Genomic DNA, 72,089 nt, shown 5'->3' with positions numbered 1-72,089 from the left:
AAACATTGATTTCGATGTCGACATTGCGTTCATCAACCGCGACATCGAAAACCGATGAAAACGTTATTAAAATCAAAGAATGGATGACCGTAACTCGCAAATTGACAATTATAGAGATGGCAAAGGAGTTAAGCATCGCTTTTGCATCCCCTCAAGACATTTGGGTGAAGCAATTCGCCAAAAAAGACCAGATTTGTGGACAACTCGTAGATCTTGCACCGCGATAACGCACCGTCGCACAATGCCATCGTTATCCGCGACCATTTGGCTAAAAACGGAACAAATACTATCCAACAACCACCAAATTCACCTAATTTGGCTCCCTGCGACTTTTTCCTATTCGGTCGACCCAAGAAACTGCTTCCGGAACACGTTACAGCATCCGAGATGAGGTCATGGAAAAATCTAAGATGGCGAAGATACCGAAAACCGATTATAATTTTTTTTTCAAGGATTGATCAAGCGCTGCAGTCGATGGGGAGTACTATGAAAGGGATAATTTCGATTTTGATGAATAATTTTATATTCTAGGAACACATTCTAGGAACTTTTCGATCAAGGTGGTATACTATTTGTCAAGTGCCATATTAATACTGAAATGACCTTTATTTATTTCCTTTTAGGTTCGGACTTAAAAGCTTTATGTTCAGAGGCTGTATTACGTGCTTTGGAAAGAACCTATCCTCAAGTTTATAAAACACCCTACGCCCTTCTTATTGACCCATTAAAGGTAACTTTTCAATATGAATTTTCTACCATAATAATTTACCATTTGCCTAAATAAACTATTTCATTACACAAATAATATTTAATTTTTCCAGGTGGAAGTTTTGCTGGAGGATATGGTGGGGGCGATGCGCACGCTGGTAGCTGCCGGCGCCCGCGTCAGTCCCCCCTCCGCGCGCGCCCTCCCTCCCCACCTCTCCCCACTGCTCGCCGATAGCGTGAAACAAGTGCTCGCTACGGCAATTCGCCTTTTCCCCCTGGCCGATAAATCTTATAAAAGGTGAGTTTAAAATGATCACATCAAATTAATAATTGTAAAAGAAAAACACTTGTTTTTTTACCACTTGAGTTTATTGTAAATATGCCTAGTTTCGGAAGCTATGCTTCCTTCTTCAGGTCATTACTAAATCGAAACTAGTTGTCATAATTAAAATAAACTAAAGTGGAAAAAAACATCACTCAAGTGTTTTTCTTTTACAATTTCATCATATCTTACCACTAAGTGAATGCCGAAACAATAAACAAATCAAATTAACAATATTTTATGAGGGATTAACCTCCTGCTATGTTGATTCCCAGCTGTCAATCCATCTTTTTGGTGGTCTGCCTGGGAGACGTCTACCACGGGGTTAGGCGTTCAGTGCAATGTGGGGGAGTCTGGATGGTTCCATTCTCCTCACATGCGCATACGATTGTCTTCTTCGTTGTCTTCCCCACCTTATGACGTCTTGGATCTCGCATATTTCTCTTATCCTGGTGTTCCTTATTCTATCTTGTAGATTCTTGCTAGATATGCTCCTAATAGTCTTCATTTCTAACACTCTACATACTAAGTATCAGTATCATGTTTAAAAAATATAATATATGTAAATATTTTTAGTGCAACGGACCTTTACAATCAGCACATATCATCAGTCCTGCTCGTGTCTGGAGAGTGTTCCACTTCACACATAGTTCCTGCCGTACTCTCACGCATGGAGCACTGTGCCCTAAAAGAGATCAGTCTCTCCACACTGCATCAGGGCATCTGCCTCACTCCTGAACAAGCCATCCTCACGGTATGTATATCATATATTCCCATCCCTTTCATTCAAGTTCCATTAGATCTGCTCCTCAGGAAAACTTAGAAGAGTGTTCTAACTTAAATTGTCTGGAAAACATTATCTCTGTTTAAAACTAAACTAGATTTTAAATACAACTTACTTCTTTTTCATTCCTATATACATATTCCATCCTTGGCCAGCTTAACATGGGAAAAATTGTTACCCACAATATATCTTCTATTGTATTCACCGGCGCAATTAAGTAAACAATCAACCATTAACCGTAGTTTAAAACTCTCTCCTTATCATTCATCGTTCAATGCGTATAAAATAATGTGAAAATTTGTGATTTTTTAAAACCCATAACTTTGTTGAAAATCCAATTCTCTTTCTATTTAAACATTTGTGTTTTTAATTTACGTAAAACCAGATACAAATCCTTAACTCTATTCGACACGACTCCTGTCAACGCGTGAGCCATAATTTATACACACGGGAGCCATATTTCACGCATCTGTTGCCTTGGTCTTTTCCCTTATCTCTCCATTATTGACTCGGCTTAGTGGAATGTCTTAAGCGCTATCCTCATGTAAATGTGTGCATTATGGCTCGCTATCACGAGTTTGTGGTCCTGCAGATATTTGCAGAGGTGCGTCGCTCGGGCAGCGGCGGGCGCGGGTGTGTGGTGTACGTGCCGGGCGTGGAGCTGCTGTGGAGGCAGCTGGGCGAGGGTGGCAGCGCCCTGTTCCTGCACCAGTGGCAGGAGATCTCCGCCAACGCCAACTGCCTGCTGCTCGCCACCTGCGACTGCCCCTACCAACACTTATCGGACCAGGTAAGGACCTCACTATTTCCAAACGTGTTTTAATTACAAAACTGGAACACGTGTACCAAATGGTAAATTGATCACTGGTGACATTGTTACATTTGTGACGATAATGTTTCTTGAAAATGGTTGCTATTGGGCTCTAGGCCTTATCAATCCAAACTTGTAACAATCTTCGCTATTAACACACTAAGGACGGGAAAGGTATTTCTACCCGTTCGGTCAAATGATGATTAAGAACGGGAAGAGTATTTTTACCTTCTGCCGGCCTCATTTTAAAGTCAGAAAAGCTGGAATTATTTTTTTAAAAATTATATTAATATTATGTATCAATCTCTTTGTGCTATAAATACACCAATCGGTATCAGTATCCCAACAAAAATTGCGATATGAATGCTGCCTGAACCGGTTCTTATTCCCATCTTAAACTCATTGTATCTACATATCGCTCACTCCTTTCAAGAATGTCATAAATCAAAAAACTTGATTTTTCAGGAGAACGTTTTTAAAGTTTAAAAATATAATACAATGTATTATAAATAAATTTCAAGGAACTTATTGAACTTTTTACTGTACAACAGATCTTTTTAGGTAAAACACATTTAGTACATTTAAAAAAATAATAACACAATACATTTTCTTCAAAATGCAAAAACAACACTTTCTGCTCTGTAGCGGGTAAATATTAAGTTAAAAATATGACGCTTTTGCTGGGATATATTACATTTTCTAGGCATTCCGAAAACATGCACAACTGAAAATTGACGATTTTTTATTTATGACGTTCTTGAAAGGAGTGAGCCATATATGGCTAATTGGGATCATTTCCCGTCTTTCTTGTAAATTAAGTCTACTGCAGTCACTGACATTTGTTTTTCTTCAGATCCAGTGCCTATTCCCCACATACAAAGACTGCATCTACAATGTTAAGGAGCCGAGTGCCACTGATGTTTTTAATTTTCTCTCCCCTCTCTTTACATCTAAACCCTTTGAGCCACCTGTAATCACCAAAGAAAAACATTTGGATGAACTTCCAAAAGGTAAATAGCACTTACAGCTTCATATATTTAACTTGTTTATTTTCTGTTTAGTGTTTGGTTCACTTTCCTGTTTCTGTATGATTTCAGCTCCACCGATCCCTCCCCCGCAGCCTTCCGAAGAAGAACTTCGCAAGTACGCCCGGAAGGAAGCACATTTGCTCCGGGAACTTCGTATATTCTTGCGGGACGTCTGTCGCAAGCTAGCTGCTAACAGACGCTTCTACAAATTCACTAAACCAGTTGATCTAGAAGAGGTGTGTAGTCATTCACAAAGATAAAATAATTATAGATTTTAACGACTCACATTATGCAAAGGACATGTCTTCTCACAATTTTTTTACTCTACTCTCTTTTTAAATACTTCTAAAATGGATAATTCAAATGTAACTTTGTTTTAAAATCACTATAAATATTTTATTATAACTAAATCACAATGTCTACGGGTTTCGAAGCTAACCGCTTCTTTATCAAGACTGATTAATATTTTTCAAAAACATTTGTTTCTGATAAAACTTTTGAAAAGCGGTGTCATAAATTGAACAGTTTATGTTCATGTATGTTAATTTGATTTGGCAAGGTTTTTTAGTAGATTTCTTGATAGTGAGAAGCCATTAGTTTTACTTTACATTTATTTTTACTTATCACAGGTTACCGATTACTTGGACATCATCAAACAGCCAATGGACCTAGAGACAATGATGACTAAAGTAGATTTACACCGATACAACTGCGCCCGGGACTTTCTGGAGGATATCGATCTCATATGTGCCAACGCTTTAGAATACAACCCTGATAGGTGAGAATACACAGTCTTAATACTTTCCTAACTTATCGTGTCTCATGATCATCTCATTATAAATATTATTTATAAGAACAGTAACACCACTGCTAATGAAAAATACTGACAACAAGTAATTCTAATGATTTAATTTTTCCCAAAATAATTATTTTTCCAATGAATGAGGATTTGTTAGACAAATCACATGATGTTGTACCATATAATACTTGGTTAACAATCCTATGAGTATGAACTTTAAAAAATATACTATTTATTTAATTGGTTTAAATTATTTTTTAAAAAAAATTATATATATATATATATATATATATATATATATATATATATATATATATATATATATATATATATATATATATATATATATATATATATATATATATATATTCTTCATAAATAAAAATTTTTAAAAATAATAATGGATTAACAAACTTTTACTTTACTATTCATCTTTATGTTATTATCTTTTCTGTAGATTACTCTATCTGAATAAATAAAGATTTCATATAAAAATTGTGATTCAACTATTGAAAAATTCATGCCACAAAACGCATGAACAAAATATTAGCTGAGGTGTTACTGTTAGTTTTTTTTTGTAAATTTTCCTTTTTTAATGGTTTTATGTTTACTTTTCTTTTCTTTGAATATTTTTGATTATCATTTCATAATAGATTTGAGAAATAGCAATGTATATGCTTAATATACATTTTGAAGTATTTATTTACAACTGTTGCAATATTTTTACGAGCATTCATAAATGAAAATGCTTTGCCTTTTTTAAAATACTACATAAAATTGAGAATCCATTAATGGAATAATCCTATTGGGGTCTAAATAAAATAAACCCTTAATATTACGTTAACAGTTCTTTTATTGAAATATATTATGCCCCATGGAATTTAGTAATATGTTTGCTTTTGTATACTGTTTTTCAAATTGTGTTTCTGTTTGAATTGAAATTCCAAATAATCATTACTCTGTATTTTTTGATTGTATATAAATGACTCCATAATTGATTTTTCTTTCATATTGCTATTTTTCATAATGTCTGTCATTTTTAAAACATCATTTTTGTCATCCATTCTTCACGCTGTCAATAGAATAAAAGGGAGCAATAGGTATGAATATAATTACATAGAATTTTAGTCATCTGCATGTATTAATCCTTTATTTCTTTTTATTATATTACGTATCATTAAATCATTCATAATTTTCTATGAAAATAAAAACAGCAAAAACTTACTAACTAGTTTTCAAAGCTTCACATAATCTGACTTTTTTCAGGTTTATATTATTTTTTAATGTATATATATTTTTTTTTTAATGTAGCAATTTAAATTTGATATCTTTGATATTCATAATGGAGAAATTGGTCATCAAAAAGGTTCTGAGACATATGTATTACCAATGGTTTCCTTTACTTCCTCGTGCAGTGTGCAGTTTGGAAGGTGTGAGGTGTTGCTATACTCATTGTTTTTTCTCCGGTACAGTAGTGCACTTTACTTTTGCACTGTACTTTTGTGGATGAACAAAAAACAATTCAAAATCCAAAATCTTTGCAGGAGACAATTTTCGAAGTACTAGATTTAATTGACCGATTTATATCCTTATTACCTTCAGTAACGTATATTATAAGGTATGTTTTGTGAATGGTGGGGTTTGAATAATTTTAATATTTCCTTAAAACACATTCACACTGTGTGTCTGTGTAGGTTAAGCATAAATGTATTAAAAATATTTTTTGCTCTCGATTAGCGGGTGTTTTTGTAGACTGTCAATTTTTAATGAATCAATGTCCCACAAAATCATGAATTGATTTACTTATAATTTACACACTAATTATTTATTTATCTCATGCATGATATTTTTATCTAATAGAGGTTCAGATTGATTTTACACTTAGTGTTTCTTTTGATTAGAAATTCTATAAATAGACAATTTATCGCCAATTTCCATCATCTTTACATGAATACATTTTGAACATTTCTATATTTCAAGACTACAATTGATTTTTTTTTAATTATAAATTTATGTGTGGTGAGAGGAATATTTACATTTTTCTTTTTTAAATACCAATTGGATTAAGAACACATTTTTACATAAAAATTAATAGAAAAAGGAAAAAAAAGATAATAAAAGTAATGTAAAACTCCTGAATGGATTAAAAATTATGATGCTCTCCCAAGAAACACCATTATTTTGAAAAATACCATATAAGATCATTTGATCTGTTGCCCTTGTCACCATACATACCTTCAATTGACATTTTGTTATGTTTGTCCCTGTGCTGATTGTCTTATTGTCACGAAGGACATCCTCGGACAAGCAGATCCGCCACGAGGCGTGCTCGCTGCGTGACCACGCCCACGCTCTGGTCGAAGTGGAGATGGACAGCGACTTTGAAGACGAGTGTCGCGCCATCGCGGCTCGCAGGGTCTCCCAGGGGTTGCCACATGACAAGGACCTTCCCAACTTCATCTACACGGCTAATCTCACTGGTAATGAGACTTATTTTAAGATAAATCTTTTGTCTTTATAGACATATATAAATACTTTTATGTAAGGCCGATTATTAAAATTTTTTTTTTTTAAATAAAGCCTGGTACAAAAAAAGTGGCCTACAGTTGAGTTGTCAACAAATAACAACCGTGTAGGTACTGTACCATCGGTTAAATTGTTATCTACCTTATTTTTATTACTCTAATTTTATTAACGACGATTTGTGGCAATTTTATATCTCTAGATTTCCCGTAGTCATGTTTCAAAAGTGAGTTGAATAAATTTGTTCCGATGAATATTTTATAATGATATGAATAATATATCTTTCCGTCCAAAAGAAAGTACATATGGTTGTTCAATCTTAGACAGAATGCCGAATGTTACCAGCCAATGATACTCCTTAAGCCCGGTAAATGCCCATACTTCTAAGTTTTTTGGATACGTTTTTGTATACAATTTATATTTGAAGCAATAACTTTCCATTTTTTCCATTTTATAATTAAAATATCTCTTTGTTTTAAAATCAATATAAATATTTTATAATAACTTAATTATAATGTCTACCAGTTTTGAAGCTAACCGCTTCTTTATCAAGACTGATTAATACGAGAAGCGGTTACCTTCGAAACCAGTAGACATTATAATAAAATATTTATAGAGATTTAAAAACAAAGTTATATGTATTTTATTTATACATTTTCATATATTTCTACGCATGTTATGCTCCCCTTTAAATGATCAGAAATTGTGGATCGTAATTATGTTGATATTGTATAGTAGTGGACCACGGCGCCATGTCTGCGACTTCGTGCAACACCGTGTCGCCGCCGGCTGGAGAGAGTGTGCTGGAGGCCACGGGAGAGGGGGCCGACGACACTCCGGGCACGGGGAGGAAGAGGAAGAAGCGCAAGAAGTGCTCCCTCTGGTCCAAGGGGATAGCCAAAAAACATAAACCGTCGTGTTCTGCCAAGGTAAATAAATTTGGCAATAAGTCTTCCAATGTACTTATTTCTTTTCTGTACATAAGTTTAAATTAAATAAATAAATTATAAAATAAAAATAAATAAAAATGCTGATATCAGGCACCTGTTATGAGTTACCAGGCACGAGTTTTTTTTTTGTATTATTTTATATTTATATTATTCTTTCTTAGTGAAATTCTAGTAAGTTCAAGCACAATGTTTCGAATTTGAACAATATTTATTTATTTATTGAACGGCTAATTTAACATGATTAATACATATATACAGTACAGTACAATATAAAAATACACTAATAAAGATACAAAAAGTCTTAAAAATAAAATAAAATAACAAATAGTAAGCACTGGTAAAAACACATCTCCTTCACATACTATCAGCGAGAGAGAGTGAAACACAACATATTTGAAATATATTTAGATGTTTCAAGAATTTGAGTAGTGTGGTTGTCAATCATGGGCAGAATTTGTGAATGTTACATCGCTCACTCCTTTCAAGAACGTCATAAATAAAAAATCGTCAATTTTCAGTTGTGCATGTTTTCGGAATGCCCAGAAAATGTACTATATATCAGCAAAAGCGGCATATTTTTAACTTAATATTTACCCGCTACAGGGCAGAAAGCGTCGTTTTTGCATATTGAAGAATAGGTATTGTTTAATGGTTTTTTTTTTAACATTCTAAATATTTTTCAAATAGAGAAAAAACCTTCAGGTTTTACCTAAAAATATCTGTTGCACAGCAAAAAGTTCAATAAGTGGCTTGATATTTATTTTTAATACATTGTAATATTTTTAAAACATTAAAAACGTTCTCCTGAAAAATCAAGTTTTTTGATTTATGACGTTCTTGAAAGGAGTGAGCGATATGTATGTATTGTGTATTATTATATATTGTTTTCTGCAGCACCCCTAAATCCAAATGGACCGACACATCACTTGTCTTTTAAAAATTACCCTTCTCTTTTAGGATTCAAACAACCCCATCGTCACTGATGAGGAATCAAAGGAGAACAAACCATTGTGCCTTTTGATGAGTGTGGAGGAGGGTAGTTCTGGAAGCGCCGATAAGGTGGCGGAGCCCGCCTCCGAGCTCGCTCCGGAGGAGCCCTCCAGTCCGGTGACCCGCCCGGAAGTCAATCAAGGTCCCGTCAAGAAACTGCACCTCGATGATGTAGAGATGCTATTTGACGGGAACACCGTTGATGTGTCCAATTCAAAAATTTCTGACAGGTAATCCTCGTCTGATTGTTACGAAATGTGATTATTCAGTTAGTCGGCTCATATTGTCATCGAGTCTTTAGTCAAATAGATAGGAATGTTCGAGGATATGAAATTTGGCATAAATATAAGTGCTTCGAATCTTGAAAACCATTCCTTCATTATACCTATGTTAAAATTCCGCCATCATAAGTGATGTCATAATAGTTAAGCCCACCTCTGCAGTGTAATGGTCAACACATTCGGCTACCATACTGGAGGACCCGGGTTCGATTCCCAGGGGGGGTCAAATAAATATAAGTGATTTTTTCACTCTGATATTTATTCAGTATTACCCTGGACTGGTACCTGAAGGGGAGGGCTGATCACCTTTCCTTCATGGGTTAACGATCAAGATAACACTGCATTTATGTGATGCAGTGCCCTATGCACCACCGGGTGCAGATGAGGGTTTGAGAAGTAGAAGAGTGTTAAAATTTAATCAGTTCTTTGAATAAAGAAGCTTTTGTAGCGCCTGGTCTTGGATAATATATTAGTACAGTAGCCACTAGTAAATAATACAAATTGGGCTTAGAAAGGACTCTTGCCATAACCATGTTTATAGAGCTAATGTCGTCTCCGTCACATGATGAACTAACACTCCAAAATCCAGACAGGCTTTTAAAGTGTTTATAGTTAAATTTAAAATTGCTTTTGTACAGTATTTATATATTTTTTATAAAGGTTTCACTTCTTTATTAGACATTTTATATGTCTTAGTACTATTTATATACTAACTATTTTAATTTGTGGGCTTAAGCTGTTCTATGTATATACTTTGAATTTGACACGACCACCCTGTAGAACGGTGATAGAATGCTACATTTGTATGTATAAGGACAGAGACGTGTTTTACAAATTTACAGTCTCTTCCTTAATGATTATTTAAGCCAGTTACTGTACATATAACTTGTTTATTCTAGTCATCGATCCCCTGCTCGAAATAAGGATCGGCGTAGCTCCATGTTGACTTCTACTCCTCACAGAAAGAAATCTTCTAGTCAAGAACATTCCACTCAAGGTAATAATAATTGTGATTATCTTGTACTTTTTGATCAATTTCTATTGCATGAAGTCAACATTTTCTGATGTCAAAATTTTTAAACCATTACATTTTTTACTTTTTTTAAAATACTAGATTTGTTAGACCAAAGCTTTAAATCTTTTCATTGTTAATTATTATTATTTAAAAATGAAAAATGAATTTTTTTCAACAACAAAAAACTTCAGAAAAGTCATTATTTATTTTGAAACTTTCAAATTGGTAAATGAATTTTCTTAGTGAGAAGTTCATTGAGTTTCATAAGATTGAAACCTTACACGAATTCTTCATTCAAATGTAGAATTTCTCATTATTTTAACAAAACTTAAATAGTATATTTAAAAACCTATTTTTGATTATTCTGTGTCGTGTAGATATGACTTTGATTGATTTTTTTCTCAATTACCTGCAAAACTATTTTTCAGATGCGAACAAGGTGATATTGAGTAAAACTGACCTAGAAACGGCATTCACAAAATGTTTAAAAGGAATAAAGGACATAGAACTGAAGCCCCTCCTCGAGCTGTATTGCCAACTGGAGAGGATCCTCAACAAGTACAACACGCAGTTGGACAGATCCCGTCTTCCGGCTGACCTACAGGCCTCCGTGGAAAAATTCGTTAATGTCTTATCACGAGATTAAATTACCGAGGGACTGAAGTTATCATTCAGAATGCCATTTACCTTTTTTTTATTTTCCCGAGTACTTTATTTCGTTTAATTTTACAGGGATATATATGTAAAGCGTTGTAAGTATTATAATGCAAATGTCAAATATTTGTACAATTAGATTTAACTACGGAAAACGAAACATGTATCGTATTTGTAGGATTACTTTTGTTTTAGAGGTAATAAATTTATAAGTGTGCGTTCGTAAATTTAGTAATAAATTTTCGAGATTACATTTAATACCCGCCACTGCCAATTAAAAATAATTTAGGAATACGTTTTTCTGGAAAATATTTTTTAGTTGTTTGAAGCTGCAATGTGATGCTTCTTTCAGGTGACATATTGAGATAGTTTACAATTATTAATATTTTTTACTTTTTTTAAGCAATTTTATGTTAAGTAACATGGAAAAACATTAAGCTAGTAAAAAATTACGAGATATAGTTTCTTGATGAGATTTTGCATATGTACCCTGACTATTTATAATGAATACATTTTTGGAAATCTTACACTCGGCGGTAACCTGTCTTTATTTATAAAATATGTACCCGTACTACGTCCTCATTCTTTTACATTTTTATTTGGGGCTTCATACAATCGAAGATTAATCTTAGTTATTGAAAATCCTCAAATATTGGAATGATTAAAATATCAAAACAAATTATTAATGTTTATAATTTAGCATTATTGCTTTATTACACAAAAAAAACTATAAATTTTTGAAAGGTTAACCAAATTGTGATTTTGTCAAATTTCTAATATCTAGCAAATGTAACTAATAACATTGGTGAACCCAGATTCATAGAACAAGTAGAAAAAACCGCTATATTACATATTATATTCGAATATCGCTTTTTTTAAATGTCACAAGGGTACACCTTATTCAAAATGTTTCGTTAATTATTCTTAGAAACGAGTCTACATTCGTATATAAGCAACATAAATAATTTCTCAGATATGTTTTGAGATATCTATTAATTACTTATTCTGGCTCTACGGAACTGAGCCATCGATACGACATGATTGGACACGTGATAAATATGGGTGATGTCCCTTCAGAGGGCATTGGCATTATATCTCAGGGTATCATGTTTGTACTGCGCCATCATATCACTTTGCTTGGAAAAACATTTTTTTATTGTGTGACCATGCATACTTCCGCAAAGTTTCATGAATAGGATAAATCTTTCGTTTGAATATATTTATTTTTTATCTTTAAATTTGTCCTAGTTCAATTTTAAACCATTCAGGGTATTTAATATTTCTTTAATTTATTTCTTTAGACAAATTCTTTTAGGTTATATTCAAATTATTCTTTGAAAAAAATTAAGTTAAGGTTAGTTAATTTTTTTCTTTTTTTTACTGTAGTTACCAATTTAACTTGGTGAAGATTTTTTCTTTGAAAACTATGTTCTTATTGTGTATTTTAATTTATACTTTGATAAGACTTAAATCATTTATTTTTTTGCTGGTAGTAACTTAATCACCAATATATGAAGGATATCTGAAAATTTTGCTTTTAAAAAAAATATAAAAAATCTACCGCGTATTTGTACATAATGTATAATACAGATTCCCAATCATTATGACTCTTATCAACGTTATACATTCTTTTAGTCTTATTTTGTGACAATAATGCGGTAAAAATTGTCAAAATCGTGCGATCATTATTACTATGTGTATTGCTCAACATGCTAGCGAAATAGAGGTATTGTTAGGTATATTATAAAGATGTCTTTTTTATAAAATAATTATCTTATAAATAATGTTCTGTAGTAGCCTTATTCGTTGTCAACGAATTGTTATCATCTTTTTTATTTATTCAGAATTCACAATAAATTATTAATGAATTCCAGGAACTAGACAAAACACAACTTGACCTTGTGACACAAATAATGTTATCAATCAATGTGACATTTGGTCTATACATACAAATACAAAAATATTTTTACTATTGAAATGATAGTCAAATAACGTTGTAGTTATTTAATTCATTACAAATTTCAAAATCAAATATTTAGTACACATTATCCATCAATCCAGCACTACATATCGCTCACTCCTTTAAGAACGTCATAAATCAAAGAACATGATTTTTCAGGAGAACGTTTTCAAAGTTTAAAAATATAATACAATATACCAAAAAAAAATATCAAGCCGCTTATTGAACTTTTTACTATGCAACAGATCTTTTTAGGTAAAACCTGAAGGTTCTTTCTCCATTTGAAAAATATTTAGTATATTTAAAAAAAATAATTAAACAATACCTTTTCTTCAAAATGCCAAAATAACACTTTCTACCCTGTAGCGGGTAAATATTAAGTTAAAAATATGCCGCTTTTGCTGGGTTATAGTACATTTTCTGGGCATTCCGAAAACATGCACAACTGAAAATTGTCGATTTTTGATTTATGACGTTCTTGAAAGGAGTGAGCGATATGTTAAACCTTATACTGCTGAATTGTTGGATCACCAAAATTTTATATTTCCACAAAGCAATCGGCAAAGTTATAGATAATGTCAGAATCAGTCTTGTAAGATCTTATAAAACAGGATTAGTTTATTTACTATCTGCAAAGACACTGACGCTTTAGCAATTGCTTGTCCTTTGGTAGTCCCTATCCAATGTAGTGCAAAATGCCTCCCATCAGCTAGTTCTGTGTTTACCTTGGTTCAGACAACAAGGAACCATGACATACACTGATAACTAGCTACGGTGTAATAATTTAAATATTTCCCTAATATTTTAGTTTTAAAATCTAAAAAATTTATGCAAAATAACAAAATACTGAAATATATTTATATGCTTATTACCGGTTTGAGAGGTCATTTGTTATAGATAATATTTATTTGTGTATGATATCAACCTTTTTAATCAAAATCATTGACCCCCGTGGAACATATAAAATATCTATATTTTTAGTAAATATAAATATTTACATATTATGATTATTTGCGCATATTAAATATATGCACAACACCCTTTTCAATTCTACTCTCCTTTGATTTGACTGCCAACATTCACCGTCCGGAAATATAAAACACCTATTCTCTGTGTAAATTCATAAAAATAGGGTCTTCTTTATTTCTGGCCATGGTATAATTAAATATTGCCTCTTATTGTTACACTTTTATGCATTGTTCTTATAAGCTGACAAGAATATTATATGTATTAAATTTTTCTACCTCATAAACTGGATTACTGAATTCCTAAGAAATGTAGACATTAGAATTTATTTGATGGTAGGTTCATAATTAAAAGGGTTTTAAGCTTCTGTATTACATAATTGATTTATTTAGTTAAATTTGATATTTTCCCATTTCCTTAATGCTGAAAATTTTCCATTATAAAGCAATCTAATTATAGCATACTTTACAGAATTTTCTCTCATTTTTTTTACATTAGATATCCTTAATAAAATTTGAGCGGCTATTAATAAACCTAAAACCTAAACCATCCTTATACAAAAATCCATGTGGGTTATTCAAATATGCCCTTGGCGTGGGAAAACTCTGTGAGACACATAATTATGTGTGTGATGAAAAAAAATACTACTACTACTACGATTACCATCACGCCATTTCACTTCAGGGATAGGAAGAGAGGATGGAATGCTACACTCTTCTGTCCTGGCATACACTCCTAGCTTCCTTCACGTCCACACATCTATAATGACATGTAATATATCATCATTAATGCTTATTATCTCAATTCTTTTATAGTTAATTCAATAATAATGTCATCTGACGTTTGTCATTTCTCACAATTCTTTGCCATTTCCACTGTCTATATCTATTCTACTTATTAATCAAATTATATTGAGTCTAACAACAAAACCTCCATTAAGTATTTTTTCAGTGCAGTAGTAAAAAAAACATTTAAGGTAGATTTTTAAGTTATTGTATTTTTAAATTACTGTAGTATTAAATCAAGTGTTAAAGAATGTTGTGATTATATTATAAGGAACTGTTGTATACTATGTACTGAAACCATTTGATGAGATACTGAATTTTCAATAGTTACACATACTTACAAAAGGATATGCTCTAGAAATGCAAATGCATCTATGAATGTATGTAGCCAGCATAAATTTAATATAATTCCATATTTGTTTGTATATCTTACATCTAAACACAGTGGACATCTCACACCATTTGTGTAATATTAATGTTTATATCATTATTTAATGTTTACTAGGTATAAAAGTTCTCTAAAACTTCATCAAAAGAGTTTGTATTTTCTTAAATGTACGTGCTATGGGACTACTATAAAATAAACATTACTTATGTTGTGTTTGAATAACACTATAAAAGTCTTTCTAACATTTTTCTTTGAAATTTGTTAAAATATTACCACCTGTATTGCTATAATATTATCAGAGACTGAAATTAATTGTTATATTCATTGAGAACTTAAAATTCATGTTTGTGATAAATTAATAAATACAATTAATAAGATAGGTATGCGTTCTTTTGTATTGAAGTTAAGTGTGTAAGCACTACATTGGGGAGATTTGTTTTAAATATTGATTATTAATGTAATGATACATATGTGCATCCGTGTGTTATCGAATTATGTAAATATAATATTGGAAAAATACTTTCAGTTTTATTATTATTATCAAAAATAGATACTTCGTATTGTTTATATCTTGGCAGAGCTGTAAAAGTTTTTTGGCAACCCTTAACAATTAATCAATCCCTCCTTACATAGTTGTTTCTAAGGATTTTTTTTATCAGAGTAACCAGTAAGAGAAATAGCATACTATTTATTAGAAGTCAAAAAAACTAACTTCAAACGCTTATATCGCATAAATATAAGTGCCACATATTTTTATATTCTAGTTGTTTTTTTTTTCAAAATAAACATAACTATCTGAAAATTGTGATAACACAAATTACATTGTTCTTATGGATAATTTGTGGTTAATAATTCATTCTTTTTACAGAAACATGGATCTATTAAATTGGTGTATTTATTGGATTGCTGATGTATCAATTTTAAGAAAAAGTTATTGTAACAAATTTATTCTACGTGGGGCAGAATTGCCCTTTTAATTGTGGTATATTACAGTTAGAAAGTCAATGTACTCAAGCACCAATGAGCAATGCACAACATGTCTCATATCAGGAACCTAATTATTATTGATTAAAACCGCAGTCCATTATAATTACATATAACTTTTGAACTTCAAGATGTATATAAAAAATGTGTATGTTTATATATATATATATATATATATATATATATATATATATATATATATATATATATATATATATATATATATATATATATATATATATATATATATATATATATATATATATATATATACATTTATATATATATATATATATATATATATATATATATATATATATATATATATGTATATATATTTATTTATATATATATGTTTGAATATTTACTTAAGGTTTTAACCTTTCTTCAATTGATAGGGTAAAAAATAAGCAGGAATGATGATTGTCCCGGTTGTCCAGAATGATGTTGACCGCGATTGTCCCAGTTTTAGACACGGGAGTCGGAGTCCCGGCCGGTTTAGGTTTAGTCCCGGTTTGCACGAGCACTGCCTATTTATCTATTCAGACGGTGCAGTTTCGTTAGCGCCGAAATTTTTACATGGATAGGACAACATCATGTACTAAAATGGGAAGAAATAGAAAGAGAGATCTGCTGGAGCTATAAACGAAATACACCAATCAGATGAATGACGGCAAAATAATACTGATAGTCTTTTCAATGAGCTGTCGCTCACAAAAACTTTTTTTGTATCAAAAATAGAAGAATGGAGTTTAACGACGAATCAAACTGAATACGTGGATAAATGGGTCCAATTATTCAAACATTTTGACGAGCAGCACGTTGATGCACCTAATCTGAGTAAACTATACAATATATTTTGAGCCTACCCGGGACCTCAGCACCTTTGGAGTGTGTTTTCTCAATAATGAATCAGATTTGGTCGAATGACTGCGGCCGCATGCTGGAGTCCACTGTACGAGCGTTACTATACTGTGTATTAAAATTACATGCAGTGACTTTATGAAGAAAAAAAATTACAGAATATTAAAAACAATTCACTTCCGCGAAAAGTACACTTAACTTTAAATGAACAACTTTTGCCGTTAGATTTACAGTGGAACCTCTCATAACGACTACAAAAAATCTGAAAAAGTTACTCCCTTACCGCATAACGAGTTACAGAGAAAGGACAAGTTCCTTTTTCACAAAATTCACTTGTTAGCCGGGACTCAAGGTGGATAACAACGATGTTGAGGAGCTTGTGAAAGAGCATAGTCAAGCTGACCACCGAAGAGTTTATGGAGTCGCATCGTGATTCACAGCAAGAAATTACGTAGGAAAGCTTGTTAATGGAGAAGGTGGAAGTAGCAGAGCAACAATCTTCTAGCACAATAAGAGAAATGCTGAAAGCATGAGAAACTGTTGCATCGTACGTTCAGAAGCATCACCCTTATAAGGGGGTGGCTATTCGCGCTACAAATTTATTCATGATTATGCTATGACACATTTACGACAAATTTTTAAGCGTCGGCAAAAACAAATGTCTTAAGACAATTTTGTCGTGAAAAAGAATTTATTATTTGTCACAAATTAGTTTTATTATTTAGTTTTTTTTATATTTAAATTGTATTCCAAGTTGTTACACTCCTTTTATATAAATAAACGCTAATAAAAAATGAATAAGAAATTTGTAATCTTTCGGGATGGAATGCATTATCGTATTTTACATTGATTTCTGTGGGAAAAATGTTTCGTTTAAGGAGTAAGATACAGGAATGAATTATGCTCATTATAAGAGGTTCCACTGTATTTGTTTTTTTTTCCCTACCTGTCCCTAACCTAACCTAACCTAACGTCCAAGTGACTCTGAAATCTAGGTACGGCTTAGGCAACACCGCTTATCATATACTTAGACTCCAACATAAGTTTTACAACCTTTTCCTACTAGGCAGTATGTTCAGTTACTCTTTTATGTTACTCTTACTCTTAGTTAGCGAGTTATATTGATTACTATCAAAATAACTCATGGTCAAGTAACTTATTAATTTACAAAGACAACATCGTTATGTGTGTGTAATGACCTTTTTATATATTTTTTTAAAAATAAAACGTAAGTACTAATCATTATTTCTCACGAATTTTATAACGTACGTTTAATATTAGTACACAAAGAAGAACGGTGTTGTCCACTACTAAAATTGTAGAATACCCCAGATCTAGGCATAAAAATGTGTCCTACAGAAATAAAAATTCATTTTCTATGTCCTAAGGTTGAATGCTACATCAAGACTCGATTCCTTTTATTTCGACAGCCACAATGAATAAAGAAATTACCGTTGCCTGGATTTTGAACCACTGCTACATAAATGGAAATGTGAAGGTTGATTCACAAACTAAGTGTCGACGACTTCCTCATAATTGTGAAGAAAATACCTTTTCACGCAAGGTAGAAATATTGGGATACCTCTGCCCATGTCAAGGTCAAACATGTATTTCAATCATCTCCCTCAATATTAGAAAAACCCTGGTTTCACTTAAATTATTAGCATGCTGTTTCCAATAAATCAACGCACCATTGAAGCACTTTCCAATTTTGAACTTCTTGGAGAGAAACAGGTACATCGAATTCATAAAATAATGCAATAATTCGGAATTCGGAAATTTTGTAATCTAGTACTACTTATCGTCAAGCCGTGGCTCATTTTCGCTTGTCAAAAATTATTGAATAATTCTTGTTCAAAATCCCTATTTGGAATATTTCTATTTTCTAGGGATTTCGTGGAACTACGTATGTAGCACTGAAAAATAACAGACACGTTTGAAAGTGCGTCTATTTGTCGTTCACGCCACACGTTGTCGAGGCGCGCATGCGCTCCATTGGTTACTAAAAATAAAAGAATTGTGAAAACCGCGAAGTGTCAAAAAGCAAGTGTCAGATCCAGTTGAGTCTCTATTCTACGAGTCCTTTTAATGCTCATCTATATTTAAGTATATGGTGTTTCTATAACTCAATTAATGAACCGGATCGACTGGCGCGACCAGCGTGCAGATATCTGTAATATCTTATAATACTTAATGTTATTTATTGTACTTAATGTTTTCATATTTGCTGTACTTATGTCATTTTTCATTCCGCTTGGATAGAAAGTTAAATAACACTTTTCTAGGTATGAGATTGGAATCGAAGATCGAAAAATGTCGAACGATTATGAGATATCGCATTCCATGGGAAAAGCTAAAGGACATCGAATTAATGAACAACAAGCCGTCACATAATCAAGCTTACGTTCCCACTGAGGTTTGTATAATAAACCTAATTATAAGTGTCGTAAACATCTATTCATTTATAAATAAGACCATTTTACCTTGAAATACTTTACTTGGCTCGTTATTTGATATGCTTTTCTGTCAAGTATTGACCTGGAAAACCTCAACTTATATGTCAGAATGACTAATAATATTTTTTTTTTTTAAATCCTTAGTAAATTTAACTTCAGTTGGGTCGTTACTTGGTATGCTTTTCTGCTTTAAGTATTATTGGAAATCGTCAACTTGTAATGATGTTTTGTCAGGATGAAATTTATAATAATAGAATTTTAAGTAAATTTTACAATTAATTTTATATATAAATCTCGGAAAGTTCGGTATTTTTTTGTATGAAAATCGCTTTATTTGAAAGGTAAAATCAAAAAATATATCAATCTTAGAGTAGGATCATAGTAACTTGTCCATTTCTCGTCTCCCGAAATGATACGATAGAGAAACGACTTTCTCTTCTGCCTTGCAAAGAGTAATACGCATGTCAAAAATTATCTTTTAATATATCTTGGCTTCAAGTCATGCGGCAACCAATATTGTCCATCGTTAGTCACTTCTTTTTCACAATCTTCTGGCACTAGATGAATCCCGCATCAAAAAAACCCTCGTCTTGACTTCTGCGCATGAAAAGTGGCTGCGTCATGGTTCTGAACAAGCGGTAGTCCGACGGTGCCACGTCTGGTGCGGTGGAATCTCCCAACCCACATTCTGTATGCAGTTTTTTTACCACAATTAGGATATGAGGCCGAGCATTGCCATGTTGAAGAATCTGCTTGCTGTGCCTGTTGCCCCATTCTGGTCGTTTTCAGCCAGTGCCTGCTTTAACAGCATTAGTAATCGTCGGTAGACCGTTTCATCCAGTTTGAGTTCATAATGCCATCTGATCTTACCATAAGCAGAGCATTACTTTGACATCATGAATATTCCGCTTCAGCATTGCTGTTGACATCGATGGAACTGGTGTGTTACATCTATAATGGTATTTCTTAAAGTAGGATCATAGTAACTTGTCCATTTCTCGTCTCCCGAAATGATACGATAGAGAAACGACTTTCTGTTCTGCCTTGCAAAGAGTAATCCGCATGTCAAAAATTGTCTTTTAACATCTCTTGGCTTCAAGTCATGTGGCAACCAATAACCTTGCTTTTGAATCATTCCCATGGGTGTTAAACGTTCACGCACTGTTGACACTCCGACATTTAATGCTTCTCTGCCAATTGTTTAAGTTGAATCTGCATCGAGTAAACCTTCCAATTCCTTGTCTTCAAACTTTTTCGATCTTCCAGGGTGATCATTGTTGTCAATGCTAAAATCACCAACTTTGAAGCATCTATACTATTCTCTGCATGATTAATGCGATGGGGCATGATCGCCATAAACTTCCACAAGCATTTTATGTGCCTCACCTGCACTCTTCTTCCAATTAATGCAGAAATTCCCGCAAATCCTACTTATTTACCACAAAAGTAGACATTTTAAGGAGCAATAATTTTTTTTTTTTTGTGACATTGAAAAACATGTGCCAATTGAACCTAATCGACAGATGCTCAAGATAAAGAGACAGATCGGCTGTCCAAACTTAAAAAACAGTAAGGGACATTTTTTTGTGGTACGCTTTTTTTACATTTTGGGACTAAGTAGCATCTACTTAGTCCAAAGATGCAAAAAAAACGTACTACAAAAAAATGACCCTTACTGTGTTTTGAGTTTGGACAGCCGAGATGCTCAGGATGCTAAAAAAATGGCTGCCAGATTTGAGGACATCAGACTTTCCGAACACGACAGAGAACGTTAAATATATTTTTCATAACTTTATATCAATTTAATTGCAATATACTCACAAGAAAAGTGATTAGTTATGTATCTTATTTTTCATTTTAAAAAAATATTATTATTTAAACGTATTCATAATTTAGTTTTTGCAATTTTATTATTAGACATTTTAGATCAATTGAATGGATTTTTTTATCGCAGGCATTGTGATCAATAAGTAGTTGAATTACATGTCATTGCATAACATTCCACTTTCTCTCGCCCTTTTCTTTGCTTCCCGCTGAAATCAGGAAATGAGTTTAGAAATCCAGTTTAATATGCGTGTCAATAATCTTATTACTTATTCAATCAATGTTATCTGCACTGACGGATTTTTAATAGATTTTTTTTAAACATACTTCATATATGTAAAATATAACACTTTTTAATTCTTTTAATTATTTACTGGAAAAATACTTATGAACACATTTCATGTTTGGTAGATTTTTTCATTTATTATTTATTATATTATATTTGTATTGACGATTATAGTAAATGTATATAAAAAAAATGTGTTCCTTTTATTTTTATTAGATTGGTAGCTTTAATTTGCTATTATTCATCATTTTAATTCATGCCTCTTCTGAGTAACCAATAAATTAAATATGAAAAAAAAAACATATATTTTTTCTTTATTTTTGTTTTTGTATGGTTAGCAAATATCAGACGCCTAAAGTGAAAGTTTCACATGAAACCGGAAGCATTATGTCTATAATTATTTCTTATCTATGTGTGCCCTTTGATCCTTTTTGGCTTCCCGATAGATAGAAGTTATTGAACAATAACAAAAAATGACTTCATGTGTTTAGTCTGGTCGTCCAAAAGTTAGCAATCACTATGCCACCAAAAACCTCCCTGTACTGAACCATCTGGAACAGCTTGTGGACTCTTCTATTCTCAGTCTAATCACCCATATTCCGAAACCCAGCAGTTTCCAATGCCACATATTTCTTCTATCTTGCCTCTCGTTAGTATGTACATGGAACTGCACACAATGTACTTCTGTTTTTTATTGTTTGGTAGAATGGGAAAAGCGACACTATTAAAAACAAGCAGAGTTACCCGGCAACGGACATTAACCCTGTGTCAGCTCTGTGAGAATTAGCTGAAATACATGTTACAACTCGCTACGTTATTCAAGTCTGAGATATTCCATTTTCTGTACTGATGATATTTTAGGTGGAACATATAGCCAATGTGATAACTCACGGAGTGTGCATGATGCCGAGTGTGTTGGCAGCATGCGAGCTGCTCCGACGTAGTGGAAATGTACCGCAAGCGGTAGCGGCCGGCGTATACGGAGCGGCACTCAGTATGCTGTTTGCAGTCTCCACCACTTTCCACTCTGTCTTCTACTGCAAAAGTAACTGGTAATAATATGTCCACTCTGCTTATAATCATAATTCAAATATCCTTTATTGTGTTATTTTATAAGTAAAACAAAATCATGTGAATAAATAAAGTGTTATCGATAAAGTAAAAAAAAAGGTGTGTTAGAATTGTTTTGACACATGGAACAAAAGAATAAAGAAAGAATGGTAAAACAAATATACGAGGTGAATGTGCATGAAAGTAGAAGCCGAGGAAGACTTAGCATGATCAAGTACATCAAATACATGGTCAGGAGTCTGAACAGGTAGCGGGTACATGAAAAATGCAAAGACAGAATGAATTTTATGCAAAGACAGAATATTCAAATCTGTCTGCCTATTGCTTCAGATAAACGGCTAAATTACTTTATTTTATTTTATTTTTCATTTATTGTTCATCAACAGAATTATAGCAGTTATAAATATTACTAATGAATATACTAGTTTTAACCTTTCGACTGATGAGTTTTAATGAAGATTTTATTTGGAAAAAAGGCGATTTTTTATTTCAAATATACGAAAATAAGATATGTTCCAAACATACAAAATATAACCGACATTGAGTGATAACATAGAGCTCATAAAATAATACTTCAAAATCAATTTGAGCTATTTATTCACCGGGGTGCTCGGGCACAAGCAAATTCCTCAACGGCCCATTCTTTTATGCCCGTGCCAGGTATGGGCAAATCCGCTAAGGCCCATTTTTTTTGTCTATATGTGGTACGGGTAAATGGGGAAAAGGCTTAGTGCAATTACAAATGCTCATGACTAAAGACAGACCTTAGTTACTTCAAAAATAATTTTTAAATTAAATTTAGTTTAAAAATTAGCGTGCGTAGTAGGTAAAATGAAAATAGATATATTTTTTTATATGTAAATTAACGTAAATAATCATGAAATATCTAAAGATGTGGAATTGTTACAATAACAATGTTTTGTTGACTACTTTTAGACTAGTAATTTATCTTATTTATTGTAACTGCAGACAGTTGGAAGAATCCCATATTGAATTGTTGGGTAAGATATCCAAAATAAAAACTAGTTTTGTTGGATTGAATTCTACATTTATTTATGCATATGTTAATATGTGACGCGTTTCGTCTTCTTAGGACATTATAAAGAGTGTTTGATAATGTCCTAAGAAGACTAAACGCGTCACGTATTAACATATACATAAATAATTGTAGAATTCAATCCAACAAACCTTGTTTTTATTTTGGATATAATACCCAACAATTAGTAATTTATCCTTTTTTTTTAATGTTATATTATTTTTTTATAACTTAATGTGGATGAACTTCAAATGATAATTTTTTGTTTATATTTTTAATATGTATTAAATATAAAATTTCTTAAATAACTACTGTTTCATCTTTTAAGCCAAATGAGACACGTCCTGCACCGTTGTGACCGAGCCATGATCTACGTATTTATCGCTGGCTCTTATTTCCCATGGCTGACTATCGGTTCTCCGAAAGGTACTCTATTGGAAGAGATGCGTTGGATTATCTGGTTACTGGCGACACTCGGCATTGCATACCAACAAATGTTCCATGAAAAATACAAAAATCTGGAGACTATATTTTACTTAATAACTGGAATCGGCCCATCAATCGCAATACTTATGTCTGATGTACGTATAACTTTTTTTTTTAATTTCTTAAATTCTAGATGGTTTTTGTCATAATAATTGTATTGATATATATTTGGCTAATTTATGTAACGCCATTTTGTTATTCAACGCCCGATAAGCGACATTTAGTTTTTAAAGAATAATTTAAACTCTTCAGTTTGGTTCTCTGGGATGAGCAAAAAAATGTTACCAAACCTACAAAAAAAAATAATTTGAGTCACTAAATTATTGGTTCAAAATGTCTTTTTCTTTATTGTATAACAAATATACATATAATTTTGTAGCATAAATATATAATTATAAAAAAAGCCCTTTTATTTGTACTTTCCAATTTTTATAATATTATGTTTTGCTTATCAAATCACATATTTATGTACATATTTAGCTGTTAACTTGTATTTTTACCCATTTTGACGTTTAAATTACTTTTAATAAATGGCACATTTTATTCGGGCGATAGACATTGAACAATGTACAAAAACACTATTTTGAATATATGCATAAATTAATTTCCGTTTACATATGAAATTTATTTGTACCATTTAATACCCTGCATATTTGGTTTAAATAAAATTTATGTTTTTTTTTTGCCAGATTTTCTTATTTTAATTCTTTGAATTTTATATTTAAATCATGACAAAACATAAATCAGGTAGACTAAAAACCTTGTACAGTATTCACCGCAGCTAAATGATTTCTCCATATTTTGTCCTCAAATTAAGCAATTATATTTTGTAACATCCAACGTAGGTTAAAAAAAACTATTGAATACATATTATTTCCATGGATAAGTAAAAAAAATAAATTTGCATAATACATATTCGTATGTAACAGTTAATCCTTTCACCTTAACCATATTTTTAGATTCATCATTGGTTTGACGGAATATTATTTTTTTTAAATTAATATGTTTAATAAACTTCCAGCACGATTTTGCCGGAATGGGAGAACTGAAACTGGGGGGATTATTATACATAGTAGGCGTTTTCTTCTTCAAGTCTGATGGCATCATTCCGTTTGCGCATGCCATTTGGCATATATTTGTCGCAATCGCCGCCTCCGTGCACTACATGGCAATACTGAACAACCTGTATCCGTACACCACTGAAGTACTCGACACTGAAACGTCTCCTTCTCTCCAATTAATGCATAATCTGTAACAAAGAATCTCTATAACATGATATTATATTAAATTAAATACATAGGACCCGTGTATCTCCAGTTTTCCCTCATGTATACTCACTCAATTACAATACTAATTTAATTTTATATTACATGTTCACTGTGTTCTTTTAAACAGTAGTTATAATAGTATATTTTTACCTAAACATTTCCAAAATGAGATATTTTTTAGTGTGGCATTATCGAATCTCCGCCACGACATCCCATAATTAATATTTAAAACTCCATATTGTTGGAAATACATTATTTAAAAGTATAAAATATTTAGTTTTCTATGTTTTACTATAATTTATTATTTGTTTTAAATCCCAGTACAATGAAAAATAAGTTTATTTCATAAAATGAGTTCAAATTAATGTTATTATGATTATAGACTGCTTATCAACCGTGATCTGATTAGCGCATTATATTTTATATTTATTTATTTTTTAGCGTGAAATAATTTTTGGAGATGAATTTTCCTGAATATTTAAATTTTTGAAGACTTTGGAAATTTCCAATAATATTAAATTATATTTTTATATATTACAATTTTTTTGATGTGCAGGTTTTCACTTTTTTTAGAAGTAAACCTACTTAATGATATGTAATCATAATATTTATTATGAACAGAATACTCAGTGTATTATTATAGACATAATCTAGCTGTAGCAAGAATAGTTGTTGATTGTATTTTACATGTACATATTATTAAAAAAACTCACTGTTATTTATCCCATTAGATAGTACCTATTCTTTTATACTTCTTTATATGTATATATACAGTGGAACCTCTCATAACGAGCATAATTCGTTCCAGAATCTTACTCGTTAAGCAAACATTTTTGTTTTGACTGGCGCAGGAGTCCCGGCTCATATCGCTCACTCCTTTCAAGAACGTCATAAATCAAAAATTGACAATTTTAAGTTGTGCATATTTTCAGAATGCCCATAAAATGTACTATATCCCAGCAAAAGAGGCATATTTTTAACTTAATATTTACTCGCTACAGGGCAGAGAGTGTTGTTTTTGCATTTTGAAGATAAGGTATTGTTTAATAATTTTTTTAAATATAATAAATATTTTTCAAATGGAGGAAAAACCTTCAGGTTTTTCCTCAAAAGATCTGTTGCACAGTTAAAAGTTCAAAAGTGGCTTGATATTTATTTTTAATACTTTGTATTATATTTTTTATCTTTAAAAACTTCTCCTGAAAAATTGAGTTTTTTGATTTATGACGTTCTTGAAAGGAGTGAGCGATATGTGAATGTCATGCAAAAAGGGCTTGCCCTTTCTCTGTGCTTTTTAGCTATGCGGAATGTCGCTTGTTAAGAGAGCATATTTTTTTTGCTAATTATTCAATTTACTAGTTATGAGAGGTGCTCTTTATGAGAGGTTCCACTGTATATGGTACTGGACCATCCCTAAATTTTGATTAATTTAATGTGTGTCAATTGGTGTTCTTTACCCTTTTACAAATGTTACATAGATATTTTTGTAATACATATATCAAATTGATTGTTTTTCTCCACTTTTAGAGATTTTTATATTTAAATTGTCAATGTAATCCCTTATTGAATTTATTCAATGTTTCATTAGATCTGTATTATGTAATAGCTAATAAAAATTAAATTATTGCAATAACTATTTAACAGTTATTGTATATGTTTTATGAGGAAACGAAAACTTGAATTTGTTGAACATTTTCATCTCAGAATAAATTGATAATATAAACGTGTGGTTGCTGACACTCAACTTTCATTCATCAAATCTATTTATATTAATTTTATTTGTTAAAGAAAAGTAGACATTGTATTTTAAAGAATGTCAGACAATATCTTAAAATTAACCAATTCTAATCTCAACTTATGTCCACTTGGCACATGTAATGTTAAAAAAAAACAATCGATTGGCACCAATGTCAAAAAAATTACAGATTGAAATATTTTGCTATTAATCTCACTATCAATTGAATTTATTTTTAATTTGAAAACAATGAAGTAATCCAAATTATTAACATAATAATAAGTGATATTAACTACTGAAAATATTTTATGTTTATTTATTGTTATTTATATTATTGATTGCTCTCTTTCATTGCGTAATATCTTATGCCGCATAATTTTTAAGTACCCTAATTTATATTTAATAAAATGAAACCCAAAAAGTTAAGTAATTTATTCTATAAAAATTCATCATACCATTAAATGACATTAGTAAATTTATTTACCATATCTTTTAAATGAATTATATGGTGATTTTATTTAATTCATTACCCTAGTGCAATAAATTATATTGCAATCGACAGCGATTGCCGATATTAAATTTAGTTTAAATGAATCTTTCAAGAAATTGAAAAAAAACTATTTTATTAAAATAATATTCAAGCATTATTTTCCTCTTTCAAGCTTGGAAAAATGTTTTCTCATTATTATGAGAATATTACAAACCGTATTTTTTTATGTTCGTTGTATGTAATTACTTAAATGGAAAAATATGTGCATGGTTTATTCTGTTTCTGGGCAATTTTGTTACAAAATTTAAAATATTTTGTAAGTACCTTTTTAAGAGTACCTACAAAATATTTCAAATTGAGAGTATAAATTTAATAATATTCCTTACACATTATTATTAAAACGATTTATGATTACCTCCATTTTTCAATTTTAGCATTATAAAACATACTAACTATAACATCTTCAAATTACCAACATTTAACACTCAAACTTCTCGCTGCATAAAATTATCACCTACAACTGGAAACATGCACGAACACCGCTCTGGTTAGTCCATAAAAATAAATACATTAATGTATTTGATTTGGACAAATCACTACCAACAAGCCGGAATACGTTTTGGGCTCGTCAATGCTATACAAACTCCTCCCCTGAGTCACGCTTGGGCTAGACTGAGAACTAGTTAAGAAACTACTATCTGCTATTATTTAAAAAAATTAACTAAGCACTTTGGAAAAATCGTTAAATATTATAATGTCAATCTTACACATTTTTCAATTTATTTATTTATATATATATATATATATATATATATATATATATATATATATATATATATATATATATATAAATTATACTCAAAAGTTTTAAAATAAAGTGCATCATATTTATTGAATGAAATTAAACAATGTTAGTAAAGTAATAATATAAATAAAAAGATGTGATGATTAATAACACTTATGTACGAAGTGTTATGAGTGTTATGTACGAAGGCAGTCATTCAAATATTGATCCCAGGACTATACATTTTTTTATGTAAGTTTTACTTAGTTGTAACCAATATTTCTTTAAATCTTAATGACATGTGTTTCGAAGTATTCTGCATAATTTTCGAACACCGTATGTGAAGCTGAATCTAAATTTTATCAATAGATTTTAAGAAATAGTGGTATTTATCAACTAAAACTTAATTTAAAATGGATAGATATTACCACAATGACTGCCGAATCAATTAATGACATAATTATCTTCAATTACTTCCTTCAGTTCAAAAAATTTGCAATGTGAGAGTATCTATTTCCACTAATGTTCGGTCCATGTTGAGGTCTTTGTTCTGTCTTGGGCGGGCGTGATTCATTTTGCAGAAAAGATTCCCTGATGGCAAATACTCGAGGACTCTTAATTCTGTGACAATATAACCTCCTACTTCTGCCTGTTATTAGAATCAATGTAAGTTTAAGTAATAATCATTAAAAGTATACGAAATTAAATTGTTATGACCATTTCAATGTAAAATGGTTGTTTTTTCCAAGCCATTTTTTGCATTTTAAAAAGTTGTCACTAAGAGAATATATTGGTGAGTTAAAAAAATACTAAATGCACATTATTCACCTAAATCACAGAGTGGCTACTGTCACCTTTATTCGAATGTGCAATATTCATCAGCATTTTTTGTAAACACATTCGATAAGTTGTATTGTTTTTTTTTACACAATTCAAATTGTATAATATACAGAAAAAATATTTTCAAAAGAATTGACATAATTAACTCGTTTTGATAAACTTTGACATGACCATATTCAAAAAAATATTTTGTGTTTCAATAGGCAAGCATATCGCTCACTCCTTTCAACGTCGTATATCAAAAATCATCAATTTTGAGTTGTGCATGTTTTCGGAATGCCCAGAAAATGAATCTGTACTGAATCCCAGCAAAAGCGCATTATTTTAACTTAATATTTACCAGCTACAAGCCAAAAAGTGTTGTTTTTGTATTTTGAAGAAAATGTATAGTATAATTATTTTTTAAAAAAACAAAATATTTTTCAAATGGAAAAAAAAACATTCAGGTTTTACTTAAAAAGATCTGTTGCACAGTAAAAAGTTGAATAAGTGGCTTGATATTTATTTTTAATACAATTTATTATATTTTTAAACTTAAAAAACGATCTCCTGAAAAATCAAGTTTTTTTATTGATGACGTTGTTGAATGGAGTGAGCGATATGTCAATATCGTATATTATTTTTCCATTAAATAATTGACTTTTTTTTTGTAACATGACCTAATGAATTTATCTTTGAAATTATAGTTTAAAAATTCTGATGTAGTTTTCAGCAGAAGTTTTATATTTTCACTTCACGTGTTTTATCAGTTTTTTTAAACTAGCATGTAACTATGAATTATGTTTTGCTTAGTTGTATTTGCAATGTTATATTTTGCAAACAAGAGTACAAGTTAATCTAAAAATTGTCAATACAATTTAATCGTCCTTCATCTTGTCGAAATAAGCTTATTGATTATCTAAAATAGTGCTTCTTTTAAATTGTGCAACAAAATTCATTATCTTTTTTTTTTAATATTAAAGTTTTTTATTGCAATATTACTACTACAAACAGCAAAGTAATGTTTTTATGTACTTAATATTTTATAGCAATTTGCAAATTTGTTTTTCAAAAAACCATTATTTTAAATTATTTTACTGGAAAAAGTAGAGCCATAATATAAATATCAGAGGTTGTGGTCAAACAGATCTCCGGTGCAATTTTTATTTATTTATTTTAACAAAATGAAAAACAATTTATCTAGTCTATTTTTCAGCTTGTACAAGCTATTGAAACATATGTAGCAAACGTAACTTCTGCTATATAAGATACTATTGCAAAATTTGATCTGCACCTTCAGCAATGTAAATTTATATCTGTGGTCTAGTAAAAATGTATGTCTTTTGTGTGAAGAGCGTCTTCTTCTTCGTGTTGGGCCTCTCTGATCTCTGAGCAGTAATCTAATCTCAAGTAAACTGAACAGAAATTATATTTAATAAGTGTCATTAGCAAAAATACATTATTGTTTCAATGATATTTGTAACATTATCTTTTTAGAATATTCAAGATCTTACCCATGTTACCCACTTTATTTTAATGCATCCTTTAATCTTGTTTGTCCTTATGAGTAACATATTTTATTCCAACTGTTAAATTAACTTTCATATATATCATAAAAATGCTGAATTAACTCAAATTAAGTTATTTATATCTTATAACATAATTGATGACCAAAAAATTGTAATCTTTACTAATTGCTATATATTAATGTCTACACATTGTGTGAGTTTGATATTTCACAATATAAAAAGTTATGTGTATCCTCCCAGTGGGTTCACCTGGCGCATGCGTCCAGGCACGTGCTTACCAGGGAGGGAAGAATAATATGTTTGTATTCAGTTACAACCTTTTATATTGCTGTCGCTTTTCAGTGACAAGACGCTACATCCGGCACTATATATATTCCCCTGTATATACTATCCTAACCCACAAATAAATAGTTTTAATTCAAACTAACAAAATAAAATATTTTACAGTCACATTTTTTTATGCAAAACTCAGGCAACTGGTACAAATGTACTGGACTAAATATATTGAAATCCTTCTGCTATAAAATTACATTTTGTGGCTGACTACAGTATGCACCCCGTCACTTGTAACACAAGAGTTTGTAGCAAATAGGAACATATTACTTTACCCTCCTTTGTAAACAAGTGCCTGGCTGCCTCCCGTTACTTTCAATCGTAAGAATATCAATGTAGATATTATAATTGGAATGTGATGGCTAAAGGTAAACTTATCACTACAACACTATATTACCATCATATTTATTTTATTCGTTACAATTTCTTTATATTTATTACGACAATATATCGCCTTCAAAATTGGGACAACTCAAGTTGACGTAATGGTGATATATATATTGTGCGGAGGTGATAAGTCTAGCAACCTAATTGGGCCAATCTCATAGCTCGAAAACTCATGTAACGGTTCTATTTTCATTCCAAAACGTTCAAATCGAATTTCAAACAGCTTTTTCCTGTATTCACGTTCCGATAAACAATCACTCCTCCAGACAAAAATATATTTCCTTGAAACATATAAATCATAAGACAGGACAACTATAATCTGTGGATTCAGGGTAAAATTGTCTTAAGAGTCTTATAGCCATTAAAATGTTGATGTTTCAAACTGTCTTTGAGCGTATATATTATTTGTATACACAGTCGGACTCTGTTTTACGAGGAAGATGAGACCTATTGAATTTGCTCGTTATAAGTGTTACTTGTTATATCAGAGAATATGTATTTTTATAAACATACTCATCACATGAAGACTTGAAGTGGAACGGTCACATAACATAAAAAATCGCAATTCAAACAAAAATGCACAATACACCCGTTAAACAAATATTGTGTTTCCCTGTCAATACATATTTCCTATAAAATTTGGAAAATCCTGCGCTTCTTTGGCTATAAAACTGTTGTAGCAAAGCTTTATCAACATTTGTACGATTATTTTTTTATGTCTGTGATGCGTTCTTTTCAAATGTTGATTTAGACATTCTTATATTTCAGATGATGAAAACTCATACACTTCAATATTTTTCGTGACACGTTTTATTTCGCGAATAATTTTCACCTTTTCCCAAACTGAAAGACACTTTCTCTTATTAGTAGACATGTTCATAATTCGAGGGTTAGTTTTTAACCGACCTGCTCTAGAATTGATCTGACATTAATGTTTATTATGCATTGTCCATAGTAAGCATAGAATATGTAAAATATGGAAACTATTATGAAAATCCTCACAAGCATGACATTCATAAATAACAAAATAAGTTGTTTTTTGTAATGAAGTACTGAGCCGCCGGCGCTGGTAGATACCTACTACTTCGCAAAGCTTGTATGTTTTACATGCAATGTCAACTATATGCATTGATACTTTTTCAATATTGTCAGCGAAAACTATTATATAATCTCAACTTTTCCCATAAACATAATCCAATCCCGGCAGCATCGGTTTAGTTAACTGCTCTGTCAGATTTTATTGCTTAGGATCGGAAATATTATTTTTGAGTGATTGACACAATAACAGTTTTAAGATTTTTTTGATATTTTTTCTCTGTATGCCTGAGAAGTAGCTCCTTAAAAAAATGATAAATGTATGGAGATAATCATAAACCAAAATGTCAACTAATGTTTCCTTCTCATATCTGAGATCTCGCAATTTCCATGATCGTAATAACCGAGTTTGACTGTACGTAAACTCAAAGGTTTTCTTCTAGAGTAACTAGATTATAGTCAAAATGTGAATGTATGTAGATTGGATTTATGATATTCTTACATATTAAATACAAGTAGTGCTTAATGCAAAAGTAATTATTGTAAGCATTAATGTTAACGTAACAAACAGCAATATATCGATTTATTTTATTCATTATGTTGGTTCAATTAAGACTTGTAAATTGAAAGACTTATAGCCCTTAGGTCATTGGAATACACCTTTAAAATGTTAACATTTTTTTTATTGTTATGAAAATTACATTGACTGTATTTTGTAAATGTAAACCCGTTTCACTCATTTCATTTCAATATAAAATATATGTTTTTACTATCCCAACTAAATAAAATATATACTTGTTCAAAATGACAACAAATATTGGAGTTTTAATAAGTTTGTATTTGAAAATTATTATGAAAATGTATTGCATTCTGCATTCAAAACAGCATTCTGCTGTAAATTGCAATAAAAAGAAATATCTTTGTTTAAATATGTAATAACAAATTATAAATTACATATTATTGTAGTCATTTTACAAATGTTCATTGCATTATAACTTCACTTACGTATTTGAAAACTTCATTGTAGTTATATATCTTAGATTTTTTAGTTAAATATTTGCTTTGGGACCTGCTGTATGGCTGAATAGCTCAAGTAAGAGTCCTTTTATGTTGCCAACTCATTATCAGCAATAAAAGTGGTAAAAAATGTTTATGAAAGAACTGAACCTTCCTATTACATTTTTATATATAGTCCAAATATTTTCTTCCGTCAGTTTATATTATCGCTCTCTATGAGTTTAAATTCTTATATTTATTCCAATTTTCTAGAAACTGCTCTCTATAATGTTGTAGTTTTGATGGTTACTATACAAACATAATGCTTTTGTAATGTTTTAGATCGGTGTCTATTATTATTAAAAACTAAATAAATTGAATGTATGTTAATTCATATTGTGACTCTTTTTCACCCAAATCCAAACACCCAAATGTTTTAACTGAAACAAAAAGTTTTTTGCAGAATGTTAAGATGTTATACTCCTATTATCCTGCTGCCAAAATGATAATTTACACCAGGGATGGCATACAATGAACCCGCGGGTCACGCAATGACCCGCGTGAGGCATCCTTCTACTGAATTTCATTGCCTTATCCACCAAGAAGTATTATGTGCAAAAAAGGGGTTAAAATCATTTTTAAATATGTCAATTGTAGGAAGTGTTGTCAATTTTATATCTCTCGCACAAGCTCTATAAACCAAGCAAAAATTGTCCAGATTATTAGAATAGGTATATTCTCAATATTCAGGACTTTTAATGTACAACAATGTTCGATGGCTAGTCGTGGACAAGTGTTAAATCATTTTGCTAATTTGCATGATGAAATAAAACTCTTTATATATAAAAGAAAAAATATATCCAGAATTCACAAATAAGGAATGATTGAATGACTTAATGTTTTTATGCGATCTTACACATTTTGTGGGTTATTCCTTTAAGAAAAAAAAAAGAAACTTCAAGAACAATGTCTAATTGCATTAACAATGTATGAAAATATAAAATATAAATAAATATAAGTATAAATCAACACACGCACAAAAAAGATGGTACGCCACATGTAAAAATGCATTGATCAACATTTCTAAGAAATTGAAGAAAGCCCAAACTTTCAAAAAATGTATGTATTAACGTAAATAAGCATTATTACCCTATGAAAAATCATTAAAGACCTTATTTTACGGACAGCCCTCGTATGTAGTGCTGAAAAGTTAAGCATTAAAATTAAGCAAATAATGAACTACCAAACGGTTGTGAGGTATGCATAATGGATGTAAACGGGCATTAGAACACAATGTTATGTTAGAATTCATCAAAACAAATAAAAATGTATAATATTCAGAACTTTATTACAGAAAAAACAATATATGTATAGACAGGAATCTACATTTCGCTCAGCAAACAAAACTCTCAAATAAAAAAACAACTTATTGTAATGTTATATACAGATTACATTTTGGAGACTGGTGAAAGTCCTAGGATATTAAAACATCTCTCCATGACTAGCGCTGTAACCTCACAGAGTAAAATTCTATCTATATGTATTTTTGTAATCTTCCCATTAGAATCCTTTTCTACGCAATAACAGGCATCGTAGAATTCAGTAAAACATGAAGCTATCTCATATAAATATTCGCATAAAGAGTGAAAATATAAATCTTTCTCAATTTTAAGTATAACTTCAGAAAACCGAAGCAAAACTTTCCCCAATTTCCATTCCTTATCATGTTTTAACGAGGGGGTCAACTCTTGTTTTCCTTTTTCCAGCTCACTCTCGGTCAACTGAGCATTTCTAGCTATCGATTTAATGCGAGTATAAGCGTACAGCAAATAAACAGCGGTATTTCCTTTATCATCGAGCATCTTATCAAAAGAAAATACGTATTCGTTAACTCTGTTGTGACAAAGATCCGCATACTTGATACAGCCATAAGCTACTGCTTCTTGGGCTGCCTTTAATTCTTCGGGATTTAAATGTTTGTGCCTTTCTTTTTCAATTAACTTGTCTAACGATCTTTTTAAACCTTCGTCTAATAAATCTATTAACTTGATTGATTCTCCAGAGCGCGTTTTGAACTTCTTACGATCTTCTCCCAAAACTGGTCCAAATACAATATGTTCGGCCTTTTGTTTTTTCAAATATCCAGCCTTTTTAGCGCAAGAAAATAAAATTTGAAAGTGCGTCGATTGGCCCGAGTCCGTGACGTATATTAACCTGTCGCCGTTCTCTTCTTGAATTCGCTGTTTAATACAAGCGAGGTCAGAGGTGTCGTATGTGAAGCCACCGTCGGATTTGACTACTGTGAAAGGTATTTTTTCGTCTCCCCACATAATCATGCGGCCTTCATCTTCCTCCAAAAGGTTCTTCTCCTTGAGATCCCGTACCACCGCTTCCATTCGACTCTGGTAAAAGGACTCTCCCCTAGGAATAATCTTAACTTGCAAGCGATCGTAAACCTTGTCGAACTCTTGAAGCGATACGTTGCATATGTGTTTCCACGCTTGGACATAATCCGGGTTCATGGCTTGAAGCTCTACGACGCAAGCGTAAGCTCGTTTCTTAAAATCCTCATCTTCATCGAATAATTTCTTAGACTCTTTGTAGAACATTTGTAAATCAGATATCGGAGGAGAATGTACCTTGTAATCAGGAAATTTATCTTGTAAATGAGCAATAAGCATTCCAAACTGGGTTCCCCAATCCCCGAGATGGTTAATACGCAGAACGTCGTGCCCCAAAAACTCCAGCAAGCGGCAAATACTTTCCCCGATTATGGTTGAACGTAAATGACCAACATGCATTTCTTTAGCCACATTGGGAGAAGAAAAATCAACAATAATTTTTTCTTTCAAATGTGTCAGGGGCGGCGAAACTCCGTTCTTTAAAATAGTACTAAGAATATTACCAGCATTGTCGCGATTAAGATAAATGTTAATAAAACCCGCACCCGCTATATCAACCTTTTCTACTAATTGTGAAGTTTTAAGACTTTTGACTATTTTCTCCGCTACTTCTCTGGGATTGGATTTAACACCTTTGCCTTTAATGAGTTGCGAAATTGGCATTGCCGAGTTGCACTGGTAATCTCCAAATTTAATGTTATTTCCAGACAGAGATATAACCACCGGGGCATCCGGTAAGTCTGGATAAGCACTTTGGATTGCGTCACAAAATATTTTCTCTAGTTCTTCTAAAATGCTCGGTACTCCGGAGTTGGAATCACCTCGTTTCATTTTCTTGGATTCTTCCGAGTACGCATTTCGCAAAATGGACAGTCGATGTTTTAATTTAATATTTTCGGCAGCTAGCTTGTCAATCAATGGGTCGTCCAGGTTATAATTGGCATCGTTGTTCTGCAGTAAATCCAATTCATCCTCAATTTTTTTCGCTTCAATCTCCATCTCTTCAGTAGTTAAAACAATTGCTTGATAAGATTGATTTGCCATGATAATGTTTCATTCACACGCAATTGATTAAGAAAACGTGTTGTGATGACAGATGAGAAAGAACTGCAGCGTGATGCAACTTGATTATGATATTGCGAGATACGGTCGAGATGTTATAGATAAATCACAACAAAAATGTCAATGGATAAGGAATTGTAAATACTCTGAATGTACTGCGAATAACTTAGTGATCGCGACAAATGAGACACCACGAAGAAAATCGGAACGGCGCACAGTGGGGTATATTAGCGATCTGGGCGGCCAAAAGTCACTTTTAAAAACATTGTCGCAGGTGTATGAAAAATATATCAACATGAAATAGAGTATTTTGTTGATGACATGCAATAATTGTATCCCCCCCACGCACATCTCACGTGTCTAATGGTCAGTCGCAAAGTTGTTGTTATTGTGAGTGCACGTGTTTCTCTTTCGCTGTTCGTTTAGTACGCAAACATTTCAGTGATTATTATTATTTTTTTGTATTACACGTATACAATTAAATAATGGATTGTGATCAAACAGGTAAGATAGTGTATTGTACATAGATTTAAGTTGCAATAGCTAACATATTTACTAAAAAAAAAACTAATTTAAATAAGTGCCTTTAAATGGATTTTTCCTTCATTTTTTTTTAAATAAAGGATATTTAGTTGTGCTTCCGAGTGTTATCCGGCTATAATTTTGATTGTATCAAATAGCTTAGCCCTCTTTCTTTATATAAATTGAAATTTTTTTTGCAGAATTTTGCTCTTTTGCAAGAAATCGCTCTTTTAAGATGAGTCAGTACAATAATGAAAACTGAACTACGTACAGTTTTTTATCTTTAAATTGTTACATTTTTATTTTAGGACCAGTAGATGTTAGAATAATGACTAGAAAACAGTTATTTACTATCATGCAGCAACAAAATGCTAATAAAATGAATGAAAAATTAGAATACTAGCAAAAGTACCTTTTACAATTAGATAATTTTTCTGACGAGTGTGCAATGAAAATTAAAAACGATTTTTCGCATTTCAAGTCTGAAATGAAACGAAGATAGACTAATGCACTCAGAAAGGAGGAAACTTTCTTGATAAAAAATGAAAATTGGCTTGACGGAACTTTTACAATTCCTTGGGTAATGAATCGATCAGGACGACCATCAAAGTCGTTTGGTGAATCAAGTCAGAGAAGCAAAAGAAGGAAAACTGAAGATTTGCGCAAACATATTGAATTAGATGTGCTCACCCATGCTACTCGGTCAAAGTTAGGAGAAAGCGGGATGAGAGATGCTTCTTTGGTGTTGAAAGAAATTATCTGTACACCTAAGCGTGCTACCAAATATAAGAAAGCGTATTCTCGTTGCCAGCAAAAAAATACCCGGATAACGCAATTGACTCCATCACAAGCTTTATCTATTTTTGTTGAAGCCGATCTTTCGAGAAGGCAATATGAAATAGTAAGGAGTTCTCATAAAAAAACTATACCCGTGTTACAGTATCTTACAAAAAGCAAAACTCGAGTGTTACCCTGCTAAGGAAGCTTACAGAGTAACTGAAACTTGTGCCGAAGTAAACCTACAGAGTTTAATGGATCACACTACCACGCGACTATTGACACATTTAGAAGAATGTTTACAAAATTTTAATAAAAAAGAAAGAGAAACATTAGTTTAAATGTGCAAGTGGGGTTGTGATGGAGCACAACAAGCTCAATATAAACAAACGTTTTTAAATGATGCAGACTCCGATGCAAACATATTTAAGAGTTCGTTTGTGCCCCTACAACTTATTTGTTCCTTGAATAATAAGGTTATTTGGCAAAACCCAATTCCTTCTTCACCACGTTATTGTCGTCCAATAAGAATACGATTTATGAAGGAAACAAAAAAAATAACAAATGAAGAAATCGCTTATATTAAAAGCGGAAGAAGAACTGTGTCCGGACGAGGAACCATGGCCATCTTTCTCGGACTAATATTTTTTAAATTATTTACTACGATTTGCATTTATTAAAAAAAAATTTTTTTTTTTTTACTGATAAGTAAAAAATATCTCCATATAATACAATGAATTAGTCAAAAGGCATATTTGGAATCGATTTAGAACGAAAAATAATATTGGCCGCCCAGATCGCCAATATACCCCACTGTGCGGCGGCAGAACGTGACAGCTGATGACAAGCCGGTGAGCCCAAGCGTGGCAGCTGGTGGCAGCCGTGGCACTGTAGCTGATAACAGTTGGCAAAACTGGATATAGCCTGCCGCATACACGAATTTATCACCGGCGTTTTCCTTTTTTCGAATGCATGGAACCCAAAGATTTTATGATGGAATTTATATTAAAAATCCATGTTCGGAATATTGGTTATCATAATCCCCTTGTACATAACGACCTCGTTCTCGGTGCGTAGTTTTTGTATGGTTAATGTATTCAGAATTCCCAATGCTCGCGCGCGAATAATGGCTAGGTTCCATCACCTGACCAGCTAAAGCTGGTATTTTACATTTATGTGATGTAAACATCATCTGAATTTGGAATTGGAAATTCCTTTTTAAATAAGACACTGCTGGAGAGAAATACCTTTTTACAGATTGTTTTTGTGATTTAAAAACGGTGTGATCAAGTTTTTCAAATACTTAAATGTGGTCAGGTTATGAAAGATGATGTGTTTGAGGAGATATGTGAATGTGGAAGAGGCAAAGAATGTTTGCAAAGATAGAGTGGTGTAGCGTTATATCCTACCCCAGCGAAAGTGGCGTGGTGGTTAGTTACATGGTTAAAATCATAACGTATGCAGTAAGGCTAAAAAGTATATATTATACCTACTTCCATGACGATTTTCAGCGAAACTAAAATAATATCATACAGTGGCGGTGCGTGAGCTGGTTCGCGCAGTAGATTTTTTTTGTCACAGCGCAGATATGGGATTAATGATAAAGAACAAGGAACTGCCTTTTGCGTAGATCTCATTTCTCTCAAGAGAACCGTTGTAGGCTCCGAAATTCCTCACCGCAATGTCCTTCAGTTCATTCCTCACCGCAGTGTATCGTCTCAGCAACTTGAATTTATTTACTATTTAATCGATTTAGCACGAATGTATTCAATATTCAGTAAGCAATTTTTTAGCGAGATTCGATTAGCGGATTTAAAAGTATATAGAACCAAAGCTAAGCGAATACCCCTTTGGCGAGACTCGATTAGCGATGTAAACAGGTGGATCAAACTAAAGCCAGGGAGTACTAAAGAATGGTAACAAATGTTACAAAAGCATTTTTTTCTTAAATCTTTAAGGTGCGAGAGGGACTGGACAAGTTGGGCCAGTGACAAGGAGAGGTATTAATTTATAATGTGACAGTTAGACAAAAACGGCCTAACCAGACAGTTTTATATTTTTATGGATATTTAAAATCAATTCGGTACAAAAATACAGTTCAAAATAAGTTAGTCGAAAAATTATACTTCATTTTCATTGCTAACCAATCAAATCCTTGCAAAACAATTAAGTACCTACTACACGTGTGTAAGCATTGTAATACGTAATATGTATTTTTTTAACTGGCAGCATTCATTGCTATAGTAACGCGGTATAAACAAATTTCAAGTGCATATTTATTATCATATCGAATTTTTTTATGTATTGAAAATTAACTTTAATTCAATAGGATAAAATAGGCATTAAATGAAATTAAGTTATAACTGTATGAAGCGATGTCTTCTATAAAAAAAATCTTAGTTGAGTCAATATTTCCATTAGCTGTATATATTTTTCTTGATATACTTGTATGCATTAATCATTAATATTTATAAAGCGCTTTATATCACAATGACTTCTGAAGAACAATATGATATGATAAAAAACTCGTCTTCCCCAAATCCGCACTCACCATATGTTCCTTCGTGGACTGAAGTTTCAAGGTACCTAAATAAATGCATGCTTTATCGGATTTTGAAATACACTTAATATCAAATTTGATTTGTGACTACACTGTATTATATATTCAATAAAACTTATGTTTTTGCATCATAAATTTTTGTTTATTTTTCAGTAAAGTTGAAAATATCAAATTAAGCGAAGATGACAGCAGCGGATTTGTTTCCCCAACTAATGAAGGACCTTCTAGTTTTATGGATGGATACGAAAATATTAGGTATTTACTAAAAAAATCATAATTTATTTCATTTTCGGTTTTGGACCTTCTGAAGTTATGTGTCCATTTCTTATGCATATATTTATAAATATATATATATATAAATATATATATATAAATATATATATATAAATATATATATATATATATATATATATATATATATATATATATATATATATATATATATATATATATATATATATATATATATATATATATATATATATATATATATATATATATATATATATATATATATATATATATATATATATATATATATATATATATATATATATATATATATATATATATATATATATATATATATATATATATATATATATATATATATATATATATATATATATATATATATATATATATATATATATATATATATATATATATATATATATATATATATATATATATATATATATATATATATATATATATATATATATATATATATATATATATATATATATTTATAAATATATGCATAAGAAATGGACACATAACTTCAGAAGGTCCAAAACCGAAAATGAAATAAATTATGATTTTTATAGTATATATATATATATATATATATATATATATATATATATATATATATATATATATATATATATATATATATATATACATATATATATATATATATATATATATATATATATATATATATATATATATATATACATATATATATATATATATATATATATATATATATATATATATATATTTATATATATATATATATATATATATATATATATATATATATATATATATATATATATATATATATATATATATATATATTATTTATTTTATTTTTTTGTGTGTGTGTAAGTATTATTAATATTTCATCCATTTCCTAATAAAATTAAATTATCATTAGATTGGAGTGGCCAATGGAGCGTAGAAGATCGATTGCAGGTATTCCTGAACCCGTTAGAGTACGTCCATCAGGCGTAGCTCTCTCTGCAGATCATATGAAAAGGCAACGTCCAAGAGGTACAAGTTTATAATATCTTATCCTATGCAGTGTTACCAACATAACCACAACAAACCTTTTTTTCAAAGCAATATACACATTCCCATAAATTTGGTAATAAATGAAGTATGTTTTATGTATTTTCCACTTAACAGTAGAATTTTGGTTAGAAAACTCACCGGTGCAAGAAATCGTCACCAAACATATTTAAACAAGACTGCCCAAACACTGCTTGGGTTAGTCAATAAAAACAAATACATAAATATATTTGGCTCATGCTAATATCGAGAAGTTACGGAATTTAGAAGATTACGATTTTCCCGAGCACCACTCTGGCTCATCAATACAATGCAACTCTTTGCCTGAGTCACACTGGGGGAAACCGGGAAGTGGTTAAAGGAATATTTACATGAAAGTACTATTAAATTCAAATTCAATATGGACACAATGTTTTAAAATATTTTAGTACAATTTTAGAAGTGTAATACAAGTATATAAAATAATATGAATTATACATATTATTTCACTTGAATGTGGTCCCACGAGTAATATTTGCAGACTCTGAGTGAGAGATTCTAGGTTCGAGCCCACTCCACCCTATATTCATTTGTTTTTAATGAAAGTCTACTTTGGCCCATAAATATTGTGTTAAGTTAAAATATTTGTTAATTGAATAACAAGATAAATATTTATCGTTTAAAAAAATGTAAAGTTCCCTATCACCAGATTAAAATATGCTCCTTTAGCTATGTAGTTATGAATGATTGAGAATAAATACAATTTTTTTGGTATATCAGCCAGTCCCTATGAACTAACCAAATTGTATTCTAACAATTGGATAGTGAAGTGTATTGGTCAGTAAATGGTCCTCACTTACAAACATGTCATAATATATCCATGACATCAACAGCGATAATTAAATGGATGCAAAATGTATAATTTATGGTTACAAATCTTATAACAGTAGTATATTCCCTGCTGACTTAATAATATTCCGCATTTTCAGTTATAAAATCAGCCATTTGGCAAAAAAAGGACAGTGATTCTTTAAAGAGTGATGAAATATTCAGTCAACAACTATTGGATGCTGCTTTGGGTCCACCCAAGGCATCTCAGGAATTGTTGGATTACTTGGATGATGAAGACATTTTTCCCTGCTGTAAGATTTTAACAATGATATTGGCATTTTAATAATGTTAAAAGTGATTAACTACAATAAAGGCAGCATTTATTTTTTCCAAATATTATACAAATCAAAATTCATTATATTAAAAACATTTTCACCCTTGTGATCTGATTCAATAAGATCTGTCCATATTATAAATAATCATTTTATGTTTATATTTTTATATATTGAGATTTAGATGTTTAACAGAGAATTATATGGGAAGGGAATCACTTTTATATGTTATAAATGTATATGTACTTTTGTAACATTCACCATTCTGCTAATGTTTTTTTTTTACTATCATTATTTTTTTACATCAAAATCACATTTTTTAAAGAATACATACATTTATATACGAGAAAGTTAAAAGCAACATCTGGCTAGATTATTGTGAAGTTTTCTTTTATAGCAATAATCATTTTTGGTAGTACATGTCTTTCTTTCCAAATTATTAACATATACTAGAACAGTGCTCCGCAACCGGTGTGCCGTGGCACACTGGTGTGCCATGAGCTGGATACAAGTGTGCCGCGATCAAATTCAATGTATATGACATCAAATTCAATGTATATGACATTTTACAATTTTTCATTATGTATTTAATACACTATGACAAACTATTTTTCATAATATTGTCTGTTTTTCAAAATGTAGGATATAATAATTCTCTCTCTCTCAACCCTTATCCGCACCCCAATGATGCATAGAGCACTGTATCTTATAAACGCAGTGTTATCTTGATGGTTGACACATGAAGGAAAGGTGATTAGCCCTCCGCTTCGGGTACCAGGCCAGGGTAGTATTGAATAAATACTAGACTGAAAAAATCATTTATATTTATTTGCCCCCCCCCCCCTGGAAATCAAACCCGGGACCTCCAGAACAGTAGCTGAGCGTGCTGACCATAACACTATGGAGGCGGATAATAATTACTGCAATTAAATAATTTTTCAATGGTCTATATACTTTAGCTTTTCGTGTACCGCGGAATACTAGGAAGAATTTTAGTGTGTCGTAGGTGAGAAAAGGTTGCAGAGCACTGCACTAGAAGACGCCTCAAATATTATTAAACTCTTTATTCTTATATTGATTGATTTATTAACATGAACAATCTAATAGTATTCTTGCCTAATGGCATATGGAATACATGCAAGTTACAGGTGATATATCCAAATATATTTACAAGTTCCAAAAATCAAGTGAACGTTCAAATATGATCAGATTGCTGAATGTCCAAGGCCTCCACATTTCCTTTTAATAAACTACTTTGTTGCTGTGAGACATTTATAATATATTTTGGTACAATCCTCGAGATCTAAATATGTACAGTGTTTGTGTATTCAAAATATTTTGTATATGTCAAAGCTTTTGATATGTTAAAAATATTGTTTGTATGTAAAATAAAAATATAAAATTAAGTCACACACTCATTCGTTTTATAAATCAGAAAAATAATGTAATATTTGCGATTTCCCACAGCACATTCCAAGGATTCGACGTTAAGAAATCAATGTGATAATATTTCTTATCAAACTAACTCTATAAGTCACAATAAACATCCTAGAAGTAATGCAGAAAAACAGAAAACTGCAGAAAGTGCATCTATGTTAAATTTGAGATTATCCAAGAATTTACTGTCCCAAAGTCAACCGAGTTTAAATAAATCAAAAACACTTATTAAATCAAGTAATAAGAAAATAGAAATGAAGAATTCAACGGAAATTATCAATAAAAAAGTATTGTCTAGTGAAAGTAATTCAAAGGCTGTTAAAGAAAAATATATTTTCATCATCCCAGAATTACCTCAGGGAAGACTACTGGAGTTCAGGATATACAGTACATGGGGTGACCAAAACTACATAGGGTTGAATGGACTTGAAATATTTAATTACCAAGGCGATGTTGTAAAGATAGAAAAGGTAGATTTCATTATGTATAGTTTGAATAAAGCATAAGTTTTCATGTAGTGATATCCTCATATTTTGCTTAATTATATATTATGTGTGATAGACAATTCAGTAATGATCAGATGTTATGTTGAAGCTGTGGACGGAACCCGATGAAATCAGCGAAAAAAGATATGGCTCAGTGAAAACTCTCTTGGATGGCAGAACCAGAACGAGAGATGAAAGACATCTTTGGATATCAAAAATGCCAAATAATTCCCCTTACATTATCAATTTACTTTTCTGTCAAAGTGAACGATTAGCCCTTCTAAGAATATGGGTAAGTACTATCATCATCACCTAGAAACTTAATTTTCCTTAATCTATAACCGCTCTCCGTGTGGAACATATGCAACACCTCTAGTCTGCCCGAGTCAGATCCATGTCTCGTAGTTTAAACAAGAATTGCCGACGAATTGTTAGCAATTGACGTTCCTGGTGATATGAACTGCCTTGTAAAAGAGGCAAGCTTGTTGTCAGTTCTTGGGAAGCATGCAGAGTACATGGCCTACCCAACTGAATTTCCTTTTCTTGGCGACAGTTGTGACCATTGGTTACAGCACCTGTTGCCTAATTTCCACATTCTTTACTAAATCAAGCCTAAATTCACTTTGGACTCTCAGATTCTCAGAGCTAAGTATTTTGGTGTTCTGAGCCCAGTGAGGTTCCATGACTTTATACATGGTAATGTAAAAGAATATGTATAACACAGGTAATAGGGGAAATTTGATCTTCACCGAGTACAAATCCACAGAAATAAAAGTTATCCCATATTTTTGTGGCAAAAGACAATTTTATATAGCGTTGTTTTCATAAAATTTTACCTCAAGGGTGTTTTGCTATCATTAAATAATGGGGAAGGATTTTTTATGATAATTTGATAAACAAATCAGTTTGTAGTTTTCTTTCCAAAGATCACTGCATTCTCACTGTTTCCAACTGGAAAACTATCAAAATATTTTTAATTTGCCTCACCTAATATAAAAACATGTATTTGTGGTATGCCCGAAACCAAATAACAACATACTTTAGTGAATTTAATACCTTTCTTATTTCCAGAATTACAATAAATCAAGAATAGATACTACAAGAGGAGTGAGGTTAGTTAAGATATTTTTAGATCAGATTCAGGTGTTTTTTGGAGAAATTGCTCAGGCCAGTGGAGAATTGACTGGAATGCCGAGTATGTTCGGAGATGTGAGTACATATATAAATGGGAATTATTTGTAACATAAGACCATCGATAGATAATATTAAATAATCTATATTTTTTTCTAGACAATCCTTTTTACAACAAACGAATCAATATTGGAACAAATATATAGAAATGATCCATCTTTTAAATCCATCATTGCAACTTCAAATCCTCCTCCAATATCACTAGATAAGAGACCTCTCACAGGAAATGACTTGAAAAATGACTCCGATCATCTGTTGGACAACTCGAATCCTCATTCCCCCATTCATAAATACACAGGGAAAAAAATTGATATAATTATACATTCTAATTGGGGACACAGATATTTTTTAGGGTTGACAGGTAAAACAATAAATTAAAATATAAAACTGTATATGCACAGAATTTTGCTATTAAATATTGGCTATTAAATGTAAAATGTTTATTGAATTTCAGGAATACAAATTTTTAATTTCGAAGGTGATGTAAACATTAAAACTAGCTTTAGTTATGCATCACAAACAGAAGAATTAAAGTCCCAAAATAATCTTACAATTCCTTGTGATGAACTATTTAATGGAAATAATATCACTGTCGATTCCAAGCAAATGTGGCGCTGCGACTATAAACAAAAAGATACAACAATTCACATTGTAATTCTTCTCGAAGACGATTATATTATAACAGGTAGATATATTATTCAGAAACATTTAATAAATATTTATAAAAACAGTTGTTTTTCAGAATTTCTCGATTGCAGTAGATGCTACAATGAACCGAATTTCCAAATGAATACAAGAACGATGAATTTCAATATATATTTGTAATGTAAAATTCAAAATTTCCCAAATTTTGGAGATGTACACAACCTACACTTTCACATATATAGATGTCACGTGCGATTTTTTTTAAACACATGCATGAGATGTAAGCTCTTCAGTGTGGCTATGTTTTGTACACAGCGGTCTGTACACAGATCTGATAATATGTACTATGAACCTAACCTACTCTCTGCCTAGATCAACTTTCCTGGACTATCAAACGAATTAATCTTACAAATAAGCTCTTAATCGTCCGTAATTTACTTATTTCAGTGTTGGAAAGTACATGTAACAAGTGTTTTGTTACTGCGGTGTCCACTCTGCATTCGATCCCATTTGTCATGATGGGTCGCACACAACTTTTATATACTTTAATTTTGCTGCCGATCTTCACAATAAGGGTTGTTCCTTATAGAATTTTTCAGGCATCCTGAGATGACTTGCCTTGTTTATTGCCCCATCACTTCACACCATAGATCTGTTTAACCACACAGTTTCACATCCAGTTATTTGAACTTTTCCACCTGTTTCACTAAGACGCCATCCACAGTCACGCTACATCCCACCAGGATCCGAGAGAACACCACGCTCTTAGTCTTTGTAACTGATATAGTCATGTTGTATTTTGTATCATGATACATGTAGTGTTGTATTGTATTATTTTGTAATACACTACAATACAACACTAATACCTAAATAATTTAAATAATGTCTTTATTTTTTATAAAGGTATAAGAATATGGAATTACAATAGTAATCTAGAGTCATCTTTTTCTGGAGCAAGAGAAATACAAATTTTTGTAGATGACAAAGTTATAAATCAGAATCTACTTGTATTACGAAGAGCACCGGGAAATATTAACTATGACTTTGTTCAAGAAATTTTACTAGCATCCATTGATGACAGTTCACAACCAATTAATACAAATACCTTATTGGAAACTACACTAAACAAAACTGTAACATCAGGATTCGTATTTGAATTTGTCATATTTTCAACTTGGGGTGACCCATACTACGTCGGCTTGAATGGAATTGAAATAATAGATGTAGAAGGAAGCAGAGTACATATAACAGAGTCAAGTATGTTATTAAAGATTACAAATAAAGATAATAAAAGTATTTAACAGAATTAAATGGCAGTAACAAATCTATTTGTTCCAGATGTTTGTGCTCAACCTGTTAGTGTGAATATCTTAGAAGGTGTTTCGAACGATACTAGAATACCCGCTCGACTGTGCGATGGAAACAATACTTCACGAGATGGTCGTCATTCGTGGCTCGCTCCTCTTCTGCCCGCAACTCTTAACAGGTTATTTATCAGTTTTCTATGCAAGTTTACCTTGATAATTTAGTTACTTAATAAAATTTATAATGAATGAAATGAATTATCGGTCCCATATTATTGTAACATGTAGTTTCCTTTGTTACAGAATTTACCTAATCTTTGATTGTCCAGTGAATGTGTCTAGTATTAAACTATGGAACTATGGGAAGACTCCGAGTCGTGGAGTTAATGAATTTGCCGTGAGATTTTTTTTATAATGAAAATAAAATTATATTCACATATTTTTTAATAAGAAAAAAATTAGTTGCATAATGTATTGTAGAAATAAAAGTAGGCACCAATTAACATTACATGAGTATATATTAATTTTGTCTTCCAGATCTTAATAGATGATTTGCTCGTATATAATGGTACACTGCCGTGCGTTCCAAAATATGGGCCAATAATTCCATTAGTCGTTGACTTTAGCTCAACAGAAGAGAGTGGATCTGTTAGGTAAATTAATTTCACCAAAGGTTTTTTTTTATAAAATTTTGCTCGGTCAAGAAAAAATCATATGCAAAAACTGTCAGAGAAAATACAATTTATATTTCCGCTACAGCAGCAGATCAGAGAGTGCGTTGGACCAGTACGGGGAAACAGTCGGTGCATGCATCGAAGCGGATCCCAAACAGCGCCCACAAACCAGCGTGAGAGCTGTACCTCCACCACATCGTAATAGGTCAACCCAATGAAGAAACTCCTCGAGCAGTCCTCGATAACCCTGAACCTGTGACAAGTTACTGTCAGGCATCCGGCTGATGCGTATTTATAGCTACACGATCTACTCATAGTGCCCTTCTCACAGGTTGCCTCTTAAGATGATGATTTTTGTTACAGAAATAGATAAATGAATTGACAATTAATTATCATGTTTAAAAGTTATAATTTTCTGCTTTCGAAACTGTGTAAAATAAAATGCAAAAAGACCCTTTGCATTGAATAGAAAAATTCATATTTTTTTAAAAATGTCGTTGTAATTATGTGACATAATGAAGTATTATATATTCATTAGAACCATTTATCATGGTGTTGAAACTAAAGTCACATGTATATTATTTTACCTTATAAATTAAGTTAAAGTTATTGTACAAATATATGTGTAGTAAAAATATTTGTATTACTTTATACAACAATAAAGTTTAAACGTAATATAAGTACGTATATATTTTTTCAAATCCACGCAAGACTGTAGAAAACTACATGGGGGTTTGTTTCATCAGTGGCGCAGGAAGTACGTCCCGATGGTAATAGTATCATAAATACTGCTTATTCTGTGATGGTTAAGAAGAAAGCATGGAACAGGTGTGGTGATGCAATAAAACTCTTTCATTCGGAAATATTTGCCACTAGAGAGCGGTACTTGGCGATAGCTCCATTGTTCTTTGTAAAGACCGGTACTGTGCTAGTTCCTTGGTGCTCCTAGTGCTTACTTGCTTGTTTATTTTAAAATTATTCTATGCCGAGAGAGAATCGTGTGCTTCCGCCCGAGAGCCGTTCACTTCTCATACTGCCATACTGCTAACCACCACGTAAATACGAAAAGCGACTGTAACGGTCAACAGTCGGGACAACGCTTTCGGCATACATTTCAATATTTACAATCTTATTATTTACTTAGTAGCTATCCCGGAAATTAAATTTATTTCTTTATTGAGGGGGCAGTGTGCTATTCTAAATTACATTATGAATCTAAAAGATAGTATACTATACATCAACATTACAAACATATAGCATTATTTATTAATAAAAATTAAAAGATGATTCAATTTTATAGTAAATTTATTTTTGAACAGAATTAAATCCTGAAAATATTCATTAAATTTTTTATCACAGAAAAGAAATTACAAAAAATAATAATAATGAATATATTTGGTTCAGTGCCTTCTATATCAAATATGGTTAGGCAACATCACAAGGAATTTATATATCGTAGTCGTACAGGAGAAAGTGACCAACTAACAAAATATAAATAGTTCAGGATGGCCATTTAAGTCACTTTTGTTTGGCAAGAAAATAAACATCAATGCAGTTTGTCATTTTTAACAAGTCAATATATTATACTTCCATGTTTAAAATCGCTTTGGGATTTTTTCAGAGCAATATTCAGCTAGTTAGATATCAAATAGTCAATGATCACGTTTTTGTAAACAAATGCACTTGGTCACTTTCTCCTGTACGACTACGATATATATATATATATACATATAATTATAAGGCACACAAATATTTCAATTGAATAATATATTTAGGTAAGCCTATGTAGCTTGTGTTTGAAAATAGAAATTCAGTTGTGTCAGAATGAGGGTCGAACCTAATCAGACTAAAAGCAACACTACCGTAGTAACAAATAATCTGCAAAGTTGCCAAATCCATTTTATAACTGATTTGGCATGCGACAGAACAGTAAATAACATATATTTCTGGTTTAAACTTACCAGCTGTATTCAATTACATTATTTAATGGTGTATTAATAGAGATATCAAACTATATACATAAGGCGGTTTAAAAAATAATGCTCTTCGCCAAAGTAAACAATTTAATATTTGCTATACATATTTTTGTCGCAATACAAACATGGATTTGGTTAAATTTTAAATGAGCGTTAACATTTATTTTTTTAGATTAGAACTGATATTAGAAGTTTTTTAACTCAATCTTACAAGCATCGAGTGTTTTTTTTTATAAAAATTATAAAATTTATTGTTACCTGTTAAATGATCATGACATAAATTTATTTAAATAAAAATTTTAAAGGTAGTCAAGAAAACAGATTTAACATTCAAATTCTTATCAGTCTTTCAAATTCCAGAAATAACATTCAAAAATAATAATATACATATTATGAGGAAGGGAATTTAATTTCTGGGATGTAGATTTTGACACACTTCAACTGAAGAAATACACTGATTTAAGCACATTTTGAAGATCAAAATCACCTTTTTGCGGCAACTGTTGAAACAGTTCAATAAATTTTCTTTGCGACGCATCTGCTGTCTGTTTCTTGGCACCAATGTTTCTGAAATTTTTTGTTATTATTAATAATAGAATTTGAAATATATACCAGTATTTTTTTTTAAATACAGCACAATCAAAACCTAGGATAGTATTGGTAGCTTATTCTTTTCGTTTATGCGATGGTTGGATTACCAGTAGCAACACTTTTGGTAGCTTATTTATTGGCTTGGAAACTAAGTCGATGCAGATTTTTCAAGGAAAAGAAAATACCTCATTTCCATACATATTAAACCATATCCGCTCCTTAGGTGGAGCATATGGAGTCCACAAACTGTCTCCAGGCTTTTCTGTCGGCTGTCAGCAGCTCCCTTGCATCCTCCCAAGTCAGATCCACATCCCGAAGTTCTGACGAGAACTGCCGACGAATTGTCAGCAGTGGTCCTCCTAGGCGGTGCGAACCTGATGCCTTCCATACATAGGACAACTTTAATCTCGAATATAACGTCCATTATTATATATAACCTTTTGCCATTTTTTAGGTAGTATCATTATCCTTTTTTCATAAAACTCTTAATTTTGAAGAGCAAGAAACTTTTTTTAACTGAATTTTCACATCATTGTCATCATTGAATTCGTTCCCATTTAAGATATTTTAAAACAATTGGAATGAATAGTAAATTGAAGTCGGCACTTTAATGGATGAGGTAACGATGGAATAATATCCCATCCAAGCTCCACTATTTAGCAGATCAAAGCAACCTTGATACTGAATGTTTTATACCAAGTAATACAGTTTTAATAATAGTTTTAACCAAGTAATAAAAATTTTATATGTACATATATATATGCATAAAAACGCATGTAAAAACCTGTAAGTGAAATTCGCAATAACTTAGTTTCCAGCCCAATAAATAATTAAAAGATAAATAAAACATTTTTTTCTATTATATATTGAACATTATGAGAAAAAATTAAATGGATTTTTTATTATTAAAAAGTACTTACTCTGATATAAAACCATATTTTTTGACAAAATATTCAGATAAATTTTCCAATATTGGTTGGGAATGAAGAGCCACAAATTGTTCACGGCATACCTAAAATGAAAAGATATGCATATCATTAAAAGTAAACATTACAAAAATATATTTATGTACAAATACATAAATAATTATTTTCCATAACACATCTTTGGGTTTGTCTCACTACTTCTGTGTGCGGATGCTTAGAGGTGGTCATATTTGATGCAGTTATGTGACTATGTGATCGAATTTGATTATCTAATCCCGTCATTTTCCTTGCTGCTGTGATAGTGTAAACACGGCCACTACACTAACAGTGTGAATGAAAAAAAAAACCATCTGATTTCCTGAATGGAAGGGGGTCAGAGTCTATAAGCTATGGAAGCTAAAGTTCACGATATATTTTGAACACACTACAAAGTAGACACTACATTTGTGAATGGCTGGATCTTAATGGCAGCCCATTTACATTTGTTGAGTTACCGGATCCCAAATTTTTGTGAATCTCGTTCACTAACGCTAACCCGTTGTCTAGTTTTCTCAATCACTGTTTCATGGATACACTGATTAATTGTGGACCGGGAGCTAAATAAAGAAGGTCACTAGGAAAAATATTAAGTAAAATAGAGTTTCATGGCACTAAAATTACCTAGCAACTTTTTATTAGCTTCTCGCTTCACAATTTTTAGTGAATCCTTGAATCAGTGAGTCCTCAGTAATCCAACCTCCTCATCTGACGAAAGATTTTTCATCCCATTGATCCGGTCTTGTTGAATGAATCTACTGATGCGGATTTTATCCACCTCTAGTACTATGGAAATGCATCAAAAAGCAAGAAAATTATGTGTAGAAACATTTATGTCTTCATATACTTGTTCCTGCATTAGTGAATTGGAAAAAAATAAATGTGGACAATTTTTAATCTCCTTAGTAATCTAAATATATACATTTTATAAAGTATATATTATAAGTTAAGCTATGAGATTTATTTCGATAAACGACAGCGTAAAACACCTAAATATGTACAATATTGTGAAAGTGTAATATTCAATTCGATTCAATTTATTCAATAATTAATATATACATTACAAACAAACATTTAAGGCGTATACATTAAAAAAAAAAACAAATTAAAAATTACGCAAGAAGACTCTTGTTAAATGTGTAGAAGAATCTCGCTTCGGAAAACTCCTTCGGACACATGGAACAGATCAATATCCAATGTGATATTGTTCAACATAGCGGTAGCTCTTCCTACAGGCATAACCATCGGCAGGTTGGTCCTGTGTATAGGAATGTGAAACAATCTATGCCGACGCTGTCTTAGGTATAATAATTAATATGTATAATGATGGCAGCAGTAAGCCACAAACCTGGTTCATCAAGTTAACAGTAGAGGCGTGCGTCCAGAAACAGTCATGGACTGATACAAATGTAATATCTCTCACTTCACAGTTCAGCGAAGTCAGCATCATGTGAGTGGAATCCAGTGAGTGAATGAAATTTGGAGGAAATGCATTCTTCTGTTTTATAACACAAGGTTTCCTGGAAATAAACAATACAAGTATTCTAAAATATGGGTGTTGACTGATATCCTCCACTCCTGACCAGCTTCAAGTTGTTCACTTGAGCTGATGTGTATTGTATGCATTACGTGGCCTAATATGCAATGTGTAAAGTACCAAGCAAAAATTGAAACCTTGCGCAGTTTAGTTACAACAGGGGGCTGACCATTACAAATGCTATTGAGTGCTAAAATGGGTGAGCAAAATTGTACAAAAAGTTTTTTTTTTAGTAAAAGGGTTCCTTCTCCTACTCAAATCCACCGAGAGTAGTTAAGCACCTTTCGGGAGTCTGCAGTGTCATATGACAAAATAAAAAGGTAGAATTCAAGTAGGGCAGAACTTCATGTAAAGATGAACATAGAAAAGGTCCTCCTTTGACCACTGCAAACGGGAAAAATATCCAAAATATAGTGGCAGATAAAAGGAGGATAACCGTCAGATAGACTGAAGAAGTAGGTACATATGTATATTGTATCAATTGTCCAACACATAGTTTTGGAGATGACAAAAAATTGTGCGAGATTGGTTCCTCGAATGTCAACAATCGTACAAAAGAAAGTACATCTGGACACTCGCAAAAAAAAAAAGTCCAGCGCTAGATGTACATATATGAGATGAGACAATGTTGATAAGTGATTACGCGGAGAACTTAAAAATGCTGCAATTTTTTTTTAGTTTATAATAAAAATATGGAAAGAATTGGGAAAAAATCAGAGAGTTTACTATGTATATTCCTACCGTGGTTACTTGATGATTAAAGGATTAACAGTAGCTTATATGACAGAAGGTGTCTTATTGCATTGAATATTTTTATTTATTACATTTACTAAAGTTTAAAGTATTATAAACTTACTCATACTGGTCATAAGATGCATATTCTAGGATATTATCTTTATTGCTACAATATCCTTTAGATACTTTATGATACGGTTGCACTACTGGAAGCCCCAGGGGCGTAACCCACTCCACTTTTTCACCACAGAAACCTGATATCACCCTGAAATTAAATTATTCATTTCATGTTTAAAATATTGTAGCAGCAACAGAATACAATCACTCAAAAGACATTGTACTCAACATACTCTCAAAATTTCTTTGCATTTATAAACATCTATTTCATTCACAACACTCACTCCTGAAAAAAGTTAATGTTAGCGACATATTGCATCATTATGCATATGATAAGCTGGTGCCGGTGCAAATAAAATTGAAAAAAAGGCCTCACTCCGATCAGTTCCTGGGCCTAGTACTAAGAACAGGATCCAGAAACATTGGTTTCAATAAAACATTTAGTTTGGTAAAAATAGGTATACAAACCATAAGTCAAGCAGTAGGCGCAGTAGTTGCAGCTAGACTAAATTTTGTATACGATTTTGATATAATGGTGGGAATTTTAATGACTTTAGCTTAATCCTTTCAATAATAGTAGAAACTATTTTGCTAATAAATAACAGAAATTAAATCACCCTATTGAAAAACAGACTTGCGCTACCTCTCGCTGAATAGTTAAGTTTTAAATTGAAATCAATATTACACTTACTTAGCGCACTCCGTGAACCAGTCTTGGATTTCTTTAGTTGACGTAAACATCTCTCTAAGGCTTTCAAATGTTTTAGTAGTTAGATAGGTTGATGCACTCCATACTTGTTCTTTTGGGAAGTTATCTAGATCTGGAATGATAAATCAAAAAACACGTAACAAAAACGTTAGGGCAACCTAAGGTATCAGATATATTTTAATTTATGGAAATACATAATTACATACCTTTCAACTGTTTGGCAATCTGCAGTCTGGCTCCAAATCTCGTAACTCCATAAACGGTTGTCATGACAGTTTGTTTGATAACTTTTCTCTTGATGAATCCTTCCAGAGACTTGGCCACTACTATTCCTTCAGCGGCATCTCGCGCTCGGCTCGCTTCAACCTATTAAATTTTTATTTAAGATGAACTTCACAAACACAACTAATAAATCAACTGGCAATTCTAATTTATATTGACAGAAAAAAATAACTGACAAAAAGTTTATAAAAATAGGCTGAACAAGTATTGCAGGCAGTACTTGGTCATGCTGGAAAAGATATTTGAATACATTTCGGATGGGAGTTTTTTTTACGCCTGCGGACCGCTGGTGACGGGATTTCATAATTGTGTACATATGGTTTAGACCTTACCAAAGAGATTGGTACATAATATTCATATAAAAACATTACATAATACCTTCTTTTCTGACTTTGAAATTAGGCCAGCCAAGAAGGTAAAAATACACTTCCCGTCCTTAAGTATCAATCGACCGAATGGGTAGAAATGACTTTCCCGCCCTTAGTGTATTAATATTATCATTATATTCCACTACTTAGCTCTGCATAGTAGGTAACTGAAAGAGACTAACAACAGTCTGAATAGTGGGATAATTTGGAGAAGAGCGGAAGGTAATTACCAGAGCGACGACGGCGCTGTAGACGTCCTGCGGCTCGGGGGCAGGGGCGAGGTTGACACTGTGCGCCCCCGCCGTGTCGCCGCCCAGCGCCGCATAGTGCTGCAGCCCGTTGCACGACCCGTCCTGGTGCACGGGGAAGTGGCTTATGTACTCTGGAAACCAATCACACATTAAGATTTTCCGCCAAATTCACCAACATCCAAATTCAACAGAAATTATCATTTTTTATTTGTTTGCCAAACGATCAAGCATCAGATAAATCACTAAGTGCTGTTACCATCTAATTACTGTTTCCACAATTTTTTTGCTCGTTTTTGGTTTCCACTTTTTTAATACAAATAAAAATCATTATTATTTATGTAAAGTAATTTAATCATATTAAATATGAATGATTTACTATTAAAAAAATCAGATTCACTAAGAAGTACATGATTAATATTTTGAAATTATAGCTACATTATTTGTATGATGGTGAAAAAATATATATACTTATATTTTCCTGTCCATTAAAAATTTATACCCCTATATTCATAGCCTACTTAAATTTTAAAATAGAGGTTTCATCGCATTACTGAAAAAATAAAAGAATCCTCATATTATTATGATATGATACCTTCTGGATTGGGTGAGCGAGATGCGCGGGCTATCTCCATGCAGCAGGCGAGGGTCTGCCAGGGCTTCTCTGACTGCGCCCACCAGCGCTGCCCCTCCAGGGGCCTGTCTGCCGAATCCAAGATATTTTCCATTTCTTTGTTTGCTTGTTTCAGCCTAAGGTGACAAAATTCAACCCTCATTTTAGAAAAATAAAGAATTTTTTTTTTTTATGTTTCTACTTACAAGTTCTACTCGAGTGTAGATCTCAGTTCAAAATAACTACGAATTTTAATATTACCACCTATCCATTGATTTTTAATCACTAATTAATGCTTTAATTTATCTTCACTTTCAATGGTCTCTAGCTCTCTGAATAGCTGAGAAATATCCAAATCAAACGATTACTTATAAAGGGTCCGCCAAATAACTTTTTTTTTTTGAAAATGCTATAAAAAAAAAACTAACTAGCTTCGGCTGTGTGGCACGTAGCGCCGTCCTGTTGAAACCAAATGTTGCCAATATCCTCCTCTTCAATTTTTGTGAACAAAAATCCGTTCAACATGGCCCGATAACGATCGCCATTGACTGTAACGGCCACTCCTTGCTCATTTTCAAAGAAAAATGGCCCAATTATGCCTCTGGACCAAAATCCGCACCAAACAGTGACTCGTTTTGGGTGTACCGGCTTTTCAATGTATGCGTGCGGGTTTTCTGTGCCCCAAATACGACAATTTTGCTTGTTTACATACCCGCCAAGATCAAAATGAGCTTCATCCGAAAAGATGATTTTTTTGGCAAAATCGGCATCTTCTGTAAGTCGATCGCAGGCCCACTCAGCGAAGCGAAAACGCATTGGATGGTCAGTTGGCTTCAACTCCTGAACCAATTGGACTTTGTATGGCGTCATACCAAGGTCTTTATGCAAAATTCGTCTCAATGATGTCTCCGAAATGTTCAATTGTTGAGAACGACGGTGAATTGATGTTGATGGCGCTTCACGCACACTTTCTGCCACAACATCGATATTCTCGGGTGTACGCACTGTTTTTGGCTTTTCACGCTTTGGTTTATCGATGAGGATGCCAGTTTCTTTCACTTTTTTCACAAGATAACGAACATACGGAGCTGACGGTGCTTCTCTTCTTCCAAAAACCGTACGCAATTTTCGCACACATTCTGCAACATTACCATGATTTTCAAAGTAATGTCGCAATATTTCCCAGCGTTGTTCAAGCGTATACACAACCATATTCGCTCAGCGGAAGGATAAAACTAATTATCTGTCAAATCAGACATGAGCTAAGTGTTACCATTCACGAAATAAGCACTAGTTGAAAAAAAAAACTTTAGATGGCGGACCCTATAGATTAATTTTGTGCCTTGTCAAAATGATGACTATATATATATACAAACTGATATTTACGAAAGAAACACATATTTATTATTATTTATTGGGTATAATTTTCTTAGGTAAACCCTTGTTGTTAAAAAAAAAATACTTTTATTGTTAATTCTGGTTTGACCCTCAAAAAAATAATGTATTGTTTTTTTATCATACTTAAATAGTAGAAACCATACGGCGAAGAACCTTAGAAAGACTCGTACGATTTTTAAAAGTATCGCTTAGAGAATGTATCAATTGATCAAGTGAAGATTACCTTTCATCCACGCTGTCTCTCTTCATTGTGCCCGTGAGGTTAATGCAGTGCAGCTTGAGCCAGTCCAGTCCGCGGGGGCCGAGCGCCTGTCCGCGAGCAAACAGCAGCACCGCCCGCGACCCGTCCGCCCCCAAGTGCGACAGGTGCGGGTTCACGGGGTACACGCGACCGCGGAAGTCCATGTTGTGGGGCAACCAGAATATGTCGTCCCTGGAAACATGTACAGGTTAAACCAAGGGTGACCAACCCGCGGCCCACGGTCTATATTTATACAGAATATATTTTTTTTAAATACCGGGTACTTTAATTTGTAGAACTGCATTTTAATTTATGTATTAATTGTTAAATCAAACACAGATTTTTTGAATCTATTAAGATTTTTTTTTATAATTGAAGTGTATTTTATTGTTAAAAAACACATAAAAATTTAAATTGTGACAATTGTTTCGCGTAGTTATGGCATTTTCAAACGAATGTGAAGATTAAATACCTTCAGAATATATTTATATCATATTTAAGTTATTAAAAACAATCAAGTTTCTGTAATTACATGAAATGCACATATTCTGGTGAAAAGAAACTCAAATCTCGCACCAAGTGGCCATTGATAAATTAGCCTTATTTCAAATAAAATTGGTAATATTGTTTGATTTGTGTGTCCTAATTAAAAATTTTGATTGTTTAAATTGATAAAATCGTTTATTACTATACAGATATATTATTTGTTGGTTCAATGTGTTTTTTCTTCTCACATCTAGTTGTAGTAATGTTTTTTTTTTACAATTACCCTGCTTGTACTTTCTGATTACCTCTGCATTCAAATTATTAATAATACTTAAAAAAATCAATAAGAATGAAATTAATTGTATTTTTTTAAAATTATTACTGTATATAGGCGGCCCTTAGGAAAATATTAGGTCATCGATGCGGCCCAGGGTGCAATTTGGGTTGGCCAGGCCTGGTTTAAACGGTTCCTTTTCGCTTACATACTACGATTTCTCATCTATTTCCGTGACTCACATCGCAATGTTATTTACTCCTACATCCGAGAATCTGGACTAATCATCTTGGCTTCTCTATAGAAGGGGATCAGGGGTGCAGATGATAGCAAGAATTCACCTGTAGTGATTGGCCAGGGACAGCTTGTAGAGGGAGTCGCACCAGAGGGAGTGCATCTCCTGGCGCTGGCGAGTGAGCAGCGCTCGCGTGCGGTGGGCGAGGGCGCGCTCGCGCCGGGATAGGGATGCATTCAGCGGCGGGGGGCGCGGCGCCGCGCTCGCTGCCTGTGCCACCTTCAGGTCGCGGGACCCCCCGGACCTGGAGGACAAGAGTATATAATTATATAATTCCACATAGTAATTACTCACTTTAATGCTACTGTATTTCAGATAGGTAAATAGAAATGTATAATTTGAAAATACAGAAACAATCGACTAACCTGAAGACTTGAATAAGAACATCTAACACGGGTCGATTGATACACCACGGCACAGTCCCCAGCTGGTTCAGGCAGTCCAGTGCAGGAAGAAGAGCAGAAGGCGGAGCTTCCTCCAACCTCTCCTTCTGTTGACTACTCCCCACTACTGCCCTATATTATAAATAGTAATTGAATAAAACCTATTCATCATCAATACGTAAATCCTATTAACAGTAGATCTAATTCATCAAATATATTCCATTTCTATATTCAAAAATTTTGAGCGTAGGACTGATCACCTTGCATTAAATGTAATTAGCGATCAAGTTAACATTGCCTCGATCCAATGTGATGCCCTATTCACCATCTGGGTCCACAGGGGTAAAAAAAAACAGAAACACCGAAACAATCATAAATTATGGACTAAAAGTATATTTTTTCATGACAGGTATAAAATGACTTCACATTTCAGACATATTACTTTGTGAACTAATTAGTCACTCTTCTCGCTAATTGAAGATTTGATATTGATGAATTCACAAGATATCACTATAAAGATTTTCAACCAAAATGGTACAAACAGTTCTGATAGGACTCCACAGCATGTTTACATGCCCACGGTATATGGACCTGGTCCGGCTTTGCATCTCTTATGCATTTTTTTTATTATTAAGTTAAAATGCAAGCTCACATTTTTTTCATTCGTGTATCTATTACAACAGTATGTGGAGCAGAGGACAAATGATTTTCGCCCATTTGAATGAGTAACTACAAAAGGAATACAAAACACTGAAGGGATACAAAAGGGTAGTTTTAGAGATGCTGGCTCGGCTCACACGGCGCTGAATGGTCGCCCAACATCAATTCGCATTTAACAGTTAGTAACTGTCAGTTACACTTGCTCCGTGCATGCGTGAATAACTATTATCAATAAGGAAATTATTAGCGATATTTAAGGATATTCAACCCACTAGAACATCAGAAGAAATTCAAAAGCCGTCTGTCGTCCAAGAATTCTTGATGAGTTTAGTTGGTGATTTTCGGGGTTTTTCTAATAAAAAATTATAAAATAAAGATAATAAGGCCATCACTATGTACATTTCAAAAATAAAACTAATTTTTACTACAAATCGAGTTTATATTTTTTTAAATGAAAAAATTATGTTTTCTTGAAATACTGTAAATCTGTTGTGGACCTGGTGGAAAGTTTTTTTTTGGGAGACCGGAAAGGGTTAAATGCCAAACACAATTAGTGAGCCTTGTTTGAGAGGGGTGCGGAACAAAGCGTTCACCTCATGAGTTGAGTCTCGGTGAGCAGGTAGCCGCCGTGGGAGTGGTCGGACCAGGGCAGGGGCGGGCACAGCGAGGGTACAAGGGCGGCAGGCAGGCGAAGGTGTTGCGGACAGGACTCCCGCACCAGGCGCACCAGCAGCGGGTGCGGCTTCAGCTCCGAGTGGATACGGTAACCCTGCCCGCGGTACACGTTGTACAAGGCAGGCATGTATTTCCTGAACATTTTCAATTAACACTTTGTCACAAAAATTATATATATATATATATATATATATATATATATATATATATATATATATATATATATATATATATATATATATGTATATATATATATATATATATATATATATATATATATATATATATATATATATATAAATATATATATATATTGACAGTTATTATTATATATTAACATTATATCCAAAAAACAAACTAAAAAATTTAATTTTTAACTAACGTTTTATTTAGTAAATAGCACCTACTCTTAAAATCTACTATGACACGTGTTTCGATGCATTCCGCATCATTTTCAAAGAAACACATGTCACAGTAGATTTTAAGAAATAGTGGTATTTACTAAGTAAAACATTAATTAAAAATGGATAGATTTTACCAGTAAGTGACTGTCGAATCAATTAATGAAATTAAAAAATGTAAATTGAATACTGCAACTCTATAAATAATTCCCATTTATCAAACCACTTAAAATATGTGATATTGATAAAATACTTACGGCTTTTTAGAATTCCTCTTGAAAACATTTATGTCTACCTTAATATCATTCATTAATATGTTGTATAAAAACTTGCCAACATTTACACATATGGTACTTGGCCAGCAATGCTCTATGATGTCCTAAAAAAAATATATATATTATTATTAATACATTATTTTCAAAGAAAAATGATATACCAAATGTGTTAGACATCATTAGATATCCATAATATTCCACTCATTACCTGTAACAAGTAATATGTAATGCAACTGAGAAGTAATTTAAAATCCATACAATGAAAACATAAACTTACTATTGATGCTCCATCCCTATTTTGTTGAAGCAGTTGTTGCCATTTTCTTCTAGAATTATATTTTTCTTCATCATTTTCACTCCTATTTATGTACCAGTCACAATACTTGGAATATGTGTCTTCCACTTTTTCCATGACACCATTTTTTTGCTTAATGTGTATTTGATACCTGTAAGAAAGCAATATTATGAAAATCAATTGTGTATAAGTAGTAGTGTTTATGTACATATCCGCTGTTTAAATACCAAGAAAAATTATAAAGTAAAAAATTACATATCCTAATGAACACTGAAAAGTAAAAAAATATACATATTTAGGTATAAAATAAGTCATTAAAATTTTTAGATGGATTTTTTTGTACAAATAGTCCTGGTATCAAGTGGTAAAATGGCTCGCAGTACCATGCGGCCTGGTATTGGGTGGTAAAATGACTTCATAAGATGGCTTCAAAAATCCAATCAAGCGCAAAAAACTCAGCGTCAATTAAACAATGTGAATTATATTATTAATTGCTAACATAAGGCTTTATAATTACCTTAAAAAAACATTATGACCTAATTCTCTCTGAAGCGACCGAACAGTAGGACTGTAAGTTTCACTTCCGTCTGATAACTTCCTTATTTCCAGCATAAGCAAGTCGACAAATTCCTCCACCTAAAATATCCACAAACAACGAGTTAGGAGTAAAAGTCTACAATAAATATATATTTAGATCTTTTGTTAACATTCGTGAGAGGTACCGGAATGGAAGATAGATACGGGCAAATATTCAAGGCACTGTGTGAAGCTGCAGACTGAGATTTCAATATATTAAAATTTCTATTGAAGGTTTTTCTAATAATCTCCTTCCAGTCGTCTTCCCATTTTTGTAGCTTATCTCTCTGAAATAAAATTAACAAATAAAATAACTAAATATTTTTTTAAACCTAAAAATCAATCTGGCACATAAACACATAAACAGATAAAAATGTACAATGTGAAAGATAGATCAATAACATTTTATTTTGTTAAAATAGTATTAAATATATAATTTAAGGATCAAGAAAACTATAAATAACTCAGAAAAAGTGCAAAGGAAAAAAATACTAGCTCTTATTAAAAGTACCTAAATATTAAGGTTACCCATAAATAATGTATTTCTTTTTAACGTTTACTTAACTTTCTTTATACAAAATAATTCCCCATATTATCTTTGACCTTCTGCCACCTTTCTTTCAAATCATTGATGCCCTTTTTGTAAAATGCAGTGAGTTTTGACTGAAAATAGTCTAAAGGGCCGTATTCACCTCTTCTATGTAATTGAAATTTTAATTTATAAGAAAAGGTTGCATTGAACAAAATAAGACAAAATCAAATGGTGCGATATCTGGCGAGTAAGGAGGACGCAACAGGGTGACCCAACCAAGATCCTGGAGTTTTTTACATGTCAGTTTCGGTACATGAGGTTGCACATTATCATGCTGAATTGCTGTTTCTTTCAATCTATCCAACTGTTAAAAGTATAAAACTGCCGACACCTTGAGACAATTTTTCTAAGTAAATTATTCCTTTAGAATACCACCATACACACAATAACACTTTTTTACAATACAGTGACCATCAAAGAGTTGAAACAAAATTTTAATCGCATTTTGACCATTGTATTTTTCATTAAATTTGAATGGAAAATCTATTTCTCATCACCAGTCACTAAGAAATGGGCTATGTTGTTCTTTTTCTTCCAATTATCTGCTGATGCTGAGCCGGTGAGAAAGATGGCCGATACGACATTATTTATGAGTACCTCTAGTAACAACAAACAAAAAATGCATAAAAACTAATGGCCAAATTAATAAAATACACTTTTTTATTCTACTTACACAATACAAAATAGTTTCAGATGGTTTTCCATTGTTTGCAATATTCTCAATCTGTACTGTTCCAGATATTTCATTTTCAATTTGTTTCTTGGCCTTCTCTATTAGTTGTTTTGAACTGATCAAACCCTGCGCAGGCGATGTGTACTTCTGGCCAGATTCATTTTGCACACTGGGATTTAAATGATTTACTAAAGGACCATCGTAATTCATTATAGGCATGGTGTACGACGGTTCAAAATTCGGTTGAATCAACTTTATTGCTTGAAGGACATGCTTTTTTTGATCTTTTGTGAATTTACATTCGTCAATCAAATCATTAAGTTTCATTCCCTAAAATTTCAATAACAAAATACTCAGTATAAGTATTATTCATGTTTTATCTATATTTAAACAAAATTGCATCTATTTGATGGATTTATATGCTGAAATATTTAAAATCCCTTTACCTTTGAAGACATTTCATCCTTTATATTAATTAAACAAGAATATTTGTTATTCATATTTGAAAGATACACACATTCAAATACAGCAGCATACGATTGGATATTCATCTTTATAGCATCTTTTTTCATTATTTCCAAAACAGTTGAAACATTTTTAAAATCACCCTGTAAAGAAAAATTATTTATTTTAAAAACAGTATGAAAAACCAGAAATCATCAATTTCGACTTTCATTGAGTTTTTATTTAACTAAAAACAATGTAAGGAAATGTATAAATATACTTGACTTTTGTTCCCTATCGAAACTTACCTCTTTTGCAAAACCATGTAGAACTATGTTATATAATTGCACATCAATCAACGTGGGATGAGTATTCATCCTGGTTGCCCGGTTCCTATAAAAATTCAATATTGGAATTACCTGAAATCAGAAAAACAACAAACCAGTCAGGGTTTTTTTTAAAGGAATAATCCGCAATGCCTCTATTTTAGAGGCTTATCTACAGGTAGGATAGTAAAGAAAGGAAAGGTAGATATGAAAAATACATCACAAACACCCAGACCAATTTAAAATAAATATTTCAATTTGGAATTAAAGGAGATCGAACCCGCAACGCCAGTTTCGCAGCCGAGCGTGTACCCAACTGCGTCACGGCGTATGTGTTTAATTATATATAAATGTATAATGTGATTCTATTCTCTAAATCAGTAGGCATACTTAATTTAAAACAGTTTTTTTTAATACTTGTGTACTTTAGAACAAAAATTAGGTTTTCCTTTTAAAGAACATTAAAATCAACAACAATATTTGACAATATTTTTAATACGTTCAAACTTGTGCCTGTTTGTTTGTGTGCGAAGATAAAACACTATAAGTCCTAGTTTTATTGCACATTTACAAAATTAATTTTAAAATCCATCTTCCATTAAAATTTGAGTTCGACGTTCAGACAAATTTGTGGAGTCTGTCACAATTTAGTTGAGAACTCTATTGCAATAACATTATTTAAGTATTATGAGTAACATACCTTATTTAAAGACCCAACTGCTACACATGTTTGAAGGTGAGCCATAAGTAACTGATTAAGTGAATATGATTTGGCTTTGCTTTTTATTTCTTCCATTTTGAGTTTTGCTTTTTGGTCAGTCAAAACCTTCTTATACTTAGCCTTCGATTTTTTTGACTCTGTTTTTTCAAGAAAGGATTTGCTGAAAATGTGTGAATAACATTATTTTGCATTGTGTTTATTTAACTTTTTGACAGTTTGCACAGTAATAACACCAAAATATTTTAATCGCAAGAGGATAGAAACAGAATGACATACTATGTACGTAAAAAAATTTGGACAGTGTGCTAAGAGATTACACATATTATTAGTGTTAGTATTATCACTAGCTACTTAAGAGTCTTTCATAAACATAAACGAGGGTTCATCGATATGTTCCATCCCTGCTGTATTTCAGAGTAGATGAGGAAAAGTTTTTGTACGTTAAGTTTTAAACGGGTTTAATGAATTTATACCTAGAATTAAAAACAATTGAGTAGTGTTGTTGTCAACGATATGAAAAATAACTCCTACAATAGGAGATAATCCAGATTTTTGACCAAGTATTTGGACATACTCAAAATGTTGTAAATATAAACATGCTTGTAGTGCTTTTTGAAACACTGGATTTTTTAGATGTAAAGTTAGTAAGTTAAGAAGTTAATTCTTCTAAGGTAGAATGTCTGCCTCCGTAGTGTAATGGTCAGCACGCTCGGCTACCGTTCTGGAGGTCCCGGGTTCGATTCCCAAGGGGTCAAATAAATATTAGTGATTTTTGCACTGTTATATTTATTCAATATTACCCTGGACTGGTACCTGAAGCGGAGGGCTGATTACCTTTCCTTCATGTGTAAACGATCAAGATAACACTGCGTTTATATGACGCAGTGCCCTATGCACCATTGGGGTGCGGATAAGGGTTTTATTATTAATTTATTATTATTATAAGGTAGAATTAAAACCAGAAAACGTTTTCCATCCGTTTTGTATTAGATGAATAATATACTTAAAATAGACTTTGAAAAGTAGTACTAACTTACCCTTTAAGATTTTTTATCTTGGAGTGTAAGGCATTGGATTCCTGGACAAAAGCTTCTTGCGTGAATTCCGAAATACAAGGAATATGAATTCCTCGAGCCCTACAATTATTCAAAATAATTTACAAAATAAGTCATATTTCTTATAAAAAATGTAAACAAAATTATATATGTATGCTTTATCTTAAATGTTTATCAACTTTCCTTAATTATATTGCTTCAAGAAAATATTTTCTTTTATATTTTAAAAAATACTCCTATGATTGGTGAAAATAAGGATAGTCGAGAGTCAAGTGCATTATTATACAAAATGAGTTTGTTTATATTTTTTAAACGTAATAGTTTTTTGATACATCTAAACTTAAAAGAGATACTCTTAAACTTACTCTAGGTCTTCAATATTCCTTAAATTATCTATATCCAGAGGTTCATAATTTGATTGTTTAAATTCTAACAGATATTCGCGAAAAATCTCATGAGCTCCCTTGCTCTTCTGAATAAATTCTTCATTCGTATCTTGTGTTATTTGTTTCTCATCCGGAACAATATTCTGTATAACACCTTCGTTAATGGCACAAATAAGATCATTCATTTTCTGATCTCGAACAGTTTCCCGTCTGAATTTATCGTAACTATCTTGTATCATTTTGATAATATATTTATCTTGAAACGGTTGTAGGTTATAAACCTCTTCAGACATAAATATCAAAGCCCTGTCATTTTCGTCTTGTTCCAAATCATTACTACTGGTTGTTTTATACTTCTTAAGCACAGAATCTTCAATTTCCCGCATCAGTTCCGCATCAAATTTCTTGTCATCTACTATTTTGGAAGCAAGGAGTTTTTTAGTGGATTTTTTAAGTTTATGCAACTGGCCAAGTGACACATCATTACTCGATGTCAATTGAGAAAGATGCTTGGCTTTAAACTTTGTGACTGATGCTTTCGTTTCTGTCATGATCTTATCATTGACTGAAAAAAATATATAAAAAAGTCATGTTAGGAAAAATATATGTATATGGCCTAATAGCCCTAAAAAATAATTCCAGATTAAAGGACATCACATTTAAATTGGTTTACACAAACAAAAACTGAGTAACTGTAAATAATGTAAAAAATATATAAATCCATTGAAAATTTTAATAATCTGAAATATGTGATATTTAAAAAAATTTAATACTTATAAAATAATAATAATAAAAATCAAAACATCAAAAAGGGATGAAAATATCAAATAGGATTCTAATCCGCGGGGAAATCCAATATTAGTAACTCTGCAGTGTCTGTTAAATGGGAATCTCGTATTCTTATTTTCTAGCACAAAAATTAACAAATTAAAACCTTTGCGTATATGAAAACTAGTTTTTAAAAAATGTTAGGAAGTAGGGTGGTCAATATTAACACACATAAAAATATTCTATATTTTAGTTTTCAAGGGGTCTAACAGATACCGCAAAGCAGTCAAGGGTTAAATTGTTACCTTCTTGATAAGTACTCTAGCCGCATTATAAAGTAGTATCATATGATCGGTCCAGAGCAACAGATGTACTTACATTCAAACAATATTTAGCAATTATGATTTTTTTATCAGTCAATCATGATGACTAACATATGATGTGCAAGATTCAACAAAAAATCTACTTGTTTTATTTTAGGATGAAATATTTAATTTAATCAGAGATCAGGAATGTATAAACATTGTAAAGGAAAGAAACAACAAAAATTACAACATACCTTCAAGGAGTTCAACATATTTACGAAGGCTTTTTGCAGTTTTCTTTTTTCTAGTTGATCTGAGAATTAACGCTTCTCGTGTACTTAAAAATCTTTTATTAATTATTAAATGAGAATCTGCAAAAGAAAATGGTTATGCAACTTTTCATTTATTAAAAGAAAAACTTTAGCCAAAAAAGAGAATCATCCATGTTTTTTTTATCAATTGTTATTAAAAAAAATATAATAAAAATCATACCATATTTCAAATGATTTTTCGCATTATGACAATATGAGCACGAGGTAAAATATAATTTTGTATCAATTGTAATTGCATTTGAATTAGACAAAAGTGGCTGAAAACAGCTATGATAAAAACTTTTGAGGTTCATAAAGCGATGCATTTTTGAGTCAGGGTGGGCTGTAACATCACCAAATAAAATATTTGTGCCGGAAAACAGTGTTATTATTTTGCAAAAGGGAAAATTCCGGGCGAAGACGAAAAATCACATGCGAATTGACCATAGAAACGATTTTGACAGAACATTTAAATCATGGACAAATCGAATCATAAACTATGGTTTATTTGGTAATAGGTACCTACGTATTTTTCTATTTGATGGCCATAAGTTATTTTTGAAAATATTTTCTGTTTCCACGCAGAGGGGTATTCAAATATCCACGCACGTTTGTGCAACTTCAACTAATGTTAATGATAGTGTTTAATATAAGGGTCTCTATGATAGTTTTTTTTTATTTATTCAGTATAAAAATTTAACTCATTATTTTTAATACATAAATACCGGATCCCGAGAATATATCAAGAACATGGTTCTATGAATATCCGTAAGTCGGTATTCTTAAATTTTTAAGCAAACTCGTGAATTAATTTTAAGATGATTTTAACATAACAAGAATTTTTCAAAGTAACCCAATTAATTGCAAACGGGGATGATTAATAAATAAATCGCCATTTTACTGAAACGTGAAGATGAAATTTTAATTATTGTATTGTCTCATTTATTTTCAACTTCAGCCTAAAAATTACAATTTTTATAAGAATTAATTTTTCCCATTCCGCAATTTCCTAAGAGCATCAGAGAAATATTCAACGTTAAATACAAAACAATACGGCTAATAAATATGTATTGCTTACTTGTTTATTGTGAAATAAATACATGTACATTTACAAAACTGTTAGATACTGAATTGAACGTAATTTAATTAAAAATTTATTAACAACTATAAAAGAACAAAATAAAATTAAAAAATTTAAAAAAAAATAAAAGTTTATATTCCCATTGTTTTCATTATTTTTTCCATAAAATCCGACACTGAAAAATTTATTTTTGGGTAAATAACAGTGGCAATCAATGTGAGGGCAATCCGGGTAATAGAAATCCCGATCCGGACAAATAATAAAATCAAAAGAAGAAACATATTGTACATCTGCTTATTCTTAATATTTATCAATTCGCCCCTGCGTAGCGCCTCTCCAGTCAGTTATAAACATTTCCATTTTTATTGTTGTTTCACGGCTACGCCACGCCACTATTCACAAAAAAAACAGAATTCCATTTCTACAATCCAACGGCAGCTGAACTCCCCTTTGTACACTGTGCGACCACTATTATCGTTTTTTTATATTATTATTATTATTTATCCAATCCAGGGAATCGAGATTCTACTGCATTGTTTATTCTAATTTCTTTTGGCACAATATTCCCATGTTAAAATTTTGATGTTACATTATTTAAAAGTATGCATGAATTTTATTCGAAGTTTAAAAAAATGGGTCCAAATCTTTGTTCACGACTTCTGGGTTTGTTTCCACTTAGGGGATATTTATAATGCTATCTTAACACATTCAAAATATTGTGAATCAATAACTGGTTAAAACATATATGTAATAATAATCGAAAATGACATTTTAGGCGTCTCATGAAGGTCTCTGCTAAAAAAAGTATGTAGATGGTACCAAAGAAGTAGCACGCCCAAGATGATGTCAATTGAAGCATAAATGTGGTGAATGTTACATATGAATAAAGTAGTCACTTAAATCTTATGGCAGATCGTAAGCCCTGTTAGCAGACTTTCATAAACTTCTTTATCTATGCTGAGATATCAATTTAAAAAATAGTTTCTATCAAATTTGAATTGGTCAAAAATAAAAAATAAATAATAAAGAGTAAAATAAAGTACAATCATTGTACACACATAATATGTAATACAATATCGACAATAATACAATTTTAAATTATGAATAAGCAAAAAAAAAATCTATGTGAACTGTATGATAAAAATAAAGTTCATTTTTAAATTCAGTATTAAATAAAAAAATTAATAGCACATACTTATATAAGAAAACTTAGAATCGAAATCTCAAAATTTATTTTAATATTATTTAGCGAATCCAGACTTTGTAAATGCAGCGTGTAATATATTGATTGCATTTTAACCTAAATATTTACTCTTGCATTAAATAAAAAAAATGCAATTAAAAAATAAGTTTTATTTTACTATCTTTCACAAACAAACCGATTTTCGATTATATGCCGAAGTGGAATATTTTTCAAAAGTTGTTGTTGTCCGTGCCCCCTTCCCTCTCCTCCCTTCCAAGAGACAGAGTATATATATATTTTTTAAAATAGCATGATTCTCCTAGTCCTTCTTCCAATACAAACCATCTTCCGAGAGGACAAACCAATTTTTGTATAACTTCAAAAATAATAATTATTGATTCTCTAATATGTTGGTTTTCTCGCAATGAGAAGAGAAGTTTATCGTGATAAACAGAAGGTTAGGTGATGTTTAGACTATTGATAAGCAGTGGGGATGATGGCGATAAGCGATAAGAGAAATTAGAGAAACACTGCGCACTGCTTGGAAAATAAATTGTAACTCTACAACAATGGGCAAAAAGAAGGTTGGTGAAAAAAAATAAGAATTTTCCAGCGTGATTTGATTTCAAAACAACAAAAAAAACTTTTTTCATCCTCTTTCTTGCACGGTCGCGAAATCCCACGTTCAACAAAGAAAAATACTACAATATTTAGAAATCAAATGTAAATAAATAATTTCCAATAGCGTATTCTCACCCTCCGCAATTAAATAACAATTAATTAACTGACAAAATGTACTAATTTGGAGTAATAACAAACTCCAGTACAGCCCTGAGAATTTCTAAAATAGGATACGGGTGGATGCAGGAATTTGTATGTGAATTTCAGTGTTCAGTCTGAATGTAAACTTGTTGACGACGGTACTGATATTGATTCTGACTATTGACCTTACGTTATTTAGATAATTTGTTGTCGCTCAAGATTTATCAGTGAAAAAATTGCTAGTGTTTACATATCACCAATAGCATAATACAACTTCATAAAAAAGGTAATTAAATATTTTTCCCATATTTTAAACAATAACTGGTTTGAAAATTTTTTCTTAACGCAGTTTTTTTACCTAACTTTAAAAAATACTTTATTTATCAAATGCATTAATACTAAAATTAATATTAAAACTAATATTTTAACGTTTTTTTTTCAAATCATAATTTTAAACTTGTATGTAAAGAGGATGATTACACATTTTTATTATTTCCATTATGTATATATAAACTTCATTGCATTATTCTGAATA

At 31.7% G+C, this 72,089-nt stretch overlaps 6 protein-coding genes across 8 annotated transcripts in view; 4 read left to right on the top strand and 2 right to left on the bottom strand.

The window, feature by feature from the left end:
• The window catches only part of LOC148304291 (ATPase family AAA domain-containing protein 2-like), a 26,354-nt gene extending 13,321 nt beyond the window's left edge, over positions 1 to 13,033 (top strand). For both annotated transcript variants that reach the window (XM_088268571.1, XM_088268570.1), the window contains exons 15-26: positions 624 to 730; positions 822 to 1,006; positions 1,607 to 1,784; positions 2,407 to 2,604; positions 3,479 to 3,635; positions 3,723 to 3,889; positions 4,283 to 4,431; positions 6,745 to 6,932; positions 7,711 to 7,904; positions 8,883 to 9,145; positions 10,096 to 10,193; positions 10,640 to 13,033. In XM_088268571.1, the coding sequence (XP_088124697.1) occupies positions 624 to 730; positions 822 to 1,006; positions 1,607 to 1,784; positions 2,407 to 2,604; positions 3,479 to 3,635; positions 3,723 to 3,889; positions 4,283 to 4,431; positions 6,745 to 6,932; positions 7,711 to 7,904; positions 8,883 to 9,145; positions 10,096 to 10,193; positions 10,640 to 10,857 (2,102 nt within the window). In that variant the 3' untranslated portion in view covers positions 10,858 to 13,033. The remainder of the gene's footprint in view (positions 1 to 623; positions 731 to 821; positions 1,007 to 1,606; positions 1,785 to 2,406; positions 2,605 to 3,478; positions 3,636 to 3,722; positions 3,890 to 4,282; positions 4,432 to 6,744; positions 6,933 to 7,710; positions 7,905 to 8,882; positions 9,146 to 10,095; positions 10,194 to 10,639) is intronic.
• Positions 13,034 to 18,844: 5,811 nt separating this feature from the next.
• On the top strand, positions 18,845 to 25,572 carry LOC148304290 (monocyte to macrophage differentiation factor). Its single transcript, XM_088268667.1, has 5 exons — positions 18,845 to 18,985; positions 19,098 to 19,228; positions 22,240 to 22,430; positions 23,814 to 24,066; positions 24,993 to 25,572. Exons 1-5 carry the CDS (start codon positions 18,946 to 18,948, stop codon positions 25,224 to 25,226), a joined length of 849 nt encoding a protein of 282 aa, XP_088124793.1. The 5' UTR covers positions 18,845 to 18,945; the 3' UTR covers positions 25,227 to 25,572.
• A 9,102-nt stretch (positions 25,573 to 34,674) lies between these two features.
• Positions 34,675 to 37,030, bottom strand: ArgRS (arginine--tRNA ligase-like protein). Its single transcript, XM_088268538.1, has one exon. It carries the CDS (start codon positions 36,791 to 36,793, stop codon positions 34,796 to 34,798), a length of 1,998 nt encoding a protein of 665 aa, XP_088124664.1. The 5' UTR covers positions 36,794 to 37,030; the 3' UTR covers positions 34,675 to 34,795.
• A 3,327-nt stretch (positions 37,031 to 40,357) lies between these two features.
• On the top strand, positions 40,358 to 49,522 carry LOC148304288 (protein KATNIP homolog). 2 transcript variants are annotated; one of them, XM_088268619.1, is made up of 14 exons: positions 40,358 to 40,692; positions 40,824 to 40,925; positions 41,839 to 41,954; positions 42,941 to 43,093; positions 44,582 to 45,021; positions 45,146 to 45,328; positions 46,108 to 46,245; positions 46,327 to 46,588; positions 46,682 to 46,912; positions 47,776 to 48,129; positions 48,211 to 48,358; positions 48,480 to 48,573; positions 48,714 to 48,829; positions 48,936 to 49,522. In XM_088268619.1, exons 1-14 carry the CDS (start codon positions 40,601 to 40,603, stop codon positions 49,066 to 49,068), a joined length of 2,562 nt encoding a protein of 853 aa, XP_088124745.1. In that variant the 5' UTR covers positions 40,358 to 40,600; the 3' UTR covers positions 49,069 to 49,522. The 2 variants fall into 2 exon arrangements, with proteins under 2 accessions (XP_088124745.1, XP_088124746.1); XM_088268620.1 differs by having other exon boundaries at positions 48,939 to 49,512.
• Positions 49,523 to 50,143: 621 nt separating this feature from the next.
• PolrMT (mitochondrial RNA polymerase) lies at positions 50,144 to 68,969 on the bottom strand. Its single transcript, XM_088268649.1, has 24 exons — positions 68,710 to 68,969; positions 68,472 to 68,588; positions 67,124 to 67,709; positions 66,741 to 66,839; positions 65,683 to 65,863; positions 64,965 to 65,075; positions 64,659 to 64,820; positions 64,213 to 64,542; positions 63,094 to 63,234; positions 62,889 to 63,007; positions 62,354 to 62,522; positions 62,059 to 62,180; positions 61,319 to 61,534; positions 60,048 to 60,197; positions 59,729 to 59,926; positions 58,610 to 58,819; positions 56,971 to 57,125; positions 56,358 to 56,509; positions 55,684 to 55,843; positions 55,460 to 55,589; positions 54,773 to 54,916; positions 53,728 to 53,899; positions 52,338 to 52,429; positions 50,144 to 51,393 (listed from the first exon to the last, which is right to left on the bottom strand). The coding sequence occupies exons 1-24, from the start codon at positions 68,852 to 68,854 to the stop codon at positions 51,264 to 51,266; spliced, it is 4,191 nt and encodes a 1,396-aa protein (XP_088124775.1). The 5' UTR covers positions 68,855 to 68,969; the 3' UTR covers positions 50,144 to 51,263.
• A 2,716-nt stretch (positions 68,970 to 71,685) lies between these two features.
• The window catches only part of LOC148304286 (uncharacterized), an 11,638-nt gene continuing 11,234 nt past the window's right edge, over positions 71,686 to 72,089 (top strand). Inside the window, exon 1 of the mRNA XM_088268587.1 lies at positions 71,686 to 71,840. The gene's annotated coding sequence lies outside the window, so the exon portion shown is untranslated. The remainder of the gene's footprint in view (positions 71,841 to 72,089) is intronic.

This window comes from Brachycentrus maculatus, unplaced genomic scaffold, assembly GCF_059751285.1.
Source record: "Brachycentrus maculatus isolate JH-2025_06_01 unplaced genomic scaffold, ASM5975128v1 h1tg000326l, whole genome shotgun sequence".
Classification (NCBI taxonomy): Eukaryota; Metazoa; Arthropoda; class Insecta; order Trichoptera; family Brachycentridae; genus Brachycentrus; species Brachycentrus maculatus.
This window is presented reverse-complemented; position numbering and strand designations above follow the sequence as displayed.

Coding starts and splice junctions, on each gene's coding strand:
- LOC148304288 (XM_088268619.1), top strand. CDS start 40,601: ATGACTTCTGAAGAACAATATGATATGATAAAAAACTCGTCTTCCCCA. Junction 45,022..45,145: donor ATGTTGTAAAGATAGAAAAG/GTAGATTTCATT, acceptor GTTATGTTGAAG/CTGTGGACGGAACCCGATGA. Junction 48,574..48,713: donor GTGGAGTTAATGAATTTGCC/GTGAGATTTTTT, acceptor TTTGTCTTCCAG/ATCTTAATAGATGATTTGCT.
- ArgRS (XM_088268538.1), bottom strand. CDS start 36,793: ATGGCAAATCAATCTTATCAAGCAATTGTTTTAACTACTGAAGAGATG.
- LOC148304290 (XM_088268667.1), top strand. CDS start 18,946: ATGAACCGGATCGACTGGCGCGACCAGCGTGCAGATATCT. Junction 18,986..19,097: donor CGACCAGCGTGCAGATATCT/GTAATATCTTAT, acceptor ACACTTTTCTAG/GTATGAGATTGGAATCGAAG. Junction 19,229..22,239: donor AAGCTTACGTTCCCACTGAG/GTTTGTATAATA, acceptor ATGATATTTTAG/GTGGAACATATAGCCAATGT.
- PolrMT (XM_088268649.1), bottom strand. CDS start 68,854: ATGCATCGCTTTATGAACCTCAAAAGTTTTTATCATAGCTGTTTTCAG. Junction 63,008..63,093: donor CGTATCTATCTTCCATTCCG/GTACCTCTCACG, acceptor TGGATATTTTAG/GTGGAGGAATTTGTCGACTT. Junction 55,844..56,357: donor ACAGCGCCGTCGTCGCTCTG/GTAATTACCTTC, acceptor AAAATTTAATAG/GTTGAAGCGAGCCGAGCGCG.